The sequence below is a fragment of the Martes martes genome, assembly GCF_963455335.1.
Source record: "Martes martes genome assembly, chromosome: 10".
Classification (NCBI taxonomy): Eukaryota; Metazoa; Chordata; class Mammalia; order Carnivora; family Mustelidae; genus Martes; species Martes martes.
In genome coordinates this window covers 25,749,873-25,821,961 of record NC_137898.1, presented here as the reverse complement: position 1 = coordinate 25,821,961, position 72,089 = coordinate 25,749,873, and positions in this window count along the sequence as shown.

The window sequence follows — 72,089 nt, the reverse complement described above, 5'->3', positions numbered from 1 at the left end:
CAGTGTTTTGGATTTTGGCCATTCTGCTAGGTATATGTGAAGAGTCCAGTGTTTCTCTAAATGAATCTGGACTTTGATTTTATATGAAAAAAATAACTTAGTAATTGGATCATTGACTTGGAAGAGGTAAAGACAAGAATGGAATCTAAATCCTCTATGAAGGATCCGTTGTATCAGCTTTTCTTAACATATCTGTTGATATTTCTTTTATTTTTAATTTTTGTTGTCTGTTTTTGAGATAGTTTCAACTTTGAGGATAGCTGGCTGGAGGTGTGAATTGAGCATTGTTTGGCAAGGGTTTTGTTCATGTCTATACCTTTAGAGTCATAGAATTATGGTATTCTATCTTGAGACTCAGTTCAAATAGTTCATATTTAAAACTCCTGAATTTTTAGATGTTTTTAGAAATTTGGCTCCCCTTATGTTTTTGAAAAATCTGATTTTATCTCTTTTAAGAGCCTCACAAATTGTTTTTGCAATAGTTTTGAAGGGAAATGGTAGGAAGTACAAACTGATACTTCTGAGTATTTATTGAGTAAATATTAAAGATTCTAAAATCAGAAACAATTTCACATCCATGACACTTTATTCTGTCTGTCTTACTTCTGGATGTTTTGTGTCTCTCCCTCATTTCATTATGTACCAGAGGATATGAGCATTTAGTTTCCATTTACTAAGGTCCACAAACTTCATTTTAACCTACCTCTCTGTATAATAGTATCAAATAGTATATTTTAAAAGTCTTAATGGTAAATTCACATAGAGTAAACTATGCAGAAATTCAACTGCTTGCCCAAATCAGACATTTTTTTCTCTTCCATCTGTTAATCCAATACACTCTTTCAGAGATTACTCTTAGTACCATGTACTTTTTTTTATGTCTCCAATAAAGATCTAACATGATCTTTCATATATATAAACTACATGATTTGGGCTCTTCAAAAGCAAGATATGCTTTCTGGTCACAGAAAATTTCAAATGGTCAGAATTTTCTGGAATAAATATAGATGTCATGAAAAATATATGCATTTCAGAGTAATTAAAACCAGTATCAGAGTCAGCCACCTAAGCACCCCTGTTTCTCTATAATTCTTTGGGATTTGCTTCTTCCTTCAGTGTTTCATCTTTAGTCCAACTGTGAAATGGTTGCAGCAGGTGCTAAACTCATATGTGATTGATAACTTCCCATGAAAATGAGGAAGGAAACTTATTTTGGATTTCCCTCAAATTCCAGGACTAACTTATTCAAAAGACTTAGAAATACTTCACTCAAAATGTATTTGCCCACATTAGATCATGTAATTTTTTATTTTTTTAAATCAATTAACATGACATTATCTTTCGACTATTCACGCCCTCTCATAGAGATGGAGCTGAATTCAGATTCGCTTGCACCACAAGGACTTGCATGAGAAAGGGTAGATATCTAAACAAAGTGGATTTCTATGAGAAAGGAGGAAGGGATCACAGGTGTTGGGCAAATAATTTTAACTATAAGATAACATGAGCAGTATAATGTTCCTACCTCATAGACACGCTCACTAAGCAGCTTGCCTTTATAATAAATATGAAGTGACTTTGACTTTCCTGGTAAACTTTTAAAGCTACATTTCTCCCTAACATCTGGAGTTTAAAAAATCTTTCCTTCTATAATGACATTTCTATTCAACTTTGGCGATACCACCACAGGTGGGAGGAAAAAGGTAGAAAATAGTCTTGGCTTTCTGGATTAGAGGGAAGATATATTATCTGTCATGACATATTCAGAAGCATAATGCCTCTAAATTCTATGCCTTTCTGTCTCCTACCCTCTTAAAATCCCATCTTTTCCTGAAAGATCAATAGTCAGCATGACATGGTTTAACCTATATGGGATAAATTAATGGAGTTTCCTACTGCTGTTGGGTTGAATGTATCATACTTTTGGTAGATTAAACATTTTCAAACAAGTAGAGGGATGGCTCAAAGAGAGTTATTTGATAATAAATTCTATGAACAAAGCACTATGCTAGACATATTCTGAACGTTTCTCTGGGGATTTATTCCAATGGAATTGAGAAAGCAACAACTAGTCATGTTTCCAGTGTTACATATCTAGTGAACTGTCCAGACTTACTTTGAACTTCGGTTTAATTCCTAAGTGCACACTCTTCCCAAAAGAAACTGTAACCAAAATATTATTGCAAAGGACTATTAAATTATGTCCATATCATTCTTTGCAGGTAGACAAAGAATTGTACTTAATACAAAGAAAATTTTATGTAAAACAAAGCTATGTTATTTCAAGTTCTCCTCAGGTAAAACTCAAAGTGAGCATTTGTATTCAAGTGATTTAGTAGGAAGAACCCCCAAGATAACCTGATGAAAGGAGAAGCAGGACAAGAAAGGGACGCCAAACAAGGCTATGATTTGTGGGAAAGCATGGCAGAAGGTCCTTTCTGCTGAGTTCACTGAAAAATTCTGTGGTGTGAAATTTTCTTCAGGAATTACCAACTCCCGAGGCCAGGGACTTAAGTCTCACACCCTAACCTGTCAATCTTTGTATTATTAGCTAACGTCTGCACCAAAAGGGTTTAAACTCTGTGCTTGCAAGGAAAAGTGACCCTAATAGTCTGTGGGCCACACACAGGAAAAGAGTCTCAGGCATAAACCATTAGCAAGAACTCAGGGAAGGGCTTACAGAAATATAAAAGGGACCCAAGGCAATCTGGGTATAGTATCTCTGTTGTCTGTTACCCTGGTCTTATAAAAAGGAATGATGCATTCAGAGAATAACCAAATCTGGAACTGTCCAAAAAACATGACTTAGAACAAAACCTATAGCTGTATTGATTCTTAAATTATTGAATACCTCCTAGGTATACCAATGCTAGACTGATAATCTGTTGGTGTAGAAAAGCAAACTAAATGTTTCTTCCATTAACGAAAGGGGAAGAGGTATATCCATTTGGATGAAGAATAATATTCTCAGTGTCATTAAAATGGGGTTGATTAAAAATTGTTTCTTTACCTGCCAGGGTCTAGTTGGGGAATTGTAGGTGAGGTATAATGCGTAAGATAAATGGACGGGGGACCTTGTTTATAATATATGGTTGCTTTAGTTTATATCCTATAGAATTGTCTAGGTGGTTGAAAATTGATAATGGGAATTCATATAGCCCTCTAAATTCATGATTTGGCTTTTAAGTCATTCCAGAAGTAATATCCCATGATGTGCTGTTGTAAACATCGGCTGGTATACAAGGATTAATGCCACACATTTACTTGAAGTTTTTTTTAGCCACGTATTAGCTTCAAATTGAAAAAGAAAACCACATAAAGCTCCTTAATAAATGTAGTGTGAACTTGATTGAAACATATTGCTAAATTATTAAGTGCCCCAGAGAGTAACTGAAATATCATAGTGTCGGTATTCACACTCTCATTTTTGTTGCATGGGGCTTATAAAACACTTACAAACACATTACTGTATGCAAAACATAATGCTCTTTCTGGAACTCTGGTTTTTATGGACTTTTATGGCTGAACAATTGATATTTACCTATTGAGATTGGCTTAGAAGACCCCAAAGCAGCCCAGCAGAAGATAAACTATGACTATTTGCCTATAATATGAGAACAGCAAAATAGCTAAAGGCCTCTTTAAATATTCCCGGTATTAAACCAGCATGCCTGTTTAAAAGTTCAACATTTCACTGTCATACTCAGCAGCTCCGTTTCTCTTCCAGACCTCTTTGGTAAAAAAGGACCCTGAGAGATCTTCTGAAGGGCTCGTGTCTTCTGTTGTGACCATATACAATGAAACTACCTCCTCTTTCTTATCTGAGACTGTCTTCGTGAGTGTTATGGGTATTGCCTGCATTCACAGGTGCTAATTGGGGTACAGTAGTGTCAGATGGGCTGACACAGGGCTGGGATAAAGAAGGTTTTTAAACAGGGATGAAATTAAAGATGTTTCTCTGTGACTCTGCAAGAAAAAAGACTTTTTCCCCCCTAAGTCACTGTAATGCAAAAGATTTTATCCTAAAGGATTCAGCTCTCTGGTTCAAAAAAAGTGGAATCACTCTAGTTGAACACCTAAGAGAAGATATATCAGATATATCAGAATTTAAGCAGCTACATACAGAGTAAGAAACAATTCTTTCCCTGGTCAAGAAAAATAACATGTGGTCAGAAAATAAAACTCACCTTAGACAGATGCATTTAGGAGCCAGTAAGTGTTACTAATAAGTATGTAAGACATTAGCAAAGCCCAAGGTAGTTTGGATGTCGTTAGGGACCAGGTGGCATATTAACCTGATTGTATGAAGGGGCTGACTTCACATGGGCAGAAGAGATAGGAAGGCATTTTTTGAAGCTGCAGTGATGTTCGGAAAGGTGAGGTGGGAGCTTTGGCTTCTGGGAAGCTATGAATAGGCAGGCTTGGTGGAAGGGGACAGAGCCGTCACCGGGAAGCAGTGATGAAAACAACGCAGTGAAGGCAATCCGGCTGGATCTTGGAGGGCCTGGGGCCATGTTAAAGATTTTATCCCGTAGACAGTGGGAACCCATTAACTATGTCTGAGTAGAGGAGTGACAGTCGTAGGCTTTTGCTCCACTTCAAGCCAGAACAGAGACTATCAATTACCACAGATTCTATTCTCTTAGCCAAATGGAGGCTTGATGGGAGAATCCCTATTGTGGGCAGAGTGGGAGGAGAGAGGAATAGAAGGTTTTCTGAGGAGTCAGAGCTCCCAAAGGTTGCACAGCTTGTGCTCTTCCATACAGAAGAGGGAATAATTAGTCCCAGTGGGTGTTACATCATAACATGCACTTTATGACTGGGTCTGCACAATGCCAGGCAACTGGTGAGCATTGTTTTCTTGTTCTAACTGCTCATTTTAGTGCAGTGCAAACTAAGCCTGGGGCTAATGCTTCTAATGCAGCTGAGGGCGTTTTTATAGTGGAATTTTCCATGTTAACTTTCAGAATTATGTAAAGCGAGGGTTTTTCATTTAATGTCTTCACATTCTAAGCACACAGAGCTACAACTGTATTGGCAAGAACCTTATTTTATATGAGTGACAAGGCAAAAACAAATGGGTCCTATAACCCACAACGTTAACTTGGTTTAAAGAACCTGGAATGATTTGCCTAGGTCAGTGACATGCATTCCAACAATTGGAAATGCAATGCAAGGAAAGTAATCCAGTAACCTGGGGGGGGGGGGGGGGGCAGGTGGACTTGGAGGACAGGAAGACCTAAGTCCAGTTCCCTTTCTCAGTACTCTTCAGCTGTGGGACCTACGCAGTTACATCTCTGAGCTTTGTTTTATGGATATTTTTCAGTAGAGAACTGATTAGATATTTTCAAGTGATTTCATATAAAATAATGTAATCACTAAAAATAGTATGAATGGTATTTCCCAACAAAGAATCAGGAATTTCTTTTTTTTTTTTCTTTTTCCTTTTTTTCTCTTTTTCTTTCTTTCTTTCTTTCTTTCTTTCTTTCTTTCTTTCTTTCTTTCTTTCTTTCTTTTTTAAGATTTTATTTATTTGCAAGCAAGAAAGAGAGAGATAGAGGGAGCACAAGACCAGGGTGAGGGGCAGAGGGAGAAGCAGACTCCCCCCTGAGCAGGGAGCCTGATGTGAGGCTTGATCTGGGGACTCCAGGATCATGACCTGAGCCAAAGGGAGGCACTTAACTGACTTTTTCTACGGTGCAGAGTAGAGTGAAACATGCCCACAATGCCACATATCTATGCCTATATATATATACAGTTACAGTGCCATGCTTTTATGCTTTTACACTGAAGTATAAATTAGTCTTATTTTCTTATAATGAGGTTTTGGATAATTTTGGTTTCTTATTTGTAATTTTACATGATTCTTTTATTGCCAAAGACTTGTGTGCTTTTAGTGTAAAATACAGCTTTTAAACTAAAATACAAAAAAAAAAAAAAAGAAAAAGAAAAGAAAAGAAGATTTTCTTCATTCTATTGAATTATACACACTGAAGCACCAATGACACACGGTTATCACTGAAGATACACAAAGTTACTTATCGGATCCATCACTTTGAACTTTGCTGCCTACCAGGCTGGGAGCCAGAAGTCTGGAAGGCTTGAATCTCCAAAACAGAAGTAGTTTGTGGGAAATGTGTATTGCATTAGGTACATTATCACCACAGCAAGCAGGTATTATTAAAATTATAGTATGATGAGAGAATTAGAGCTACAAGGAAGCATGAACAAAACATACAACTGTTTAGTGGTAGGGACAAGATGGACCCTAGGCCAATTTGATTTCCAAACCCATGCTTTCTCAACAACATAATATTGTTTTACCGTTGCTCAGTTTAGAATCAAATAAGAAAAAGTAAGAAGCAATGCCTCTAGAATATGCTTTGCTTAGGTGATCAGATAGGTATAATTCTGAGGAGTGATTTTTGTTTGTTTGCTTCAAAATACCACTGTCTTTGAATGTCATCAGTATATCTTTGTTTGTTTGTTTGTTTTTGTTTTAGGCAGGGAAAGGTGTTTAGGCAGGGAAAAGTATAGAGATGACAAGGAGTTTCTTGACAGTTGAAGTTAGAAACTTGCAAAATGAAGGAGATAGCCATTAAATACTATGTGTTTCCCATCGCACCAATATTTGAAAGCAGAGGTGAAAACTAGATTGGCTCCACTCTACTAGAGATCCACTAAGAATTTAAATAAACTAAGAGGGGCGCCTGGGTGGCTCAGTGGGTAAAGCCTCTGCCTTCAGCTCAGGTCATGATCCCACGGTCCTGGGATTGAGCCCCACATGGGGCTCTCTGCTCAGCGGGGAGCCTACTTACCTCTCTCTCTCTCTGCCTGCCTCTCTGCCTACTTGTGATCTCTGTCTGTCAAATAAATAAATAAAATCTTTAAAAAATAAATAAATAAATAAACAAACTAAGAATCCAACAGGTAAGTAAAAATATTGGGATAGTAAAGAGGAAAACATAAAAATCCCTGCACCTGTCCAATGACCTGGTCCTTTGGGATTGTATAGACCACATGGGTGGGATCCTCAAATAGCCTCCTGGGCTCAAACTGTGCACCAGTAACCTTAACTTAACAAGCCTTCAGCTCTCAGATTTAGTGCATTTTCTGTACCTAATTCTCACAGAAACCCTGGGTACTAATTTTAGGGGTTCTAATTTTAAAGATGAAGATACAGAGGCTTCTGGAAGTTAAATAATTGTCCCAGTGTTTTCACATAATCTAACTTTAAAGTTAATATTCTTTCCAGTGAACTATGTTTTCTTACCCCATCAGATCCGATCTGTGTATGATGGGTAGAGTCAGTGCACGAGAGCTACCTCTCTTGAATATGGTTCTAGGACAGCACATATACTAGAAGGGACTTTCAGGGTTTAGTTTAACAAAAGTCAACTTTTTTTTTTTTTTTTTTTGGATTTGCTTTGGCTCTGTTTTGCTTGGTTTTTGTGTTTTGACTGGTATAAATGAAAGTTTGATAGATCACCAGATGCTGTGCTACTGTGCTATACCACCTTGGTTTGGAGTCATTTTTTTTTTCTTTTCTTTTCTTCTTTTCTTTTCTTTCTTTTCTTTTCTTTCCTTTCTTTCCATTCCTTTCCTTCCCTTTCTTTCCTTCCTTCCTTCCTTCCTTCCTTCCTTCCTTCCTTTCACTCATTTTTCTGAATGAACATCAACAAAAGGAACAAGGCTTTGAAGCATCCCATAATATGATGCCGTGTGAGTTCTTCATTATGTTTATACTTTTTTAAACTATGGATATAAAAGCATGGGTTGTAGTTCTGTAGTGAAGGTTCTATAGGGATCCTTGAGGTAAAATCTTAAGTAAATAGTATGTAATAGTATGGCTTTATCAAGACATTTTATTTCTGGTATATTTTAATTTTATTTTTTTAACTTGAAAAGGTGAGGAAAAAGGAGTGTATGGGGGCGAGAGAGGTAAGTCTTTCTTGTTAGCCTTCCAATCACAGGAGCACTGTTAATTGGTAATGTTGGCTTTGGGAGAGGTGGTAGTTAGGCTGGGAATACAAGTGGCAAAAGATGAGGGCCCCAGAAAATCCTCTATTCCTCATAAGCTGACTGTGATAAGAACTACCTAAGAATTTGCCCCCAGTACATGAACTAATGATTTTAATTAGTAATACATAGAGAGGATTCCCCAGGATAAGAACACTCCTGCAAACTGTAAGGACCTATTTTATATTTTTATATTTTAGCAAGAGGCTTTCATTGAGGTTAAACAAAAACCTTGTTGTTTAAACCTTAAACTGTTCCTGCTCCCCTTCCCCCAGGGGATTCACTTAAAAACAAGTCCCAGAAACCAGCTCCAGGTAACAAAGCCCAGATACAAGGGTGGGTCAGGCCAGGTGGAGACATCCGATCAGTGGGGGGCGCATACTGTCTCCTAGCTACCAAGGAGTAGGGGCCCCCGCCCTTTGGGAACCCTTTTGGCGCCAATCCTAATCAAGGTGTAATAGGCTGGTTTAAATGTCTACTAGGGTAAATTGTAACTCAATTGGTCACCTGGCATCACTGTGGAGTTTCCTGTGTGTGTTACAATTTCATTGGCCACCTGTGCATGGCCAGGCCCAACCGCATGGCCTTCGCCCTTAAAAGCTAGACTGTGAAACAGAGAAGGGTCGCCCTCTCTTGTAAGAGGTACAGCCCCGAACATTCAGTTAGATTCTTGATGCTTGGCGCGAAATAAAGCTTTTTTTGATCTTCGCTTTGTATCAGTCTCGCTCCTTTAATCACGGACCCATTATTCGGGCATAACACAAACCACATGCAAAGTTAAGTAAGTCAAGCTGCAGCAATTAATGAACAAACAAAAAAACAGCAACAGCACCAATAGGAAACAAAAAAAAAAACAAAAACAAAACAAAACAAAAAAAAAAACCACCCACATCTTTCTTAAATGGAAATTAATAGAGGAGCAATGAAAAGAGATCAGAAGTCTATGAACATGCTCTGAGACAATTGTCCTTTTGTATCTTAATGTGTATTTTTAAGCCCAATTTAGCTCACAGCTAAGACTGAAAAATTACGGACTTTTCCAATGCTTAACTATATTACCATTTTCCGATCCTGGCAAAGGATGTTTCTGGATATGTTGCTGATTAAGAACCAGCCAAATACTGTGAAGCTCACTGGGTTTGCCATTTACTTCTAAATGTATCACGTTTCTAGTAATGTTGCTTTTCGGAGGTAAATGGCTCTTCCATCAAAGAGCACATTTGCATACCTTTCAAATCTCATCACCCTAAAGTAATCATCACTTGATCATAAAATACCTTTCCAAGCGCTGAATGACATTGAGTAGTTTGTCATACAAAATGTATGGGAAATAAGCAAAGGTATGCTGTATGTCTAAAAGACTCCCTTTGAAGAGAATATTTTGGCTTCCTGTAGATTTCTCTACATCTGTCCTTTAAAGAAGTATTTTCAGCTTCTGGCTGATACAATTTAAATATTCTATAGCTAAATCTCTTTGTTTATGCACTCCTTTATTTGCATGCATGATCCCACTCTCCAAAAAAGCCCCAAATATGACATAAGGACTTAACACAATGCTGTTTCAAGGCTAGAGTTTCCTTTTATTTTGCATTTATCCTTCTGTACACGGTTAAAGAAAAGTTTGCAATTTTGGACATATCCAGAATATGTAAGTACTTGCCTCTCAAGGAAAAATAAGTAAGTAAGTAAATAAATAAAAAAAAAAAATACAACTTTAAAATACCTCACAGATCCCCTTAAGGAAGTAAGAGCAGGGACACCTGGGTGTCTCAGTGGGTTAAGCCTCTGCCTTTGGCTCAGGTCATGATCCCAGGGTCCTGGGATAAAGTCCCACAATGGGCTCTCTGCTCAGCAGGGAGCCTGCTTCTCCCTCTCTCTCTGCCTGCCTCTCTGCCTACTTGTGATCTCTGTCTGTCAAATAAATAAATAAAATCTTTAAAAAAAAAAAAAAAGGAAGTAAGAGCAAAGTACTACCAGTCTGATGGTAAGATGAAAATACATTATTTTGTGTGTGGCAAAAATGTGTAAGGACTAGGATGAGACCAATTCAGATTTGAATTCTGTATATTTTACTTATAATAAATAATAAATTCTGTATATTTATTTATCATAAAGAATAAATAATAGCTCTCTCATTTTGAATAACATTGAATAGTTTTAGTCTATTTTCTGATATGTAGCATAGGGACTATAGCAGCTTTTTCTTGAGTCTTTAAATGTTTTATACATTATATGGCACAAAAGAAGATACTTAATCCAGGTGAGTTTGTTACCCTTGTAAATTAATGACTAGGAAAAGTGAAGAATTTTTTTAATATATTAGAATAAAAAGCATAATTATATAATACTAAGCAGCATAATATGCTCTTATTAGATAGGGACTCTCACTCTTATTATTAATTAGGTTTGTTCTCCCAATTATAGTTTTGTATGTTTTTGATTTCTAAAGAAATGCCTTTTTGGCATGACAGTGCCCAGAATATTGTGTTCAAGTAACTTTCTGGAAGTATGACAGAACTTGGTAGATGTTTTGCAATAGCTGTTTACTTTTCTTCCTAAGCCCAGAGAGAAATTACATTTTCCAACCACCCCTATGGTTTTTGTTTCGCAAGAGAGAATGTGCACAGCCAACACTACCCCCAAATCTCCTGAATGTGATTTTTCTCTGCTCCTTCCCTCTGTGTCGCCTTGGTGAAAGAACACCTTAGTGATGATCTTTGAAGCTGGTGGAAACATAATGGATATAATGAGGCGTAATAACCAGCATTGAGAATGACCCCCAAATTTCACATTTCAGTGATCAAACCTTTGTTTAGTCTTTTCCCAAATTGAAACGGGGCTGATCTGTGTGGTAATAGGATACTGCTTAAGTGATAGGTGACTTTTAAAACTGGGTCATAACAAGCATTGCAGCTCCACTTTTCCATTTCTTGATTTGCTTCCTCTGCCATGGGGACACCCAGGCAGCCCTTTAGAAAAGCCCATGTGGAGAGAAAGTGAGGAACCTGCCAACAGCCAGCATGAATTTGCCAGCTATGTCAATGAGTCCATTGGAAGCTATCGCAAGCTTTCATCCTTAATCAACCCTCCAGATAACTGCGACTTTGGCAAATATCTGACTCTTTATGAGAAACTTTTTGCCAGAACTGATCTGTCCAACCAAGCTGCTCCCAAATTCCTTACCCACAGAAATTATAAGTAAAAGCAAATGTGTTGTTGTTAAGCCACTTTAATTTATGGGTAATTTAAACTTAGGAGTAAGTTGTTATACAGCAATAGATAACATATCTGGTGACTTGAATCACAGGTTGAAGGAGAGTCTCCCAATAGAAATAGTTGCATTGGATTCAATTGAATAATGATAGCTTTCCATTAGGTAAGAAACTAAAATTTGTTTTAGTACTTTGTGTTATCTTAGCTAATATAACTAATGTCAAGAGTTCCATAACTTCTGAATTTGGGGCTTATTAACATTTTGTACTAAAGAATTCCTCACTGTGGGAGGATGTCTTATACATTATGATTTCTGCCCACTAAACACAACACTTTTCCCCAAGTTGTGACAATAAAAAATGTCTCCATATATAGCCAGATATCCGCTGGGATGGAGAATCACCCGTAGTTGATAATCACTGAGCTAAAGAAACGTTAGCATTCTTTTGAGTATTATGCTACTGTGATCCTGATCAAGTCACTTAAACTTAGTTCCCTCCTTTATAAAATCAAAGTTGATTAACCAAGTGAAATTTAGTTCTGAAATTGAATGAAAAAAAAAAAAAAAACTTGTTAAAGGCCTTTTCTCCATTCTACCATATCAGTATCATAAGATCACTTCAGTATACCATAGGATATAATTTTTTAAAAGAAACAAATGTTCTAGCTTATGCAATAAAACAAGAGAGAGAACAAAAGGGCATACAGGAGGGGAGAGAATAAATTAAACTGTCTTTATTCATTGATGTTATGATTGGCTGCAAGAATCTGAAAAATTGACAAAAATTGGTATAACTAATAAGCAGTTATAACAAGGTTGAAGCATACAAGGTTAATATATAAAAGTCTATAGCTTTCTTACTAGCAATGAGTAAGTGGACTTTGAAATGGAAAAACCCAATAGCAGTTATATTGGCACCCCCTGAAATGAAAGAGTAAGTTATAAAGATAACAAAATGAGTATAAGATCTTATGAGGAAAGCTTCAAAACACTGATGAATAAAATCAAAGAACCAAATAAATAGAGAATACTTCACGTTCATGGATAGGAAGACTCAGTATTTTCAAGAAGTGAGTGCTTCTCATCTTAATCTATAGATTCAGTGCAGCCCCAGTCAGAATCCCAGCAACTTATCTTGTTTCTTAGGTTCAAGAAATGGATTCTGAAGCTTATACGGGAAGGCAAAAATCCCAGAATGGCCAATAAAGGAAAAGAATGCAGTTGAAAAACTGACACTATCCAAATTCAAGCCTTACTTTTAAGCTACAATAATCAAGACAGTGTGGTATTGGTCAAAGAATAAACATATAGATAAATGGAGCAGAACAGAGAGGCTAGAAATAGACCCATGTAAATATAGTCAACTGATCTTTGACAAAGATGGAAAAAAGAGAATCCAGACACAGATCTTGTACCCTTTATGAAAATTAACTCAAAATGGATCATAGACATAAATGTAAAATGCAAAACTCTAAAACTTCTAGAAGATAATTTAGAAGAAAATCTAAAAGATCTTAAGTTCGGCAATGATTTTTTTAGGTAAAACACAAAAGGGATGATTCATGAAAGAAAGAATAAGTTGGGTTTCATTAAAATTAAAAGTTTCTCTCTGCGAAACATACTGTCAAAGGAGTAGAAGACAAACCACTGACTGGGAGAAAATATTTACAAAAGCCTACCTGATAAAGGACTGTATCCAAAACATACAAAGAATTCTTAAGTCTCAGCAAGAAGAAAGCCAATTCAAATATGAACCAAAGACCTCAAGGACACCTCACCAAGGAAGATATATAGATGGCTGGTAAGCATATGAAAAGATGCTTCAGATAATAGGTCATCAGAGAAATGCAAATTAAAACAAGAAGATACAACACAGACCTGTTAGAATGACCCAGGTCTGGAACACCGCAGGCATCACGGCTTGTAAGGATTTGTAGCAACAGGAACCCTCATGCATTGCTGGTGGGAAACCAAACTGCCACAGCCACTCTAAAAGACAGTTTGGCAGTTTCTTATAAACTAAACATACTCTTAGCAAGCAACCCAGCAATCACACTCCTTGGTATCTACCCAGAGAGTTGAAAACTTACATTCACAAATATGTTTATAGAAGCTTTATCCGTCATTACCAAGTCTTGGAAACAACCAAGATTTCCTTCAGTAGGTAAACAGATAAATAAACTATAGTACATTCAGACAATGGAATACTATTCAGTGCTCAAAAGAAAAAGCTGTAATGCCATGAAAAGACAGGGAGAAAACTTAAATTGATATTACTAAGCAAAAGAAGCCCATCTACATTGGGTTACATTTATTATGGTTTCAACTATACGACATTTCTGGAAAAGGAAAAACTGAAGACATTTAAAAGATCAGTGGTTGGCAAGGGTTGGGGAGAGGGAAGCTTGAATACAAGAGCACAGAAAAATGTCAAGTTAATGAAGCTACTATGTATACGATTATAATAGTGAATACATGTCATTATACATTTGTCTAATCCCATAGAATATATAATTCCAGGATTGAACCTGGATACAAACTATGGACTTTGGCTAAAAATAAGGTGTCAAGTAGGTTGTAACAAGTTGCAAAATTCCCAGTCCTTTTTTTTTCTACCTCTGCCCCATGTTCTTTTTGCTATCTAACTTCCTCACCCTCATTAGCTGATTAAGTGCAGGTTTTGCAAAATTAGTTCTCAGAAAATATCTTTCTGATGGTTATTGGAACTCTGAGCAAGGAGCACATGATCTAGTTAAAAGAAAAAATCAGCCTAAACTGAAACTGTAGGACAGGTTAAGAAATTTCCCTTATCATGTCAAAATTCATGACCCTGCTTCATTGGAAGGTACCTGCTTTTCAGGGGCTTCCTAATATGCACCAGCTGAATAAAGCCTTTCTTCTCAGAGTTACCTATTTTTTTTTTAAAGTGTCTTACTTCATCCATAAAAACAAAACAAAATAAAACAAAACACCTCACACCTGGAAACCATTCTACCTGGTAACTAATTCTACCCTAATGAGGCCACAGTTCAAAAGTCATACTGTGTGTGTTTTTTTTAATGTAAAATATGACAATAATATAATACTTATGCTACCCTCAAACTAGGCTCAGTAAATGATTCCAAGTTAATTTCCCACCATTCTATAAATGAACAAACTCATAGCACTAGTTACTATAAATTTTGGGAAAAAAATGTTTAAACTTTCCTTTTAATTTAAAAAAAAAAAAGTTTAGACTACCAACTTGAAAATTGGTAGTTGTGTTACAACAATGAGACCTACACCAATCATACTTCTCCCACTGAACCACTAAGAAACCTTAGTCTCCCACGTTTTTCAATCAACATAAAACATTCCTATGGCATCCAACCTTGTGTCATTTCATAAGCCTAACTAGTTCTCAGCTCATACTTTGCTGAGGAATCAAGGAAAAATATTTACTAGAACAAATGTTCTTTGTGCATAGAGCAACTGATTTACTGTTGGAAGTAGACATCCATCCACATTCTATCTCAGAAAGAGTAGGAGAAAAGCATATAAATTCTAAGGAGTCAGCAAAAAGTACATGAGAGTCCAGAATCTTGGCAAGGGAGGCAGGAGATGGGTTAGAGAATAAATTTTCACATGGCACAAATTTGAGAAACTTTGAGTCACTTTCTTCTGCTTTCTCTAATTTTATTTCTGAAAGAATGGAGACTATGTGGGAAGTAAAGCACTGACATTGAGAATAACTTATGAATCCCTCAGGGTACTATAGAGAAATTGACATTACAGCTATATTTGAAGTAAAAAGAAAACTAGGAAATGAATCACCTTGTATGATTATACTGCATTCTGACAAATTTGCTCTTTTAGCTTTCTTCTGCATCATCACTTATTTTGATATCTATATCACATTATTGCTGTAAGGTGCCCTACAAAAAAGCAAGGTGATTCGGTAATGAGAGATAAGATCACATAGCTGTATTTTTGAGGGACTTTACCTTTGGTAGTTTAATAAAAAAAAAAAAAACTAGCTGGCTAAGACCAACTAAGATCAAAAATACATTTGAATGTATGGTAAGAGTGAAGTACAAAATAAACACTGCTTTTAAATCCAGCTTTAAATCCTGGCCTAACACTTTAAGAGATTAATGACATCAACTTTCTTAAATTCCATTGGTCTTAATTTCATGGTCTAAGAAACAATTATATATTGTAATACATATGATATAGGGAAAGTAGTCTAAAGTGGGGAAGAATAGGGTCACCTGGATAGCTCAATTGTTAAGTGTCTGCCTTCGGCTCAGGTCATGATCCCAGCATACTGGGATCCAGCTCCATATAAGGCTCCCTGCTCAGTGGGGAACCTGGTTCTCCCTCTCCATGCTCTGTGCGGAGCCTGCTTCTCCCTCTCCAGGTGCCCTGTGGTTGTGTTCCCTCTTTCGCTCTCTCTAAATAAATAAAATAAATAAATAAATAAATCTATCTTTATTTATATTTAATAATCTAATATTTGAATATTTATATTTAATAATCTAATCTAATAAATAAATAAATAAAATCTTTAAAAAAATAAAGTGGGGAAGAATAAATGATTTACTGAACGTATATCAATTTTTAAAAAATGTTCAAATAACATGGTATATATTACTTTATATACTGCCCTCAATATAATTTATTGTTAATATATTTCATCACAACCACAAAAAATATATAGCTAAGTAGTCACATACTAAAAGAAAGCTAATATTGTTCAAATATGATTATTGACTTTAGAAAGTTGTTACTAGTACTTGATTAGAAGTAGTAAAAGCCTTTTTAAGAGTAAATACATTTGTCTCATTTTAATATATGAGACAAAATTAATTTTCGCTTAGAAATTAATATTTTAATAGAAGGCTCTAATGAATTGAAATGTATTTCAAAAGACAATATTTTTAGAAAGGACATTAATGTGGGATTAGATGTCCAGTTCTGATGCACTGGAAATAATGCAAAAGAGACATATTTAACTATGCTCAAATCACATTTGAAATTATTCATTAGTCACAATTCTTTTGTTCTTTCATTCAATGTTGCTTTCATTAAAAACAAAAATCACCTACCATGTGTTAGATACTGAGAGCTTATGGTGCATAAAATATAGAACTTACCCTAAGGGGCTTGCTTCATTTAGTAGTGGAGACAGTAGATGACACTATAGAGGTATGTACAAAGACTATGTGAAATATAGATTCAGAACCAGTATGTCAGCTAGAATGTCTGAAAAAGACACACTTGATGATAGCAATTGCTAGTGAAGATGTGGAGCAACAAGAGTGTGTTTTTTTTTTTTTTTAAGATTTTGTTTGTTTGTTTGTTTATTTGAGAAAGAAAGAGTGTGAGCAGAAGGGAGAAGGAGAGAGAATCTGAAGCAGACTCCATGCTGAGTGTGGAGCCTGATGTGGGGCTTGATCTCAGGACCCTGAGATCATGACTTGAGCTGAAACCAAGAGTCAGATGCTCCTCAAACTGAGCCACTGAGGCATCCTGCAACAGGAACACTTGTTCATTGAGACAGGGAAAGCATGGCCACTTTGGAAGGCAATGCATCAATTTCTCACAATGTTGAGCATAGTCTTCCCATATGATCCAGTAATAGTGCCCTTAGGCATATATCCACATGATTTGAAAACTTAAATCCTTATAAAACTTTGCTCATGACTATTTAAAACAGAAGCTTTATTAATAATCTCCAAAAACTGGAAACCACTAAGATGTCTTTCAAGGGATGAATGGATATACAAACCGTGGCACATCCAAACATTAGTAAGCAGGAAAAATAAAGAAGGGGAAAACATGTAACTTTACAGTGAAGAACCCTGAAAACACATTACCTCTTCCAGATAATCAAGGTTATTGTCAAAAGTGCTAAGTCATGTTGAGAGCATGTACCCCTCATGTCATGTGATAAAAATGACATTTCACCTCTGTAGTCCTTCTACCAAAAAAATCTATACCCGTGATGTAGGCAGAAGAAAAGCATCAGACAAATTGCTTATTGAAGGGCTTTCTATGAAACACCTGATGAGTGAATGCTCCTTGAAATTGTAAAGGTCATCAAAAACAAAGAGTCTCAAACTGTCACAACCAAGAGGAGCTTAAGGAGGTGTGACAACTAAATGCAATGTGTTCATATCTTTGTGATTATTTGTTAAGAATATTTGAGTTTTGCGGCAAAAATGACTTTTGTATCATATCCATTTATTCTTATTTTTTTTACATTTTTTAAAGTTTTGACAGTCTTGCCACATCTACTTTATTCTCTTTTGTTTTTTAAATTCCATTATATGTAACATACAAGGCTATATTACTTCCAAGTGTACAATATGGTGATTTAACAATTCTGTATGTTATTCATGCTCATCACAATAAGTGTACTCTTTTTTTATATATAGATTTTTATTTATTTTTTTTGACAGAGAGAGATCACAAGTAGGTGGAGGCAGGCAGAGAGAGAGAGAAGAGGAAGCAGGCTCCCTGCGGAGCAGAGAGCCTGATGTGAGGCTTGATCCCAGGACCCCGAGATCATGACCTGAGCCAAAGGCAGAGGCTTTCACCCACTGAGCCACCCAGGTGCCCCCGATAAGTGTACTCTCAACCCCTTTCACCTATTTCACTCATCCCTCCACCTCTCCTCTGGCAACCATCAGTTCTCTAGAGTTAAGAGTCTATTGGTTTGTGTCTTTTCTTTCTTTCTTTCCTTAAATTCCATGTCTGAGGGAAATCATATGGCATTTGTTTTTCTCTGACTGACTTTTTTCACTTAGCCCATTATACCCTCTAGATCCATTCATGTTGTTGCAAATGGCAAGATTCCATTTTATTTTATGACCGAATAACATTGCATTGTGTATACATATACACTATTTCTTCTTTATTCATTCATCTATTGATGACTCTTGGGTTGCTTCCATAATTCGGCTATTGTAAATAATGCTACAATAAACATAGGGCTGCATATATCTTTTTGAATTAGTGTCTTTATATACCTTTGGTATATAAATGCATGATAGACCAGTAGTGGAATTATTGGATCATATAATAATTCTATTTTGATTTCTAGTAGTGGAATTATTGGATCATATGATAATTCTATTTTGAATTTTTTGAGGAACCCCTATAATGTTTTCCAGAGTGGCTGCCCCAGTTTGTATTCTTACCAGCAATGCACAAGGATTCCTTTTTTTCCACATCCTCACCAACACTTGTTTCCTATATTTTTTACTTTAGTCATCCTGACAGGTATGAGATGATACCTGATTGTGGTATTGATTTGCATTTCCCTGATGCAAATCTGTTTATTCTTATCACAAACACACAACGATTTGATGGACAATACCACCCATTGTCCAAAATATTCTGATTTTATTCTTTGTGTATTCTTTGTGGTGGATTTAACCACAGACACTTTAAAAAAAAAAACAAAAACAAAAACAACAACAAAAACTGGAAACCTCTCCCTACCCATAACCTTCTCTATTTGGTTCTTTCTGCAAGAGGGATGAAGGATGAATTGTAGGTCATTGAGATTTTATTCGGAAGCAATGGTTAACTGACACACCCTGTAAAAACAAATCCATATTTAACTAATTCAATATTACCCATTTTATAACTTAAGAAGTTAATATTCTCTTCAGAGTTTTAAACTTGGAAGACAAATGTACAGATTGTTGATTTGTAGGGACATCCTCTAGTCTCATGCTCTATGTAAAATCTACAGTAGTTTTAAGAAGGCCTCTGCATCTGATTGTGTGAAATAAATAATCTTTAAAAAGTAAATAGTACTTCATATATACAGTTGCACCTTCTGTTAAGCAGATTAAAAAAAGAAATTTACAATCAAATCAAATTTTATAAAATATTTCTTTCGTTTTTTTGGGGAATCAAATGTGCATTATGGCATTTCTGAGAGAAATGGTAAGCATTTCTATTTAAATTTCAAATCAAAACCTCTTTTTTTTCCCCCCTTTGTTTACCATGAGTTTAGACTTCATTTAGCATGCAATCACTAGGTGGTTGTTTTAGAAGCTGCATCATCATTTTGCTATATACTAAAATACATAATTTTAGAAAATTACAGATTTAAAATTTGATGAGAATAAAACATTCACTTTTTTTCTTATTTTAAACATTCCCTTTATATTTAAGGCTTATCCAATGATTTTGTTTACATATTAACATATTTTCAGATTACAAATTGGTAAAAACCATTTTGGAGCATCATTTCCAAACTTAATATTCTATTTATTTATTTATTTCTTCATATATATTTTTAGCATTTGCTTCTTGAAAGGGACATTTTACTCCCCTTGAGACAACAAAATTCGCTGTGATCATGCTTTGTACCATGCTTACTGATAAACAGTGTTTATATTGCTAGATAAAGAATAATGTCTGTTTTTGACCTTATCATTTGAACTTTAGAGAATCTCTAATTATCTGAGAACCTTTTCTTTTCTTCCGAAATAAAGAGGCAATGCTTGTAACCTTTAGAGTCCTTATAGAATAAAATCATTAATAATCAATGCCCACATTTTAAATCATCACTTAAAAACTAGGGATGACAAAGGTAAGAGCAAACGCAGCAGAGACACTATGAAATTATGGAATGGAAATGGTTGATCAACCATTTAAATATGTGGCTTAAATCTGTTTTATATATATATGTATAAAGACACGTGCCAAGGATATGTTTATAAAAAATAGCTTCATTAGTTAATTTCTTGGAAAATTATTCTGATGGGGTAAATGCATAGAGGGAGGAGAGGATAGTAAAAACTGCTATTATGTGATGGAGAAAAGGAAAATATTGGATTCTCTCCAACCACCATCTGCTGTCAGTTTCAGCTTCATCTATAAAACATATTTAAACAGCAAAGGCAGTGTGAAGGTTATATGTAACTTTTCAGCTTGCAAACAGCGTTCAGGGAAGATTGAGGTGGGGGCATTTAAATTTTAGTGATTTCAGAATGTTGGAGAGAAATGATGAAGCAATTGTAGAGAAAACCAGACTTATTAACCTCTGTGTACATCTGTTACTTATCCATAAAGTGAGGTAGTAAAAAAAAAAAAAAAATCCTTCAGTATTGCTTGGAGGCTTAAATGAGTTAAAATATGGATGGGCTTAGAAGAACACTTGTCAGGTAGTTAAGTACATTACTATGTGTTGTCCTCCTCCGTAGGTAGCTTCATTCTCTAAAGAAGAAAATTGTCAAGTTCGGTCTTGAGAGAAAAACTAAAACCATACAATTTTCCCAGTAACTAAGACTGCCCTCTGCTGCAATGGTAAATGTGAAGAACTTAATACTATCTAGTAGTGTAGAATACATATATCTACCTAAGCTATAAATACCACCTTGCAATTATGTGAACAGTGTTGTAGTCTTGTATACATCTTACATCTTATGCTCCCCCCAATTTGAAACCTCATGTTTCTATGTAGCTGTAGTTTGCGGTATAAACATTGCCCAAACATCTTGCCTTTTGCATTTCAAAACACTTAAAATGAACTCTTTTTCTAATTCTAAACGGTAGTTATATAATCTATAATTCTATATTATAGTTACCAATTATAGTTATATCCCAAAGAGGAAAGAATAAAAGGATAGAAATCATGAATGGAAAAGTACTAGACAACTTCCAGCAATGCAAATTTAAGCAGAAAGACATAAAAGAGACAATTTATAGGAGGCATTTTTTATTATAAAGTATATATCATTATAAGTTAAACAATGTTCTGGTCACCCCAAATTAACTCTCTGCATTAGCTAACATTGGGGTCTTTTTTAGAGTTTGAGGAAATTTAAATATACCTTATATCAAATAAGAATTATGAATTTTTAAAATAATTTTCCTTTCTTCCTATCAAATCTTATGTAAGTCACCTTACTTTTCCAAGTACCAGTTTACCTAGAAAATTAAAGTTTTGTACAAGTTTAATACTCTGTAATTATGGACTTCTCTGATTTTATATACTAATCATTTAAATTCACTATTTTAAGGTGTCAAGGTAAATAATGAGAATAGTAGATATTTACCTACATGCACAATCTTGGCACATTTACTACTAATTGCTTAATTGGATTTCAAGTGAAGTCCACAAATATAATTAACTTTTGTAGTATTTTGGCAGAATGAGACATTTAATAAGCTCTTTTATTAATAAGTAAATTTATGTGGATAAAACTATATTGCAATGTCAACATTCTACAGTCAGTTATGGTGGTATTAGAAACATATTTTGGATTCAGCCTATCACATCAGTTAGACATAGTCAAATGCATCTAGGCTTTGAAATATGACTGATATGTCTCCGAATCTTCATTCCACTTTCCACATGTCACCTTGGGTAAAGGATTTTGTAACTCTGAGTTTAATTTTTCCTGAAGCTAAAGCAGAAATAATAGCAATCTCATTGAGGATTAAAAGGGATAAAATATTTAGTTCTGGCTTCATGATAGCTCTTCAAAATATATTTACCTGTCTCTACTTAGAATTATTACATAGTATAGTACCGTTATTATATATTGGCTTTCATTTCTCCTGTGCCATTCTCATAGGCTTTAAAAAAAAAAAAAGATAGATAAAGCTGTTCATTAGTTGTAAGCCACTGCTCCAATTAAATGTATTATTTAAAAGGCATAATATTATGTAGAGTTAAAATTCTTTTACCAAATATCTGCTTAATGGGACTCATTTACCTTTCCCTGAAGAAGAGCATGCTTTTACTCATTCATTTCCTTTCTATTCCTGTACAAAAATATGGCCATACTGGTCAGTGAAACTATTGTTTGATGATATAGATGATTGCATAATATACTATTGTTGTAATAAATTGAGAGCCAATAAGTATTAGAATAGATATCTGTTATTTGTTCAGAGCAAAGAAACATTTTTTCCTCGTGGCTGCTATCTGCCTCATCGTGTGGATTTCTGTGTTAAATTGATTGAGCCACGAATGAGCACTTCCCTCAGCCTTCAGAATTGCAGATTATTAGATCTGAGGTTCAGAAATAATTGCTTTCAGAGAGAGAATTTAGTTTGTCATCTATTCAATTCCATATTTTTATGACAGCCTGTTTACTTTGGTTTAGAATCAAGATATCCTTATTACCTCCACCGTCACTGTCTGTCACTTAATGTGTCTGGCTGGGGATAAGAATTACCAAGAATGCAATAAAAAAGAAGAACGCCTAAACCTCTGAGTTTGTTGACCTACTCACTTTTCATAGATGAATGAGACAAGAACGGGTTCAGAAAATATGTGCCGTGAACAGAGGACTGAGAAAATAAAGATTAAAAAAAAAAAAAAAAAGACATTTCATCAGATTTCCAGAGACCACTGTCTGGGGGGAAGGAACTACAGGAAAATGATGTTTCACCAATGACACTTTATACAGAGACAGTGAGGAAGACCAATGCCAGTTTGAAGCCTAGAGTATAATTTCTCAGTTAATGCTCCATGGAGATGAAGGGACATTGCTTAGGACCCTCTGGCTTCAATGATGGGAATTATTCCTTAAGAAACATGTATCACTGATGTCAAAATTGAACTTCTTTGGCTTTGAGCCAGCATTATTGCTCTCCTCATTGTTCCCTGAAGATGCCAAGGTCTGTGGCCTCATATATCCATGCTTGGCAACTAAGTTGAATCAACTCTCTAGAAGCAATTAGCAAATTGATCCAGCTACCCGAAACCCTAAACAGATGAATTGTGTGTCAGACAAAGCAAATCACTTATTTACACTGACAAACTTGGGTGGTGAGTTGGAAAGAAGCGTCGCTTTGATAAACACATATTCTATATTCTATTTGTGGCAGGAAAGCCTACTCTGAAGCAAATGGTTACAGAAACTTGGATTATGAGCAAGAGAGCTGGATGTATCGTTAAAATCAGTGTTTGATATTAATCAAGAGTGAAATCAAAGTGTTATCACCTGATATACTTATTTCACTAGTGACTCGCTTGTTTTACCAAGTGCCTTAGAATTAGGTGACAATACATCTTAAATTTCCCAGGAAAGCCCTGCTTTATACATTTATCATCCCATAAAAATGTTCACTTTCAAATCTTTTCCATTTTGAATGCTTAAAGTTTAATCTCTATAAAGCTTTGACAATAATGTCATAAATTATGGTTTTTAAAATTATTTTTGTTTATAAGGGTAAGGGGAAACAGAGAAGTCTCTCTCTTTTTTTTTTAAATTAATATCATGGTTATTGTTAAGTATTTTGAGTTTTTCTGCATTGGTAGCTTTTTTTGGTCCTTTATCTTCTGTAGAAATAGAGACTGGATGGGCTTCAGAAAGACACTAAATTTTAATCTACAGCATATATATGACCTCTATTATTATTATCTTCTTGAGGCTTATACCTTATAACCTCTAACATTATAGGGATTTCATACATGAAGACTGGCTGATCAATTAGATCTTGAACATCTATCTTTTGACTGTTTCTTTCTCTGTGGAAGGTGTTGTGAAATTTTCTTCTCCATTTACATTCTTAAGCTTGCCCTCTCAGTCTTATTTCTGCCTCTTTATGTCCAAAAATATGTTTCCTAAGTACTTGCTCTGTATTTCCAATGTCTTTAAACACCTCCTACAGCATGTCTCACTGATACCTAAATTCGAAAGGCTCTAATCAAATTATTTAATTTATATTAAGGACCTTCTCCATTACTTTTGAAAAAATGTTAAAAATGTCACAACCTGGTTGTGGGGGCTTCCCTAAATAACTGTAGCAGCAACAAAAAACCACCAATGGAAACAAAAAAATACTTGAGAAGCGGGGAAAGAAAGTAAGGCTAAAATTAAATCAAATACACTTGAAATATTCACATGAAATAAGTCAGCTGGAGAGGCATAGAAGAAGAGATAGCTTGCAGTGAAATCTATCATGTAATGTTGATCTCAGTGGGCTGGGGAGAAATTATGAGCTGTGGAGCTAAAAATTTTTTTTAGAAATAAAGACAAAATATACTGAAATAGGTAATTTAAGAAAATTATAGAAAGTTAAAAGAAGATTTGAATAGAAGTTTGAAACTTACCACAGCACACCAAAAAAGTAACAAAGAACAGTTCACTAGATCTGTTGCATAAAATTATCAGACATCTAAGTTGAAGAAAATATTTTGTGCAACTGGATAGAATAATGATATAATTCTATATAAAAATGTAGAATTACCCATGAAGGTCTTATAATAACTAATGTGTATATACCAAATTATGTAGGTCAGTTTTTAATAAATTAAAAAATAAACCATAACAATACAAGGAAAATAGAAACATATTTATCATATGATTTAATTCATCTCTTTCAGGTCATGATTTATCAAATGGACCAAAAATAAATATATATGAGATCTTATGGAACATAATATTTTCCTATAAACAAAAATGTATCATTTTTTCAAGTATGCATGTAGTAATTATAAAAATCACTTCCATGTACGAAGCAACAAAGAATACATAAAAAAATTTCTAAAACAAAGTGAATACCCAGAAATATTTAGTAATCACATTCCAATGAAACTAAAAGTTAGTAATAAAAAAAAACTACCCCCCAGGGGCGCCTGGGTGGCTCAGTGGGTTGGGCCTCTGCCTTCAGCTCAGGTCATGATCTCAGGGTCCTGGGATCGAGCCCCACATCGGGCTCTCTGCTCGGCAGGGAGCTTGCTTCCTCCTCTCTCTCTTCCTGCCTCTCTGCCTACTTGTGATCTCTGTCTGTCAAATAAATAAATAAAATCTTTAAAAAAAAAAAAAAAAAAAAACTACCCCCCAAATATATGTCCAGATAATTTCACAAATACTACCAAACCTCTAAAAAATAGATAATCCTAAATATGTCCAGGGCATAGTAAAAAGAAAAAAAAATTAAAAAACACAAAGAAAGTTTCCAAAATAGTTATATTCTAGGTTATAATTCATGCAAAACCTGTCATGAAGATCATACACACAGAGAAACAGAATTAAATAAGCACACCAGTGGATAATAATGCAAAAAGTTAAAATAAATATTAATAAACATAATTCAGTATCATAATGAAGAAAAACAGATGTTCTTGTGGGATTAATTACAAAAATGCAAAGACAGTTCAATTAAATATTTTAATATAGTTATTGTTATTTTATGTCAAAAGTAAAAAAGCATAAGACAATTATGGTCATTTACAGTAATATTTATACGATATTTACTAAATTTAATTATTATCAAGAATATCCTGAAATGAAAATATATTGTTATTAGTTCTTAATAAATTAAGGATAGTTATGTCTGTAACTGTTTACATATATCCATCATCAGACTTATTAATCTTTTTAGGAAAACAATATAAATGACTCTTTATTTTATCTTACACAAAATTAGATTTCAAAAGGAATAAAGTTTTGGGACACCTGAGTGGCTCAGTTGGTTAAGTGACTGCCTTCGGCTCAGGTCATGATCCTGGAGTCCCAGGGATCAGGGTCCCACAACAGGCTCCCTGCTCATCAGGGAGTCTGCTTCTCTCTCTGACCGTCCCCCACTCAAGCTCTCTCTCTCATTCCCTCTCTTTCAAATAAATAAATAAAATCTTGCAAAAAAAAAGGAATAAAGTTTTAAATATTTTATTTTTTTTAAGATTTTATTTATTTATTTGACAGAGATCACACGTAGGCAGAGAGGCAGGTAGAGAGAGAGGGGGAAGCAGGCTCCGTGCTGAGCAGAGAGCCCGATGTAGGGCTCAACCCCAGGACCCTGGGATCATGACCTGAGCCTAAGGCAGAGGCTTTAACCCACTGAGCCACCCAGGTGCCCCAGTTTTAAATATTTTATAAAGCCACTGAAAATGAGTCAAATTTTGTGCTGATAATTACTAAGACTACTAAGGGAATAGAGTTGCAGAACAGCCTAGGTTACTTTGTTCCCAGTCACACTTTAAAAAGCACTCGGTGATATATTTAGTAACCTTTATAAACTTTGATACATAGAATATTTCAGGACACATTCAAAGGTTCAAGGTCAGTGGTTGTTGAGGAATAAGAGTAGGCATGCGGCCAGAAACTGACCTTTTCATGATATGTCTTATCTTGTGAAATTTTACCATGAGCACAGGTTGCCTTATGCCTCAGTATTTGCTTGGGAATGCTTATTTTTTCATGTATGTTGGATAAACAAGTGGAGGAGAACTGCACAAATGTAAAATGGCACATGCTCTTATTTGATTTATTTTCACACAGGAAGCATCATCTCTACTTCCAGCATATACCAGGTTATCACAAAAGCCACTCTGCTGAAAGGGGTACCTAACAGGGTAATACACAAAACACATACCATACACAGATAGAGAGACATATGTATGTACCCACATGTATTTTCTTTTCCCTTTGCCAGTTTACCAGTATGCATTAGCCTACAAGTTATGCGGTGAAATTCTTCTGCGTTTGCATATTTTCTTCATGAAACTATTTAAAATGTCATTTCAAATGTAAATGACCTGAATACAAAAGTCCAAGTATATATTGACATTTGAACACATGAATTACAGTAGAAATGTTTAAAGCAATAGCATTTTTTGAAATAAAGGAGAGACTAGATTATCAGAAGAACAAAAACTGAGGGAAGTTTACTCTGAGTACCATCAGATACAAAGCTGTTAAAAGAAATAAATTAGAGTTTGATGTGGCCCCATTACTGTGTTTTGAGTAAGACAGAAAAGCATTTTCCGTGTAGTTAGCACGGCGACTGAAGTGTTTAGAATGGCACTTTGTACCATCAGGGTTCATGTACAGTATAAGCAGCTTAATTATAAAAGGGGAAATGAGTAGAATAAAATAGCAGGACTCCTTTTTTTTTTTTCTTTCTATTTTCCTCCTTTGTACACAAAAAGTAGAAAATTATACACATCTTAAAAAAAAAAACAACTGAAAAAGAAAGAAGAAAAAAAGTACAATAATCTCCAAACACCTGTTTCTGTGATAGAACATTTTGTCCTAAGAGTGATGATGTTTTGCTTCTCATCTCTTACTTAAAACTCAGACGCTCTAAAGACATGACCACACTGAATTCCACCAAAGAAAACTCATGTCTAGTTTCATTCTTCTGTATATAGCTATCTGGTTTTCCCAGCACCATTTATTGAAGAGACTGTCTTTTTTCCACTGTATATTTTTTCCTGCTTTATCCAAGATTATTTGACCATAGAGTTGAGGGTCCATACCTGGGCTCTCTACTCTGTTCCACTGATCTGCATGTCTGTTTTGTGCCAGTACCATGCTGTCTTGGTGATCACAGCTTTGTAGTAAAGCTTGAAATCAGACAAAGTGATGCCCCCAGATTTGTTTTTCTTTTTCAACATTTCCTTAGAAATTCAGGGTCTTTTCCAGTTCCATACAAATTTTAGGATTATTTGTTCCAGCTCTATGAAAAATGCCAGTGGAATTTTGATCGGGACAGCATTGAAAGTATAGATGGCTCTAGACAGTATAGACATTTTGACAATGTTTATTTTTCTGATCCATGAGCATGGAATGGTCTTCCATCTTTTTGTGTCTTCTTCAATTTCTTTCATGAGTGCTCTGTAGTTCCTCGAGTACAGATCTTTTACCTCTTTGGTTAGGTTTATTCCCAGGTATCTTATGGTTCTTGGTGCTATAGTAAATGGAATCAATTCTCTCATTTCCCTTTCTATTTTTTCATTGTTAGCATATAAGAAAGCAACTGATTTCTGTACATTGATTTTGTATCCTGCCATATTACTGAATTTCTGTATGAGTTCTCGTAGTTTGGGGGTAGAGTTTTTTGGGTTTTTCATATAAAGTATCATGTCATCCGTGAAGAGAGAGAGTTTGACTTCTTTATTGCCAATTTGAATACATTTTATTTATATTAATAAAATAATAAAAAATTTAAAAAAAGGTAAGAGCCATGTGATCCTCTCAATAGATGCAGAAAAAGCATTTGACAAAATACAGCATATTTTCCTATTAAAACTCTTCAAAATATAGGGATAGAGGGAATATACCTCTATATCATAAAAGCCATCTATGTAAAGCCTGTAGAGAATATCATTCTCAATGGGGAAAACCTGACAGCTTTTCCTCTGAGGTCAGAAAAACAACAGGGATGCCAATTCTCACCACTGTTGTTGCACATAGTACTAGAAGTCTTACCCTCAGCAATCAGACAACAAAAAGAAATAAAAGGCATCTGAATTGGCAAAGAAGTCAAACTGTCACTCTTCCTGGATGATATGATACTCTATATGGAAAACCCAAAAGACTATACCCCAAAATTGCTAGAACTCGTATGGGAATTCAGCAACATGGCAGGATATAAAATTAATGCACAGAAATCAGTTTTATTTCTATACACTAACAATGAGAAGAAAGAGAAATTAAGGGGTCAATCTCATTTACAATTGCACCTAAAACCATAAGATACTTAGGCATAAACCTAACCAAAGAGACAAAGGATTTTTACTCGAAAATTATAGAACACTCATGAAGGAACTAGGAAGACATTGAAGAAGACATAGAGAAACAAAAAAACATTGCATGTTCATGGATTGGAAGAACAAATATTGCTAAAATGTCTATGCTACCCAGAGCAATCTATACATTCAATTCAATCCCCATCAAATTACCACCAACATCCTACAATGTTTATGGAACCAGAAAAGACCCCAAATAGCCAAAGGAATGCTGAAAAAGAAAACCAAAGCTGGTGGCACCACAATTCCTAACTTCAAGCTATATTACAAAGCTGTAATCATTAAGACAGTGTGCTACTGGCACAAAAACAGGCACATAGATCAATGGAACAGAATAGAGAACCCAGAAATGGACCCTCAACTCTATGGTGGACTAATCTTTGAAAAATCAGGAAAGCATATCCAATGGAAAAAAGTCTCTTCGACCAATAGTGTTGGAAAAATTAGATGGCCACATGCAGAAGAACTAAATTGGACCACTTTCTTATACCATACACAAAAACAAATTCAAAATGGATGAAAGACCTAAATAAGAGATAAGAATCCATCAAAATCCTAGAAGAGAACACAGGCAGCAATGTCTTTGACCTCAGCTACAGCAACTTCTTGCTAGACTTATCTCCAAAGGCAAGGGAAACAAGGCAAAAATGAACTATTGGGACTTAATGAAGATTAAAAGCTTTTGTACAGCAAAGGAAAGAGTTGACAAAATCAAAAGACAACCTACATAATGGGAGAAGATATTTGCAAATGTCTTATCAGATAAAGGGCTAGTGTCCAAAATCTATAAAGAATTGATCAAACTCAACACCCAAAGAACAAATAAGCCAATTAAGGAAGCAGGCAGAACACATGAACAGTAATTTCTCCAAAGAAGACATATTAATGATCAAAAGACACATGAAAATCAATAGCACTCAGCGTCAGGGAAATACAAATCAAAACCACAATGAGATATCACCTCACACCAGTCAGAATGGCTAAAATCAACAAATGTTGGCAAGGACAAAGGGAAAGGGGAGACCTCTTACATTGTTGGTGGGAATTCAAGCTGGTATAGCCACTCTAGAAAACAGTATGGAGGTTCCCCAAAAAGTTAAAAATAGAGCTGCCCCACATCCCAGCAATTGCACTACTAGGTATTTATCCCAAAGACACATATGTATTGATTTGAAGGGGCACCTGCACCTCAATGTTTAGAGAAACAATATCCACAATAACCAATTTATGGAAAGAGCCCAGGAATCCATTGACAAATGAATGGATAAAGAAATGTGGTGTAGATACACACAATGGAATATTACTCAGCCATCAAAAGGAATGGAGTCTTTCCATTTGCAACAACGTGGAAGGAACTAGAGGGTATTATGCTAAGTGAAGTAAGTCAGTCAGAGAAAGAAAATTCTACATGATTTCACTCATGTGAAATTTAAGAAACAAAACAGAGGAGCATAAGGGAAGGGAGGGAAAAATAAAACAAGGTAAAATCAGAGAGGGAGGCAAACAATTAGAGACTCTCAATCATAAGAAACAAAGCAAACTACTAGATGGGAAAGGGGTGGGGGAGATGGGATAATTGCGTGATGGACATTAAGGAGGGCATGGTATGTAATGATGTAATGAGAACTGGGTGTTATATGAGACTGATGATTCACTGAACTCTACCTCTGAAACAAATATTACACTCTATGTTAATTCATTGAATTAAAAGAAAAGGAAAGAGAAAAGAAAAGGGAAAAAAAAATACCTAAGCTGAAATCAAGAGTTGGACGCTTCACCAACTGAGCCACCCAGGGGCCCCAAGTCCATTTTTCTTTAAATGGCAAACAAAGCCCTGCACATCCCGGCCCCATTTATATTTCTAGTATGCTCCTCATTTCCCCCCTCTGTCCTATAGACAGAATTTTGTTGTGATTCCTTAACATGTCATGCTTTTTACAAGCTGCTCCCTTGTCCCAGAATATACTGCTCCACTGCTCCCTAGCTGACAAAAGCATGGTTATACTTCAAGGCCCAAGGTCTAGTTAAAATACCACTCCATGCACAAAAAACAGTTTCAAGGCAAACTCACTACCCTCCTTTTGACTATCATGTCATAATTTGTATACAGTTATGCGAAGTGTTTATCACAGTGCATTGATTTCTTGCACTGTTGAGTTGTCTCCTTCAGTGGGGTGGAGAGGCAGTATTTTAACTCAAAGCATAAAGGTTTTGTGGTTAAGGCAGATCTGTTCCAAATATTTATTAGCCACTTGCTGTTTAAGTACCTTAGATAATTTAATCAACAATTTGTGAATCCTCTTTTCTACCTCTGTAAAATGATAATATAATCAAATTCATGAGGTTAAGGTAAGGGTTAAAAAACTATATATGTAAAGTGCTCAGGTGAGTGTTTGGTTTTTTAGGAGATGCTAGTTGTCTGATTATTTCCTTCTTTTATTTATTTATTTATTATTTATTTATGTATGTATTTTTTTAAGGATTCTTATTTATTTATTTGACAGACAGAGATCACAAGTAGGCAGAGAGGCAGGCAGAGAGAGAGGGGGAAGCAGGCTCCCCACTGAGCAGAGAGCCCGATGCGGGGCTCGGTCCCAGGACCCTGTGATCATGACCTGAGCCAAAGGCAGAGACTTTAACCCACTGAGCCACCCAGGCACCCCTGATTATTTCCTTCTTGAGAATAAGAAGCATGTTTTATTAATTACAGCATACTTGATACTATCCTTGCCATAGAGTTGGTACACGATAAATATTGATTGAATATTGGCTTGGTGATATTTTGTCACTAGCTTGTTGCATTACTAGAAGCTGGACACCAGAGACACCTGGATGTTTGCTGTTTGAACTCCTTTAACCCATTTGATTTTATGTTATGCTGAGTTGAGTTTCATGACATCTCATACTGTGAGTGAGGCAAGGTTTATGCCAAGATCTACAATGTCAAAACACTGTTGCTCTTTTCAATTCCAATATTACACTAGCTTTTCTGACCTGAATTTAAAACAAACAGCAGAAAAGAAAATATCTAAAGAGCTCAGATACTCTGAATCCCTCTGCAAATAGCTTTTGTATCTTTCAATACCTGGAGCGAACCAAAGTGAAAACCTTTTAGAAAATTGTATGCACTTTTCCAGCACCGTGGAAAAACTTTGAGTGGTGCCCACATCATAGAATATAAAGGGAGATGTATAAAGTGGCTCTTCCATTTACTAGAATGTGTAAATGGGTTTGACTGTAGATTAGGCACCACTAGGGATTTATAAACTAGAACGATAAATTAGAAATATATGCAAACAATGCAATTAAATCAATGAGGTGCCATTCTGGGAAGCAAGGCATATCAAAATTTCATTTGCCTACCTTACTTCTGAAGCCCCCTCTTTATTCCTACCTTGAAAATCTTAATGCTGCACTCTTGCATTTTCTTTGCTTTTTTATGTTTTGAATTGCTTTACCACAGAGAATTTCCCTCTCTTTAGGAAATGACTTGGTTACTCAAAGGCAATGGTAAAATAGAAACATTTTACCAGCAGTTTGCCAATAATATTTTGAATTCTGAGATATGAACTATGCATATATATATATCTGCACATGAGTATGTGTGTGTGTTTATGTACACATATATACCCACATATACATAAAAGTCTGTGTGTTTATGTTGTATGATATATATATATATATATACATATATATATACACACACACATACCCACACATCTACGTGCATATATATATATATATATGTGTGTGTGTATATATGTTTCGACCTGAATTTTGCATTAACTACTGACTTTCTTTTCTGTATCACAGCTCATAGTTTGTCATAAAATATGTATGAATATTCTTGTTGTAAAATAGAAATGTGCTTGGGCAACACTGTGGTGAGACTACGGTTAGCACATCTCTCGTCACTGTCCATCTGGCACTGATGCGTTGAAATATCTATTGCGATCTTTAGGGAAATAATTTAACTTAATGTCACCCTAATCATTATACATTTATGCACCTTTGGGGAAATAAGACCACCAGTATTTTACAATTCTTGCCTGTTTGGGAGAATGCTTCCCTTGACCTTTGGCTATACTTACTGGTAAATATGCTTCCATTTTTCATGTTAATCACTTCCAGTGTTTGTCTTTCAAGGTCGTAAAAGGAAAAAGAAAAAACAACAAAATGTAACTGAAAGGATATGTTCTGTTTTTGTGCACTCATTGAGTTTATGTCCCTTCTCTCCACCCTTTGCAGACTTCTCCCATTCTCCTTCTGTCTTTATTTATAGCAAGTATAGTGAAAGAGTCAATAAGCCTATTCACTAGCATCAGCCTGCCTGGGTTTGAATCTTACTTCTATCAGTTTCTCACTTTTTTTCTCAATATTGTAATTTAATCCATCAATCAGAGTATTAATACCATTTACCTCATGAGACCATTTAGGGACCTGTAGTTACATGTTCACTGAGTTTAGAACAGACCTATTTCATAGTCTGGACACAGCATGTGTGCATCTTATTAACATTATTAACTGTTAACATTAGCCTTATTTGTTCCTTTTTAACCTGAGTTACTCTCTCATTTAAGAAAGACCTAGGACAGACTACTTAGTGATCATATATAAGAGAAAAAATATATAAGCATAACTGGGTCACAGGCTTCTTAACACAAATGATATAAAATAAACATAAGATAAACAAAATATGTTTTTGTTTGGTGAGTATTCAACCAGCCTTGACAATTGGGAATATTGCCTAACCATATTAGGGGGAAAAAGAAAAAAAAATAAAATCTCATTATGACAAAATAAGTCTTTGCTAGATATTTAAATATAAAAATGCAAATATTAAAGAACTAGAAAATATAGAAAGAGATCGAGATACTTAATTAAACTGTGGTGAAGTCTTTTCCAAACATACATGAAAAGTACAAAAAGTATTTGCAAGTTTGACTACATTAAATATAAATCATCTGATTGTAAAATTAATTACAATGATAAAAGGCCAAAACTGGAGAAGGCAGCAAATATACACAGAAAATATTTTTCATATATGAAAGCTCTTTTTTTAAAAAAGAAGCTGAAAATCCCAATAGATAAATAGACACAAATAAATTAGTCTATTATCAAAGAAGATATAAAAAAAAATAGTAAACCAACGAAAGCATTCCCAACATCACCAATAATCAAAAAAATGGCAATTATATCTCTGAAATAGTATATTTTCAAATCAGACTGGCAAAGCTTTTCTTTTATGTGAATTTTTTTAAATCGAGTTTTAGCAATAATATGAATTTGGACATGGTGCTTTCATATCCTGTTTTTGATAATCTAAATAGGTAAAACCTTTGGAAGGGTAATTTAGCAACATATCAGAAAATTGAAGAATCTGTATCCTTTCAAATGAACAAATGTTTTTCTGTGAATTTATTACAAGAAACTAATTAGAGATATGCACACAGTGGTGGCTAAAGCATGTACATCATAGCACTGTTGATAATAAAATTTAAGAATGACAAATATACAACAATAGATAATTAGTTCAATAAATAAATCTTTTGATGAATCCATTAAAATAATGATGTAGGTAGGATAATATTGGCAAGTGAAAATGTCCACAAAAGGGAGAAAGTATGTTGTAAACAGGTATGTATCAAGTGATTCTAAGTTAGTAGAAGTAAATAAAGATAGGCACCAACTGGCAGAGTAGAAACTGCATATAACAAGTAGCAGATATATTGGTAATATTTGTTAAATTTCTATTGGAATTCTTTATTTTACATTTTTCCCCTAGAATCGATATTTATCATTTCAAAATCAGAATTTTCAAAAGTCCGTGTTTGTCATATTTGGCCTAAAAGTGGTAGGTAATTTAATACATGAGGAAATAAGTTGGTATGTAGGCCAGGAACTTAAGTATTAATAATAATTCTGCAACTTATTAGCATGCAGAACTTAACATATCTGAACTCCAATCATAAAATTAACCCTAAATTTTCAAATGCCTTGCATAAAATATATCTGCTGGTTCACTCCTCCCTTCTTTTATTTACACAGTAAATTAATTACCTCTGTAATATTCATCTATGGGCAATAAATCTTTATACATATTGCCAGGTGTACAATGGGCTTGGTGAGCATAATGTACAATGAGTTCTAAAGCTTGCTGAAGAAAAAATTACACATATTTGGAGTATCATAAAATTCAAATAAGATGGTTTGTAAGGTTGCCTATGTTTTTTGTGCTCTTATGTTGCCCTCCATCATTTATTTTTGACAGAATCTCACCTGGGAAAACTTGTCATTTCTTTGATGGATTTTTACTTTTTAATCTATGCTACTTCAAAAATGATATTTGTGTTTGTGTGTATATATGTTATTTATATATGTTTGCATATATATGTGTGTGTGTGTGTGTGTGTGTGTGTGTGTGTGTGTATATATATATATATATATATATAATTTACTCCAGATTGAACAGACACAGTTGACATATACCATATCTATTTCTGAATATTTCTGAACATTTCAACTAAAATATTCATACTAAGCAAGCCTTTATAAAAGATGATTTAGCTAAACAGAGTTCCTTCTGAATTCTTTTTAGAAAGAAGAATGTATTTAAATGAAGACTTTTAGATTTGAATGACTTTAGCCAGCCACAAAGATGTATTCCTTTTTTTTTTTTTGAGAGAGAGAGAGTGTGCCTGTATGTGGTGGTGTGGGGGGGTGTTGGGGCATGGGGGAGGGGTAGAGGGAGAGAGAGAATTTTTTTTTTTAAGATTTTTATTTTATTTTTAAATTTAATTTTATTTTTTCAGTGTTCAAGATTCATTGTTTATGCACCATACCTAGTGCTCCATGCAATATGTGCCCTCCTTAATACCTACCTCTAGGCTCACCCAACCCTCCAACCGGTCCCTTCCAAACCCTCAGTTTATTTCTCAGAGTCCACAGTCTCTCATGATTCATCTCCCCCCTCTAATTTCCCTCTAATTTCCCCCAATTCACTTTTCCTTTCCTTCTCCCAATGTCCACTGTGTTATTCCTTATGCTCCACAAGTGAAACCATATGATAATTGACTTTCTCTGCTTGTCTTGTTTCACTCAGCGTAATCTTCTCCATCCCTGTCCATGTAGATGCAAAAGTTATTTATCTGACAGAGAGAGAGAGAGAGAGAGAGAGAGCGAGCGCACAGCAGGGGGAACAGCAGGCAGAGGGAAAGGGAGAAGCAAATCGTATTAAAAGTGCATGTAAAAAATAAAATAGAGGGGCACCTGGGTGGCTCAGTAGGTTAAATGTCTGCCTTCTGCTTAGGTCATGATCCCAGGGTTCTGGGATCAAGTCCCACATGGGGCTCCTTGCTCAGCAGGGAGGCTGCTTCTCCCTCTGCCTGTTCTGCCAGCAGCTGCCCCTGCTTGCTCACTCTCTCTCTCTCTCTCTCTCACAAATAAATAAATAAAATCTTTAAAAATAAAATAAAATAAATGCTATTATGTTGAAACATTTCATAATATTGTTTGCAAAGTACACCTACACACACTTACAGACTAGATTATTTGATCTATGCATGTAGCTTTCAGTCTTTGGTTACACCCTCCGTGTGGGGTTACCAGGAAAGGAATTTACCTGCATCTATGCTGCTCCCATTCCTAGAAAATAGTTTACTATTACACACCTCCAGACATAAGGAAAGACCACTTACGTGTTTATTCTGTTAAAAAATGATCATAATGTCCCATGCCATGTTTTCCTCTGTTGACAGTATTTAAGTTGCTGAATGAAAATTAACAAAAAATATATGAATTCCAATAAGGTCCTTAAAAACTACACTTTATTTATTTTTTTAAAGATTTAATTTATTTATTTGACAGAGAGAGATCACAAGAGAGATCACAAGTAGGCGGAGAGGCAGGCAGAGAGAGAGGGAGAAGCAGGCTCCCTGCTGAGCAGAGAGCCTGATGCGGGGCTCGATCCCAGGATCGAGATCATGACCAGAGCAGAAGGCAGAGGCTTAACCAGTGAGCCACCCAGGTACCCCCAAAACAACTCTTTAAAGATGCTCCTGCTTGACAAAAAAACTTCAGTGTTTTCTGGCTTCTATATGAGCTCCAAATCCTTAGCTCTCAGATAGGCTTCATACACTCTGATCTTAATTTCTGAGCTATCACCCTCCACAGACTGAAGCATGAATTTGGCATCTTTGATTCTGAAACCTTGGCTTCTGTTCTCAACCTCTCTCTCTCTCTGGAATTTTCCAAGTCAATGATTCTTGGAGTTTTCCTCCTTCTCAACTGTTTACTCCCACTGAACCCAGACTTGCATCATTGGCTCTCTGACTCCTGTTTGGGCTTTTGCCTTATATCCTGTATTATTTCCATAACAACTAATACTCAGTTGCTAAGCTGATCTTAACCTCCCTCTTATTCATGGCCTTTTTGCTTCTTTAGAACGTAGTCCAAATAGTGTGTGATTCATTAAAGACTATCAACGGGTCGGGCTGTAGACTCCTTCTTTGTGTATCTAGAGTGAATCAATCAGATTCTGATGCTCCCGTAGTTTGTGCAAAATTATGGTAGCATGTCTTTTCTGAATTACTCATTTCTTTCACATTGTCACCTTCTCCCGTTTTGTATAAATGCATGAATACTCTCCTTGTCTGTATAAATGCATGAATACTCTCCTTGTCTAGAGTCTAGGCTCTTTGATGGCAGGAAACTTACCTTATACTTCTTACAGTGAAATTCCTCCAGTTCTTTTAGTAGTTACATAAATACATATATACACACATACAATCATGTATACCCGTAATGGCTTACTCATTTCTCCTACTCACCAGTCTTGTAAAATACAGAGAAGTAAGGGGAAAATAGAAAGTCAATAATTTTAAAGCATGGTGGAGTAAAAATGGGCAAATATGGCATATAAACAGAACTCGCTTTCTTCTGTCTTCTGTTGTTTATAAGCTCAGTAACCTTGTGCAAATTATTATAGTAAATATCATTCTGATCAGTGACAGGGAGGGAGTGGTCTCTAACTAAAAAGCGTGGTTAAGATTAAATAATAATGTGTATTGTCACCTTGAAAATCTATTTCAAGTATTCCTTAATTATGTCAGAGCCTCAACTTTCTAGTCTGTAAAACAGGCATCATAGCTATGATATGTCTTTCACACTGATATGTGAAAGAGAAAACTAGAGGGGCGCCTGGGTGGTTCAGTCCTTAAGCGTCTGCCTTCGGTTCAGGTCATGATCTCAGGGTCCTGAATCCAGCCCTGCATCAGGCTCCCTGCTCAGCAGGAAGCCTGCTTTTCTCTCTTCTACTCTCCTTGCTTGTGTTCCATCTCTTGCAGTCTCTTTCTCTGTCAAATAAAAAAAAAAAAAAAAAAAAAAATTATTAAAAAAAAAAAAAAGAAAAGAGAAAGAGAAGACTAGAATAATGTATACCATGCCTTTGCCCTTAGAAGAGTCCCTGTTAAAATGAAGGTGTTTAATAAAACTTAGCTCATTCTTCCTGCATAGCAAAATCTTTAATCATTTTTATATCACAATGCCAGACAGGTATTACAGCTAAATTAGTTTAATTGTATAGTTCCACCCACCCCCACAAAGTCTAGTGGACTATTTTTTCATTACAAAGGTCTAAATAAGGTTATTATTGAAACTTCCTGTTAAAGATAATATTTTACATATCTGTAAAGTAGACACCTAACAGAATGAAATTATGCCTGGTTTGCCACCAAAATACCCACGTGTAGAACAGTGTGACAGTGAGTAATTATCTTCATACTTCTTAATTATATTCACAAAACATCTCCTAAACATACTCATTAGAAAAAAATATTTGGAGAATGACAGTTATAAAATGTCAATTCTGGGTGTCAAATCATTTCACCATAAATTTCAGAGCCCTAATTTTGTGACTTTTCAGTTGTTCTTGAATGTTACTCACAAATCTCTGAAATGGGAAATTTTATTAGGTTTATAATGATAGAAATATTTATTTCAGCACTATCCCAATCAACCAACCAAACAAACAAACAAAAAAAAGCAACAATCTGTATTCATAGAACCAGAATCTTAATGTTGGAAGGAATATTTGTGTTCTTTTTATCTAATCCCTTTATTTTACAGTTGACAAAACTGAAATTCAGGGAGATTTAGTATCTTTCTCAAGGTCATTCAGGTAGCAGATTTGCATTAGTTTTTTTTTTTCATATTTTATTTCCTCACTTAATAATATCTGGAAATTTTAAAAGGATGTTTAAAGATAAAATACCAATATATTATAACAGCAAATACCTAACTGTCACTATAGGATTAATAGAAACCTATTATAAGGAGAGCTGTCTTAATTGAATGGAATATATTACAAAATGTACCTAGGCATGAAGTAAGAAATTTCTATTAATTTTGCAAGCATTTATAGCTGTTTATTTTAAAATCAACCTTGATCCAGGTAGGGTCTCAATCAAACAGTGATAATAACCTACCTCACTGAGAGCCAGTGGAGAACCCCTCCCTACACACACACACACACAATGCACCCTACACACACATGCATGGGTGCACCTGCCCCACTGCACAATGGAATACTGTGCACACCATGCAGGAAATAAAGAATTGAGTTAGCCATGACTGAGAGCTATGGTCTTCATAATAATGTCTTCCATGCATGTGTAAAGTGTATGAGAAGCCTCTTGCCTTCATAATGGTTTGAGAGGTACCTAGGATTCAAACCATTATGTTTTCAAAATCCCTGCTTTTCCCATTATACAGCACTGCCCCAGTAAATAGATGAGCACAAGCCCGAAGAGCACTCCTCCATTGTGTTTTACTACTTTGGGTTTTGTGTGTTTCTTCTCCCATACTCCAGCTCTGTTGGCGGTTTACATGCTGACTGTGTTTCAAGGAGTTCCTTATAACTCTCATTAAACTTACTTTAGCAGCAACCATATTTCTACCTCATCCCTTCCCAACAAACGCTGACTCTGGTTTATAGAACAGAAAAAAAGAAAGATGAAATAAATAGTGTGTTTTAGTGTTTAAAATATTGTTTTAAAAATGAGTAACAGGGCTTAACGATTAGGCTCAAGGCAAAGCTTCTCGTAGCAAATCCCAAAGTCTAGCACAAAGAGGAAGGAGCTGCCACTGCCCGCAGGCTGAGAACAGTTTCCCTTTGCTCTTGTCCCCACTTCTTCAAGAATGTGTATTTGCAACTGGGGTTACTATCCTCACAGAGAGAAAACGTCTTCTGTCCCTTCTCTCTCTCTGGTGTCACCATCATAGGCCCCATGATTGTGTCCAGCTGTAGGGATGCTGGAAAGGAGGGAGTGCCCATTTCTCAGTGTGGGAGAGGAGATGGTCTTGCCAACCGACAGGATTCCGGCAATGAGGACCTTCCCCCCCACAGATTGGCTGTCAGGTGTGAGCAACCATACTGAGTGAAAATGTTTACTCCATAGCTTATTCATTATTAATTACTATTTTCAATTTTCTACGGACTAAAATATATTTTCTTTCTTCCTTCTTTCTTTCCTTCCCTCCTTCTTTCCTTCCTTCCTCCCTTCCCTCCTTCCTTCCCTCTCTCTCTCCTTCCTTCCTTCCTCCCTCCCTCCCTCCCTCTCTCCCTCCCTTTTTCTTTTTCTCTTTCTTTTTTAATGGGCTTTAGCAAGGAACCTGATAGGAAGTTTGAACTCATCACCATGAAATCAATACCTGAACCACCCAGACACCCCTAAAATGTATTTTCTCTGAAATATTTTTAAAGTAGAGAAAATTATAGAAATTAACATAACAAACACCCCGTGACCAACCTATTCAACTTCATCACAACTTAATCATTTGCCTCTTTTTTCTCCCGTGAGAAATAGAACATGAAAGATAGTATTAAGTTCCTGCTTGGAACTTGTTAATTGGCCCATTCTTTTCCATTCTTTCTCTTTCCCTTTTATTAATGTTCATAAATGCCATTATCATGCGAGTTTTTCTACTTTTATTGCATGTATGGGCCAGGCCAACAATAGAAGGCCTTCTTAGACTGTCAGTCCCCATACTTACTTCCACAAAAGAAAAAAATGAACTCTCTTGCATAGGGTACCACAATTCTGAATTGATACAAAGTAGATATTTGACTTTAATAGATATTTAAGAGATATTTACAAAGTGTCTGTAAAATTTACATTCCCCTCATGTAGCTTAAGAGTGTTCTCCTTACTATATACTTCCTTGTCAACATTTAATGTTGTCAGGCTTTTAATTTGTGCTGAGCTGATAGATATGAAATAATATTCCATTTTTTCTCAATGTTCTCTCTTTGATTACTGGTGTGGCTAAGCCCTTTTTTTTCCTAGTCTTTATTCTCTAGATGATTTACTTGGCTTAGGAATTGCCTAGTTATAATCTGTCCACTGAAGATGAGCTGTGTGTCTTTTCGGTGTATGTTTTTAAGACTTATGTATATTGTGATTTTGTATAAGAAAGTCAGTTTCGAACTGTAATGTAGAAAATATTTCCCTTTACCATCTTGCTTCTGTATATATTTCCCTACATCTTATTCATTTTAAAAATTTGATATATATAAACACATGTATACATTTACATACATGTATATCTTCCCATTTATGAGTATGTATACCCATATGTGTGTGTGCATATATATGTATTTATAAATGTTTTAAAGCATAATTATTTTTTATTTAAGCATGTAATTTCCCAGACTATTGGTTTGTGTGTAAGTTGAGGTAGGATTAAATACATTTATTTCAAAAGCCTGTTTCTCATAGTACCATTTATTGAATAGTTTACCTATACCTCTGAATCTGCTATATATCTAATTTAAATATGTTAGTGGAGTTGTTCTTGAACTTGCCACCAAAATGGTTGATTTATCTGTTTTGACACTAATATTGGTCACTTAATTCCTGTAGATTTAAAATAAAATTGATATTTAATAATTATAGAAATCTTATCCCAAAATCATTTTCATTGCTTTGACTCTGTATGTTTTCTTAACATTGTAAAGTCAAATTTCAAAAAAAAAGTACTGTTGGAAATTGATTGTAATACAAGGAGTTTAAAGATATATTTGGGAAAATATACCTTATAGTATTGAATCTTCCCATTTACAAACATAATATATCCAATTTGTTTAGGTTCTCATTTGTACCATTCAAAAATGTCTTATAAAATTTTCTCTATAAAGGTCTTGCATACTAGGTATTATTTTTACTTCTAAAAGATGTTTTCTGTTTGTAGCTTTTATGGCTATTTTATTGAATATTGCATTTTCAAATAAGCTATTTCTGATTTGTAGGAAAGACATTTAATTTTTATATGAATCTATCACATAAAATCAGAATTTCTAGGCCAAATTGTTAACTTAGAGCATATTTTTGTTATCTTAAATGAAAACTATTATCATGTATTAGCAATCAATATGAAACTTCAAGCTTATATAAAAAACATAGAACTGGAAAACATACACAAAAATGCGTGTATGTGACTTAGTCTTGTTTTAAGATATACAATGTTAAAAAATACTGTTTATCAATTTGGATGTTAAGAAATTTATTGTTTATTTATTTATTTATTTATTTATGAGAGAGTGAGTGAGGCAACACTAGCAGGAGAGCAGCAGAAGGAGAGGGAGAAGCAGGCTCTCTGCTGAGCAGGGAGTCCAGCACAATGCAGGGCTCAATCCCAGGACCCTGAGATCATGACCTGAGCCAAAGGCAGAGGCTTAACTCACTGAGCTACTCGGGTGCCCCAAGAAAGTTATTTTATATGCAGTAACTTGTAAAGTTTATATGCTAATTACAAAATGGTACATAGAAGATTCATTTATTTTAAACAACATAGAGCCAAAATTTATAAAGAACTATCAAAAAAAACCTATTCTGAAATAAACTTACTCACCAAGAGAAGTAACGATTTGTGTTTTAAAGAATGTTAAGCAAAAAGGAAGGAATGAGACTTGAAAGAAGTTTTTGTTGCTGTTTGAGAAGGAGATAGGATCAGTAAGTAAGGTAAATAAGGAGCAATTTCAGACAAATGCTAGATATGGGGATTTTTATGGCTTTTTGATGAGTGTGGGGTTTATATAGAGACTCTATAGTAGAAAGGATTTCAGAGGAGGTAATTGGAGCTTATAATGGAATGCTAGTAGCTATCTATCTATCATCTATCATTCAATGAATGTCTACTTTCAATCTTACATGAGTATCTTTGAATGGCACTAAAAAGGCTCATTGAACTTTGAGGCAAAATAGAGGATTCTCATCATATGTGACATACTTACAGAACAAACTTATCATTACACTGACAATTTCCATAACTTTTTTGAAATTAGAGGTGTCCAGGGGATGAAGTCAAGACTGCATCATCATCATCTTACTGAAGAAAACCTTTGTGGTAGTGATAGCAATTGTGGGTGATTTGGGATGTGGTTTTGCTGATGATAACTTAAAAGTTATTATTGGAAACATGTATATATTTATTTTTGCAACCCAAAAGTGATTTATTGATGCTTTCATTGTCCAAGATCTTTATGTAAATTTGTATATACCACTGTTTTACTATTCCTACCTTCCTGAGTAGACAGATGATTTTATGAATTCTTTGCCATTATTTGGTATTTGTTTAGGAGAATACAATATACAACTGAAATATTAATGATGAACATGTGTTTTAAAATTTTATTAAAATAATTCTTTTAGTTTTTTGTTTTATTTAAGTAATCCTGTCATGTAGATTAAAGAATCAAACAGTAAAAATTGTCAGACTGATGATGAGAAAGGTACAAGACCTTATTCCATCATTCCCTATCCTTAATCCCACTAGCCCATGTTGCTTCTTGATTTTTCAGATTTAGATATTATATATCGTAATGGTTAGTTTTATGCATCAATTTGGTTAGGCTATGGTATCCTTATATTTGGTCAAATGTTATTCTAGATGTTTCTGTGAAACATTTGTTAGGTGAGGTTAACATTTAAAGCAATAGATTTTGAGTAAAGCAGATCATTCTCCATGATATGTGTGGGTTTCTATCAGTTGAAGGCCTTTGATCTGTAACTCTTCCTTGGGTCTCTAGCTTGCTGGCCTACAAATTTTGGACTTGCCAAACCTCAACATTTATATGAGCTACTCTCTTCAAATTAATTTCTTTCTCTCTCCACCACCCCCAACCTGATCATCAGTCCTTTTTATTCATGAAAAATATGCTTGACTCTTTCTATATATTATACTCTTAATTTCCACTGTGCTGAAGTACTGAACAGAGGTGTATTTGTAATTCTGATAGTGATCACATTCATGATGGCAATGATCATAATGATCACAATGATGATGATGATGATGATGAAGAAAATGGTTTTTGATAATGGTGATTATCAGGATGATGATATTCTTTCTTTTTTCAAGTTTTTATTAAATTGCAGTTAGCTAACCTACAGCGCAATATTAGTTTCAGGGTTAGAATTTAGTGACTCATCACTTATATACAAACACCTAGTGCTCGACGATGATGTTATTTCTGAGAAGAGTTCCAAATTCTTACTCATTTCTGCATTGTTGGTTGTAGGGGAGCTGAAGGAAACCATTAGTTAATCAGACAATTATGGAGAATTAGTCTATCAGGAAGAGGACACTATCATAAATATACTTTATATCCATTCTTTCCATTTTCACTGCCAGCATCAATCTTTCTACTCATTGATTCATTGATTCATCCATTCAACACACATTTAGTAGATACAACTAAACTGCTAGAATGCCACAGAGAGGAAACACAGACATAGCTATTACCTTCATGGACCCTCAATCTAGTAGAATACATAGAGGTGAGTTCCATAAAACTAATTGAAAAATTGCAACTATAATAAGTGTCATGATTGAAAGTGACATAATGCTACTACAGCTTCTAAAAGAGGGTTTGATATAAATTATGAGCGAGAAATTAATGAGCCTTAGGAGTTAAGGCAAGACAGGAGAAAAAAGTATCCCAGGAACAGCAGGCATGGGAAGCACAATATGAATATTAGTGGTCAGAAGGCATTTTGTCTGAACTACAGAAAGCTAGGGGAATGAAGTTCACGGTGGAGCTCGAAAAGTAGAAAGGACCATACCAAGCTGAGCCCTGTTCTCTTATGTTACATGAAAGGGAAAGTGATCAAAATATTTTAAGTCGGAGGATGCCCTGATAAGATTTGCATTTTGAAAAGGTCACTCTGACTTGGCTGCTGTCTGAAGATAGTTGGAAGGCAGCACATTTACTTGATAACAAGTTATAGAATTAAAAAAAAAAAAAAAAAAGGTAACCCGGTATCTGGCATGGCCAACTACTCTGTTTTTAATAAGAAAGAAATTAAAATCAGACAGATACAATAACTTTTATAATTAGTACCAGAACCTGATTTAAAACAAACCAAATTTAGATTATTTATTCTAAATATTTTTTCAATGATACTCTGACCTGTATTTGTTGAATATTATAACAACTGTTTGTTCTCTTAGATCAATTTCTGTCAGCTTTTGCTTCACTGTTTCTTCTGGAGTTCCCATTAACTTTCAGTATTTCTCTCTTTTTCTCTTTCCTGCCGAACAAAAATACCATCTTGTCATTCTAAACTACAAAGAAATTTGTGATACCCTAAGTCTCTTCTTGCACATTTCTATGATGTAATAACTTACTCATAAACATATTATTTTTCTAATAAATTGCATGTTTTCTGAGGGTAGAGGCAATAATTTGATCTGTTTTCCTTCTACTGGTTCTGATTTGATGTCTTGCATGTAATAGATGTGTAAACAAGGATACTACTTTGAAACTGCTAATATCCTTTATGAATATACTACATTGTATTACCATTTATTTCTGAAAAATTACATTCTATATAAAGCATTTTCTCTTTAAATAATAACAAAAATAAGTAGCCATGGTTTTATTAGCAGACATTTCACCTAGTACTAAGACTTACAAAGACAAATTGGAAAATCTTAGAGGGAAGAAGTAGAAACTATAGATTTACTATGTCCTTCTTGAGGTTGGAAAGATCTGCCAACAGGGTTGTATATGTTTTTGACCATTTTGTAGTTTTATAACACAGCCACAAAAATCCATTATTTTAAAAGCCAAAATAATTTTTTTAAATGTCAGTAAAAAATTACTACAAACCTACTTATGAGAATTTCCTCATCACACTTAAAATATGACTCAGATTCCTTACTACCTGTTGAGTGATCATATGTGGTGAAGCCATGCATGGGCCCCCCATCTCATGTCCTTTTACTCTTCTGCCCTCAGTCACCATGCTTCTGCCACTAAGCTTTTTCTCAACTCTCCAAATAGTACAGGCTCACTTCAGCCTTGTGGCCATTGCACTAGACCTTCCCTGATGTCAAGGTCTCTTCCTACATAGCCTCCTACATCTGATTTCTTCTCAGCATTCAGATCTCAGCTGAAAGATAAGCTGCTCAGGAAGAATTTCTCTGGCCATATCTCTACCACCACTCATCCTCTCTGTCACATTACACTGCTGTATATTCTCCCCAGGACTTCTCATTACTTGACATTATCATATGCATACATTTGCATGTTATCTGCCTTCTATAAATACGAGTTCCATGGAAACAGAAAATGTGTCTGTCTGGTTCACTATTTTATTTCTGGAGAACAGAATATCACCTGTCACCCAGGAAGTACTCAAAGAACATTTGTTAGATAAGAAAATAACTCAATGAGTAGCTACCAAAATCATACCATTCTAAGTCTTCCTCTGGACTACCTCAAAGCAACTGTAGGTACAGGATTCCAGATCTTTCTTTCATTGTCAGAATTCATAACATCTTATTATTTTGTAATTTACTATTGGTGTGCTCCAAGAGAAATATGCAGAATTTTATGACATTCCTTGTAAAGAAAAAAAAATCTAAGAACTTGAAATAATTACTACTTTCCTTTGCTGGGAGTTAAATTTATATCAATATACTTTAGAAAACTGAACTCTTAAGTAATCCATGCCTTTGTATAACTACAAAGGGCACTATGAAAAACAATGTAAGTTCATATATTAGCAAGTCTAAAGGAAGAAGGATTGAGAGAGTCATTCAGAGAATAATTCAAACTACACGCTATACTGGATTAAATTAATATATATTAGCTGTAATTGATAATGATAGTTTAAAAACAGTGGTGACATGAAATTCTCTCAGAAATAAAATTAATTGTGACAATCTATTCATACTATTCTGATGATTTAGATTTTCAAATAAACCCCATAGTGCTCTAGCTGGACAGACACCAGACACACCTCGAATAACAATTATATACTGTGCTTCATTAACAGAACAATAGCAAATGTTTATATAGCATTTATTAATATCCCAGTTGCTGTTCTTATATGCAGTTCACCTATATTAACAAATTTAGTCTTTATGATAGCCATTCAGAATAACTGTTTCTACTCCCATTTAATAGACAAAACTAAGTAACGTGCTCAAGATGAAACTTGTCAGAGCCAACATGTGAACATAAGCAATCTGTCTAAAGGTCCACACTTTTGACCACTGTGTGATGCCATTTCTCATGCAATCCTCTTCTGTATGAAAAACAATTACGTGTGGGTCGAATAGAGTCCAATGTAGCTAGTGGAGCTGGAGAATTTTGAAGTCAGATGCAGAAAATCTGAACATTGAGAAAATAGAGAACTTTTAAATGACTCAAAGAAATTTAATTGGATTTGAAGGGATTGTCTTAGCTCAGGTTGCTCTATAAAAACACCGTGGAGTGGGTGGATTATAGTCAACAGAAATGTATTTCTCACAGCTCTGCAGGCTACAAAGTCCGTGACCAAGACAGCAACAGATTCTGCTGTCTGGTGGGGTGTCCTGTGTACTCACATAAAAGAAGGGAACAAGGAGCTCTCTGGAGTCTCTTTTGTAAGGGCACTCATCTCATTCATGAGGGTTCCACCTCCAAAAGGCTCCACCTCCAAATACCATTGCACTGGGGATTAGGTTTCAACATATGAATTTGGGGGGAGACAAATATAGACCTCATTAAGAGAATCAAATTTATACTCTTTTTAAAAATATTTTTATTTATTTATTTCACAGAGAGAGAGAGAGAGATCACAACCAGAGAGGCAGGCAGAGAGAGAGGGGGAAGCAGGCTCCCTGCTGAGCAGAGAGCCCGATGTGAGGCTCGATCTGAGGACCCTGAAACCATAACCTGAGCTGAAGGCAGAGGCTTAACCCACTGAGCCACCCAGGTGCCCCAAATTTATACTCTCTTTCTCTCTCTCTCTCTCTCTCCGTCTTTCTCTTTGCTAGGAATTTTAATCTTTTGGAATGTACCCAGGGTAGGAGGGTAGCTGGAAATGAGGAACGTTATGGAATAAGGTGTACCAGTCCTTGATCCTATAATCTCTTAAATTGTGCTAATCTCCTGTCTTTACCAAAGATTGGTTGATTCCTCCGTACTCTGATTTATACCACATCCTTTCAAAAAATCACTGTATGTATGTTCAGGTCAATAAGGTTACTTTCTGCTACTTACTATCAAGGAAACAAAATGATATCAGAGAAATAATTCCTGTTCTAACGATTTTCAGAACTGTTAGTCTAAGTCATGAACTGATAGGTGTGAAAAGGGTTGACTAGAAAATTCTACCTAAGCCATTTTTACAGGCCTCCTAGATAATTTTGTGGTACCCAGTGCAAAATGAAAATGTAGGCCTCTTGTTCAGAATTATTTAAAGTTTCATATGATGACTGCCATGCTATGAAGGTTTGCATTCCCCCAAAATGCATATGTTAGATTATTAATGCCCAATAGAGTGGTATTAGGAGATGCGACTTTGGAAAGGGATCAGGGTTCTGCCCACATGAATGGGGTTAGTGCCGCTGTAAAAGAGGTCCCAGAGAACTCTGTTGCCCCTTCCTCTCCGTAAGGGCATGAGAAGTCAACACCCTGAAAAATGCCCTCACCCAGTTTTGCTGGTTCCCTAATCTTGGAGTCTGAGCCTCCAGGACTGTGAGAAATAAATGTCTATTGTTTATAAACTACTCGGTCTCTGGTGTGTTGTTATAGTAGCCTTCATTGAGCATTAAAAAAGTGTAGGGTTCTTCCCACACTGCGTACCTGTGAAGCTGGCCCTTGCATATTTATTATAGTGGACTTAAATTCAGGATATTCCTTAGGCATTCTTATATTTTTTAAAATACAATGTCATGATTAATATCTCCCTTCTTTCTTTATTATTAACAAAGAAATACATTAAAAGAAATGTAATTCTAGTAATCCCAGGGCTGCCAGTGGTATTTACCATGGACAAACTATAATCCAACTAGAAAAAATGTAATGTGTCTTTTACTAACAATTAAGATAAATGGAAATATTCTAATTATTGGACTGAAGACAAATCTGTAGTATAATCTATAAAAAAGTTGTTAATATTTGTACCACGGAAATAATTTTTAGTTTTATAAAGTTTATCCATTAGGCTATTGGATGCATCTCATTTATAACTATAAAGTAATGAGAATGAATAGTGATAAAAGTATTTTTTTAAATTTATGATTTCTCAATAATTAACTGTATGAGCCTGAAAATGTTAAAATATTTTTATATGTCTTTTTAAAAAATATTTTGTTAATTAACTGATAGATTGAGAGAGAGGGCACAAGCAATGGGAGGGCAGAGCCAAAGGAAGAAGCAGGTTCCCCGCTGAACAGGGAGCCCAATGTGGGACTCGATACAGGACGCCAGCATCATGACCTGAGCTGAAGGCAGCTGCTTAACCAACTGAGCCACCCAAGTGCCTCATTTTTGTATGTCTTCTTTCTCATTTCTTAAAGAACTTCAATTTTTCTCCTTTTATCTCATGGGGCAGTGGTGAGGATAAAATGTGAATTCCGTGAAAATGTGAGAAACACCATACAAATAAAGTAATTGCATTACTATTGCTCTTACTAGTATTGTAATTATATTCTTACGCCACTTCCTAGCCCTTAAATACCCAAGATGGAGCCAGCAAACTAAACTTGTGCTATTTGAAGTTTTCCAAGGCACTTTTAATTAACTTAAAGAACTGGAGGGAAAAAACAAATTTCTAAATTCTAAATTTCTAAATTCAGATAATGTGACATATCTTTCTGACCAAAGGTTGTGTTTCAATCATGTGGCCCTGTCAGTGGTGCCTAGCATATTTTTAGGTGTGTAGTACAAAGTACAATCAGTCCAACTTTGTCTTATTTGTTACCCCCATCATCTCCGTTTTTTTTTTTTTTTTAAGGTTTTAGTTAATTATTTGAGAGAGAAAGAGAGTGAGAGAAAGAGAGAGCATGAAAGGGAGGAGGGTCAGAGGAAGAAGCAGACTCACCATCAAACAGGGAGCTTGATGTGGGACTCGATCCCAGAACCCTGGGATCAACACTTGAGCAGAAGCAGATGCTTAACCAACTGAGCCATCCAGGTATGGCTTCCTCCCTCCCCTCCCCCTTTCCCCCGCCACCCTTATCTCACTTGAAGGTGATCCTTTGCCTAAGGGAATGGGGTAATTTATGTTTAAATATTTATTAATTGCTTTTGACATATTATTTTAATAATCAAAGTACTTAAGAACTTTGAGTTCCACTTACTGAGCATGCTTTCTATTGCTACATTTTGATTTGCCATGCCTTTGCCACTTCTGTGCCTGTATTCCTTGAAATGACAGTTTAAGCCTCCTAATTTTTCAAAGTATCGGTAGTTATAAAAGAGCATTGCAGGTTCAGATTTTTCATATGTTGAGTTAACACCATTAGATACTGCCATGAAAGCAGGTGAACCAGCATAAATCATACAATCATACAGCTGGAAGAAAACTCCAAAGGTCACATAGTTAATTCTCTTGACTCCACATAGACTGCCTTGAAATTAACCTAGACAAATAGGTGTCTGTCTAGGAACTTAAAGGTCAAATGGCATCATGAATGCATGAACACTTCTAGCCAACTGGCGTATGAGGTGATATTTTAGGTAATTTAAGTACAGAATCTTCATATTGGCTTAGTCATCTGAACATAGGAATATTTCCATTTGGACAGTAGTGTAGTTAGCAAAAGAAAGTAATTCGAAATCTAAAGATTTTGTTGAGACTGGAAAAAGGAGCTACATATGAAATGCCTGTATCCATTATCTACTGCTATGTAACAAACCACCACAAAACTTAATGACTTAAAATAATAATAACAATTTATCACCTGTGATTACCAAACTTGGGCAGGGTTCAGTGGGAATGGATCATCTCTACTCCCTACGGTGTTGACTGGAGCATGTTGACTTGAGTTGCAGGACACAAAATGGCCTCACTCATATTTTTGGCACAACAGATAGGATTGCTAGAATTAGTGGAGTATGCTGAAACTTTATGTCTTTCTGGCCTCTGCAGAAGAAGAATCCTAACTTTTTTATATGGAGATTTACTATCCAAAGGACAAAAACAGAAGATCCACAACTTTTAAGAACCAGGGATGCTACTCGTGGAGTGTCACAACTGCTGTATTTCATTGGTCAAGCAAGTCACAAGGCCAATGGTCACTATTAAGAGAAGTAGAATATGTCTTCATGTGAGAAAGGCAAGGAGGTACAGAGAAGGGTCAAATTTGTAGGAACAAATTTTGGTAAAATCTACCATGATAAATCATGCCCCTCTCAGCTGAAAAATATACCCAGCCCCTTGAACACCTCCCCAACACATCTCATCATAGCCTATGACTTGAAGTCTAGTATCTTCTGATCTGCATCAGGACTGGCCTTGGATAGTGCTTCCTGGGTTCAAGTCCAGCTTCTCTGGAGAACTGAGAATTTAAAAGGCTGGTTATCTGCTCCTATTACTAATCATAAGATAGGGACAGGACAATAGAGATTCCCTTTTAAAGAGTAGAAGAGTAGGAAACACATAGCAGTCTGTGTCCATAGCTCTTCTGAAATCAAGCTGTTGCTTGCTCTTAGAGCCCTCCGTGTCTGCAGACAGGGAATGTTCTCTGAATATAATCCAGTTCTGGCCTGTGATTCATTATTTCATGGATAGCCTTGACATGTGACTGCATCCTCTGCGCTATCAGCTTTGTTCTCTGAGATGTCATTCCTTTATCATAAGAAATAACTATGTGTGGGGCACCTGGGTTGCTCAATCAGCGGAGCGTCCAACTCTTGATTTTGACTCAGATCATTATCTCAAGGTCATGAGATAGATCCCCGAGTCCGGCTCTGTGTTCAGCGGGGAGTCTGCTGGAGATTCTCCCTCTCTCCCTCTCCTCTTCCCGGCTCCCTTGAGAGAGAGAGAGAGAGAGGAAAGAAAGAAAGAAAGAAAGAAAGGAAAGAAAGAAAGAAAGAAAGAAAGAAAGAAAGAAAGAAAGAAAGAAAGAAAGAAAGGAAGGAAGGAAAGAAAGAAAAGAAAGAAGGGAAAGAAAAGAAAGAAAGAAATATTTGCTGTGAAGTAGGCTTTCTTCTTGATACTAAAATAGCTGTGGACAGAAGCCCCTTTTCATTATGAACTGTCTTAATTCCTATTAGTCCAAGCTTGTACACTTTTCTAATAACTTTGTATTAAGTTACTGTATGAAATTATAGTTCATCTTATTAGACAAAACCATACCCACAATGTCTTCAAGATAAGCCCTTCTCAACTTTTGACTGCAAGCCATGGCTCTACTGGACATTCCCCTGAATATTCTTAGAATATATATATATATATATATATATATATATATATTTAATGCTGGGGGAAAACAGGATAAAACTCAAGGCTTTCTGAGGTTTCAAAAAGAGGTCTTATAAAACACCCTTGATTTGATCTTTTTACTGGCAGTGCCCTGAATTTGATCTTTGCCTGGGGCTATTTTTAACTTTGAGGCTGGGGATTAGAAAAAAAATAAATGATTTTGCAACCTAGGAAGTCCTCAGGTGGAAATATTTCCTCTAAATCCTGTTTCAAAACTGAATATTTTCTTTGTTAGCTCACCACTTGTCCTGTATTTTATCAGCCATAGTAAAGAAAGTCAATTGACACTTTTGACATTCTGTCTAGGTACCTTCTTCATCAGATATATTTTCTACATTTTATGCTAAGTCAATCAGTAGTTTTGTCAATGTTTCCATCAATACAGAGCGCTGGTTTTCTTTCCCTTGGCCTCTTAGTGCAGCCACTTTATGGTTTTTCCAGCCTCTATCAACAGTTTCCTCTGCCCATCCAGCCCAGAAACCACTTGGTTCTAAGCTGATACCACATATTTTAAGTTTCTGTTATGTAACACTCTATTTCCATGTATCAATGTCTGTTTCATTTATGTATTACTGAGTAAAGAACCACCAAATCTTTAGCTACTTAAAACCACCTTATCATTTCCCACAATTTTTTCATTCCTTTTTTTTTTTTTTTTTTTTTTTTTTTTTTAAGCAGGCTCTATGCTCAGCACAGAGCCCACATGGGCTTTGATCTCACAACCCTGAGATCGCAACCTGAGCTGAAGTCAAGAGTCAGCCACTTACCCAACTCAGCCACCCAGGCACCCCATTTCCCACAATTTTATAAGGAAGACACTGAAACGGGCAGGACTTCTGCTCAATTTCATGTTAGTGGTGGTCACTTAGCTACTTAGTGACTATTGCATTTAGCTGGGAACAAAGTTGACGCTGGAACATCTAAGATGTCTTTAGTCACATATTTAGTACTGCAGACAGGGTAGATAGAATGTCTGGTATCTGACTTGGCTTGTCTGTGTATGTTTACTCACAACTCAGTTGTCTGATCTGAACTTCTTTGCATGGCAGCTAGATTTCCAAAAGTAAAAGCAGAGGCTGTTAGTCTACTTGAGACAGAAGTGTAGATCTGCAGAACATCTTCTTCACTACATTCTCTTGGCAAAAGATGGCCACAAGGCTAGCTCAGATTCTAGAGGAAGATACCATAGCCATGTACCAATGGGACTATGGTATGTACATACAGAGACTGAAGAAATTCTTTGAAGTTATCTTTAAAGATAATCTATCACTTAATTTGCCAGTATGATTCTGGATATAGAGTGAGTGACCAACAAATGTCAGTTGTCTTTCATCAACACCCATCAGATGATGCATATGTTAGTCCTTTATAATGAACATGTTTATTCAATAATGATTTAAAAAATAAAATGAATTTTACTCTCTCAATTACTTAATATAGTAATCTGGTTTTCAGTTTTAAATTTCTCCTTTTTTTTAAGATTTTATTTATTTATTTGACACAGAGAGAGACACAGAGAAAGAGGGAACACAAACAGGGGGAGCAGGAGAGGGAGAAGCAGGCTTCCTGATGAGCAGGGAACCCGATGTGGGCCTCGATCCCAGGACCCTGGGATCAAGACCTGAGCCGAAGGCAGCCGCCTAATGACTGAGCCACCCAGGTACCCAAATTCCTCCTTTTGAAATAAAGAAGGAGAGGGTGCCTGGGTGGCTCAGTTGGTTAAGCATCTGCCTCTGCTCAGGTCATGATCCCAGGGTTCTGGGATCGAGTCGTGCCTTGGGCTCATTGCTCAGTAGGAAGTCTGCTTCTCTCTCTCTCCCTCTACCCCTCCCTCCCTGCTCAAACTCTCTTTTTCTCTCTCAAATAAGTAAATTTTTAAAAATCTTTAAAAATTTTTCAAAAAATAAGGAAGGAATATTTTCAGTGACAAATGATTTTGAGAGATCAAGTAGTATGATTACAAAGATGATCCTAGATTTTGCAATTCCACAGTCATTAGTGCACTTGTCCTTTTATATGTCCTAAAGCCTTTTCCATTACATTGAGGAATAAAGGAGGATGTGAGATAGTAGAATCTGTGAATAACAGCTATTCAAAATTTAGTGCTTAAAATATTACAGGATGTGGGGAAGAGAGAGATTGTGAAGAGGTGTGTTTCTGCTTATATGTGAGGAATTTAACTTTTGTGAGCTTCCCACTCTCCCTTTGTTCAATCTTTGATTATGTTACTTGTTCTAGCCAATAAGGGTATGTGCTGTGTAGATGAGATGTAGTCATCTAAGTAAGCATGTGGGCGTGATACAGTCATCATCTATACAGTCATCATCTATAGCTATAGGTAACATCCCCAGATAAAATGGAATTTTAGACAAAGATCATATGGACTGATTTTTTACACTTTTCTTTTTTTTAAACACAGGGATTTCTTTTTTTCTTTTCTGTTTTTTTTCTTCTGAACAGTTTATAGGACAAACAATTTCTAGCCAAGTGCATCCAGGAGTACTGACATCCTATTCTTTTGGTATCAGGCTTCAGAAGCGTTTAAAAACTCTGGAAGCACTGAAGGTTGGGAAACTCGAGGGAAATACTGGCCACGTCAGCAGCCGCTCTGCACCGCAGTGTCTGTCGCCAAGGCCGCAGCGGTTCTAGCAACGTGGTCTCTACCACTGGGCGAGGAGAAGGGGCCCTTTCATCTTCGTGAGTTTCAGAGGCATTTCAGAGAGTATTTTCAAAGCTCTGTGGGGGCAATACTGAGAAAGAGCGCATTAGAATGTGTTTGCAGGAGTGAGGCGGAGAGAGCCCCCTGGTCCCCAAAAGCTCTGCAGGGAGCTGCAAGAGAGAGCGTTGTGTTTTTGTCATTTCCCCACATGCTTCGCTCAGGCTACACAATGTGTTCACAGAGCCAGGAGGAGAGACGAGGCACTGAAAGGGATCCGAGGGTAGGGACCAGGGTAGCGATCCGTGCCAACTCCAGTCTTCAGTGAATCCAACTCCGCGCGTAGATCAGAAGAAGCTTAGAAAGATTATAATAGTGCAGTTCAGGGGACGGAAGAGCAAAGGCTGAACGACGTTCCTGGAGAGGGGAGGTGAGCCAGAGAATGAGGCTGGAGGTACAGCATCAGAGGGAAAGAAAATGTTTACACACTGGCCTCTGGGTTTACACGAGTGACGCGCTAAACCCCAAAGGGACGATCAGTGCGGGATGTGAAGGGAGTGGTTTGTGGCTTCTGCCCAAAGGCTGGAAATAAAATGCGCAGTGACTAAGGAAACGGTAAAGGAAATTTGGGGGGTGTTGAAAAACAGAGTCTTGTGAAGGCGCTTACGCTTCATTGAGGTGAAAAATCCGTTATGTTCTTTTTTCTTGTCAGACACTGTAGTAGGCCTTTAAAAAAAGGAAGACCCTAACTTTAGAGGTAATCATTTTTCATATGGTAAAAATAGGCATGCAAACTAATAATTAGGATTCAATGCACAGAAATAAATAATCAGGATTCAAAACATGTAAAATTATAAATTATCTACATCTTCAATCTACAAAAGCATCTTATTTTTTTTGTCTTTTTACTGGATGAGACTCTAAATGTAAAAATGTCAGTAAGAAAGTGAATTTATTCAGTATTTGTGAATTTTTATCTTCTAGTATGGGTAGCATTTCAAACTTATTTTTGGTTTTGATGTGTGGGATTGTTGTTGATAATCCCGTCTTATCTGTGGAGGCTTCACTCTGAGACAGATTTCTTTCCTGTTCATATTAGACATTTGTACCCTTATAAATAACTTACCTCCACCAGGCCAGTGTTTTTTACTTCACATACAAATTTAATTCTGCTGTCCATACTCTTGAATCTTCCTCAAACTTCCCTCTCCACTCTTAGATCTAATTCAGAAATATATACAATCAAAGGCACAAAGGGAGGAACATGGTAAGTCATATAATTAAAGCAATATTAGCATTCATATTTACTATGTAACATGCAGACAAATTCACAGGAATCATAATGTCTAAAATTTCCAAACACTTGGAGGTTCAATGCTTTTATTTTTTTAGTTTTTTGTATAAGGAATTTTGAGTTAGATGAAATAAAGCAACTTGACCAATGTTAAAAGTTCAAGAAGTGACATATTTAATTTAAAGACTTATACACTATGTCATAAAATAGTATCTATTTTTCCAAGCTTAAAATTTTGTCACCTAACATCGAGAATATAAGAAAGTATTTTTGATGCTTTAAAGAACAATATTTGGGATGCGTGAGAAAAATAGACTTTAGAATGCTTGGATCTCCAGTGGCAACAGCATGATTTAGGTCGGTGAAGAGAAGTAGTTTGGCCTTCCAAACCAACATGTTTAGTTGAAGATAATGAGATCAATTCATTTAAAAATAAAAATATATTTCTGCCTCCAGGAATATGGAACAAAGATACTTTTTCCTATTTCTCTCTTCCTAAGTAACCTTTAGTTTTAGTCCAACTAAAAGCCTTGGACATTATATTTTTAAAAAATACAAAAAAGAAGATTAGAGATAGGAAGAAAGGCCAGCTAGAAACCTCAGGACCTAAAGAACAGCACGGTGGTGGTGAGTTACCTGTGTTTTCTTTTTGCCTTATATCACACACTTGGAATTTAAGAAGCTGTCAACCTGGAAACACCAGTGGACACAGATAACGCCCCAACAAAAGCCTGCTCTCTCTAACCATTGGGCTAGGAAAGAATTTTTAGACTATAAAAGTGCAACTTTAATCGTACAGCACGGAAAAGTCTGGCCCCACTTTACAACGTCAGCAAGGACAGAACGTGTACCCTGGACTTGTACCTGTCAGACTGGAAGGAGGCCTTTGACCCCCACCCCGCTGGAATCAGAGAAGGCCAGGTGGGTGGAGTCCATGTCAGTGGAGTCCATATGGGGAACCTAGACTTCCCTCTCAGCAAGCAGCAGCAAATTGCTCCTACCCCCAAACACAAGTATAGACCACATGTGGAGATAAAACTCCCACCCTGCCCAGCAGAGATGGAGAACCATTCCCGCTTGAGTGTCATGGAAGTTGCGTGGGGAATCTGGACTTCTGTTTCCACTAAACAATAACTCAGTGGCACCCCTACCTCTTTCCCTGCTAGGTCTGTGTCAGAAAAAGCCTGTGACAAAGATGGTGTTAACATTTCCCTCAGCGTGACCAAACTTGTAACAGGTTTCTTCCTGCCTTCAGGGTCTTGACCTCTCTTTCCTTAGTGCATTTTCTTGAGAAAATTTATAACTCCAAAATCTTCCTCTGTCCCTTGGAGACATAATATTTTATTTTTTTTAATTTTTAAAAAAAGATTTTATTTGTTTATTTGACACAGAGAGAGAAGACAAGTAGGCAGAGTGGCAGACAGAGGGAGAGGGAGAAGCAGGTTTCCTGCCAAGCAGGGACCCTGATGCGGGGCTCGATCCCAGAACTCTGAGATCATGACCTGAGCTGAAGGCAGACGCTTAGCCAACTGAGCCACCCAGGCACCCTGAGGCATAGAAGTGTCTTGCCAGTTTTATAACCCAAGCTAGTAATTCTCTACAACTTGGGAACCATCCCTTTGAAATCTGCTCATCAAGGAAGAGAGAGTTCCCATCCTCCAGTCTCTGTGGGTGGATAGAAATGTAACTTTGTTGGGAGGGACTCCTGGGTGGTTCATCAGTTGAGCACCTGACTCTTGATACCAACTCAGATCTTGATCCCAGGGTGGTGATTTCAAGCCCCATACTGAGTGTAGAGCCTACTTAAAAAAAAAAAAAAAAAAAAAAAAGAAGAAGAAGAAGAAACAAAGAAACAAACTTGATTTAATGGGGGTGCCTGTGTAGCTCAGTTTGTTAAGTATCCAACTCTTGATTTCAGCATTTCAGCTCAGGTCATAACCTCTCTCCCCCTCCTCCTGCTCCTCTGACCCCCAGCCCCACGTGCTACATGCTCTCTCTCTCAAAACAAATTAAAAAAAAAGAGAGAGAGAGAGAGAGAGAAATATAATATAGGTGTATAAATTGGTAACTTGCTCCAAACTATGAAGTATTTCCTCTTAGAAAGAATCCAGAAAGTTTGCTTTACTTTTGGGTAAAGCTGATTAGTGAGTACACGTGGTCTAAGATCCACTCCCAGCCCCAGCTCCTAGACTCCACAGTCCTTTCTTTCAGTGCGGTTGAGTTTAGACTGTATCTTAGTCTCTCTCCTCTGCTGCCTATTTAACTTGGTGCAATTTCTGCTTTAACCCTGGCCAAAACACGCTACCTCGTAACATAGTACAAAAATGTTTAGGTTTCAAACAAAAATCACACATTAATATGAGAACCAGGTGGATTTAAAGTGAAAGTGAATGGAAGATAATCAATACATGCTGGCAGCAAGATGACAGAAATATTAGAAAATATCTGATAAATAATTTGAAATAACCATGGTAAGCAGAAAGAGTACTTCAATGGACAATTAGGAACATGCTTGAAGCAAAAGAAAAAATAAAATAGTAAGTTTTACCAAAGCGTTGAAATTATCAGCCCCCAAATAGAATATATAAAGATTGATCAAAAGAAAATTTTAGAATTGAAAACAATAATCAAAATAAAAATCCTGTGGATGGTCTCTTCAGCAGAATGGAGGTGTAGTATTTTTATATATTTTAGAAACTTTGTGCTGTTTGTCCTTATTTTACCAAATACTTGAAAGAGGAATACTATAACTGGCCTATGAAACTAATGAGGGAATTTGTTAAAATAAAAATGAATTGTTCTGGAAGTAGGCCCCACCTATATGAATTTACTCCATTTAATTGGACTGATGAAGGTGTTTAATTTGGTAAAACTACCATTTTAGGTTTATATAATTATCATAATGTATTGGCAGGTGCTGTGTTGTTTTATGTTTATCACTTTAATATTTCACAGAATATAGGACACATAAAATTGTTGGTACAGAAGATAATTAGATGATCCATGGTCTTAACATTAAATAACATTGAATTATAGAGAGAAAAAGATATTTCTCTTTATTTTTCTTTCTGGCTTCCTTAATTGCTCAGAAAAGATATCTCTGTTGAATATCACAATTTATAATCTTTCCCTCTTTTAACAAAGTAATGCTTCAGGCTCAGAATCTTCAGCTGGAACAATATTTAAATATTTAGGTAGGATTTTGTAGTACTGCTTTGTTTTCAAAGAGTTTACTTTTTGGGTTTCTGTTATTATGAAAAAAAATCCTTGTTTTCCATTATGATGAGGATATAAAGTTTCCTTTTAGAAAATACTTTTAATTTAAAAAAAATCAATTTAAATAAAAATAATAAGCCAAAAGAACACATATGAAATGAAAGTAGCAAAACTCATGATGGCATTATGCTAATTCAGAATATTAATTATTATGCATTAGCTCATTGGGTGTCCCATTAATTATGAGATTAATGTCTCAGTTTCACAAGTGCAGGAACTGAAGCTAAGTGATTTATTCCAGGTTTCACAGATAGTTACAGATAGATCCTACATCTTATACATTCAGCTCCTTGGCGAGGGCCCCTCCTTTAAAACGATGCCTCCAGAGTTGAAGAAGTCACTCTTCTCTATAGGAATTCTAGTCCAGATTATGTGGTTCATTGTCTCCAACACCGATAAAATGATTGTGCGAATCTTATGTTGTTACCTCTAGCAAAAATATACAATTTTTAGTAGTAATCACTGAACTGAGATTATTTAAAAAATTCATAATCTCCTTAAAGGACACCTCAGATGAGTTTATTTTGTTGATTATTATAGTGTGGATCATTTAATAAAAAGTAAGGCAGGCAAATAACATAAGGGATTCTCATGTTCTTTCTTTTAAAGAAAATGAAGATGCTATTAAATTAAAAGAGAAGACAAATAAATCTAAAGCTTTGCATTTAATAAATGACTCAATGAAATCTACAAGATTGAAAAGCACGGGCTGGATGGGTTAGGAGAGAAAGCAAAAGAATATATTTGCATGTTTTACTCCAGAATTGAATTAAATGTTACATCTTCTGAAGATTCAGGGCAAAAATCACATATATAGCTATGATCAGGGAATTGAAATGGATAGCTTTTATTATTCAAAGAAGACTGTGATATTAATCAAAAGAAACCAAAGAGAATGCATTTCAGTTATTTGATGAGCATATTTGGACAGATCTTAACATACACAATGGAGATAACTATATAAAAATTTCAATTCCCTCTTTCCTGACTCTATTGATGCATAAATCATTTTTGTTTGAGATATTCATTTAAGATGTTAAAGCCTTTTAAATTGTCTTATAAAATTGTAGAATTACATGTAAAAGGATGTTTTTAATGGATTGGCAGTTACCAAAATTCCAAATCCTAACTTCTGAAAATAGTCTTGGGATTCTTACAGAAAGTCATAAAGACAAAAAAAAAATCTGTAATTAATTTTTCACCAAAATTTATTTAGGTATGTTGCTTTAAAATGACAAAAAGCGCAGCCCACATGAAGAAAATAACTACCATTGTGCAAAAAGGACAAGGAGAAAAGGAAAATTCGTTATAAAAATTTCAGTAACTAGAGTAAAAATTTCCTGAATCTTTACTCTTCTCAACTCAGTGGTATCCTTAGGATTCATGCTATATTATTAACTTCTGAATACATGGTCTTAAACAGGCATGGGTATAGCTTTGGGTAAGTTTAGTAAAAACAATATTGGTAAAATACCCATTTAGAAGGTACATTCACTAGGATCCACTTTACTTAGGAGTCCGTATTAATAACTGCTTTGTTACATACTGTGGTGAAATCCCATCTATATAATAGATGTGAGACTCTAAGACCTTAAAGTCAAATTCATGTTGACTACTAACACTGTGAATCTTGAGACAATTCTAGTAGGAAAGTGTGAGCTCACTGTGTTCTGCAGACTTACAGAGATATGTAAGCAACAGAAGTCCATTATGTTCTCACAGCAAACTTCATAATAAAACAATGATCCCTCTAATTTTCAGAAGCATTTTTCAGTTTAAGCAATTAAATGGAGAAGACCTGTGGTTTTTTTGTTTGTTGTTGTTGTTGTTTGTTTTTTTAAGAGAACACTCCCTGAATCTTTCTACTGCCTTAATTGTGGTGAGTACTTCTTAGGAGCTCTGATCTGCTCTGTTATGTATCCTCTGCACAAACTTAAATGTTTTATGATAGGAGGCACTATTCAGAACAAAGGATAAAATTAGAATATGGATTTTCTTTTCTTTTCTTTTTTTAAGATTTTATTTATTTGAGAGAGACACAGAGAGCGTGCACCCGTGCAAGAGCACACATTTGGGGGAGGGGCAGGGGAAGGTAGAGAAGGAGAAGCTGACTCCCCACTGAGCAGAAGCAGAAGCAGGGTTCCATCCAGAACCCTGGGATGACTACCTGAGCCAGAAGGCAGATACTTAACCAACTGCCCATAGAATGAGGATTTTATACACATAAGAAAAATGTTCTTATTAATAACCAAATTCTGGGCAGATCAGCCCATTTTGCCCCAATACATAAGTCAGAAAACTTCACATGAAAATGATTTGTATACAGTCAATTTGAATCATTAGGCCAGAAATCCGAATAAACTGTCCCACCCACATCTATCTATCTATCATCTTCATCTATCTTTCATCCATCTATCTTTATTTATTTAAATTTATTTCTTTATTTATTGTGGTTTGTAAATCATTATTTTTCTTTTGTTTTGTTTTTGTTTCAAGTTTTTATTTAAATTCTAGGGAGTTAACATATAGTGTAATATTGGCTTCAGAAGTCACCCACATCTTTAACCACAGGACACTTCTAATCATAGGAAACAAACTGAGAGTGGCTGGAGGGGTGGGAGGTGGGGGGATGGGGAACTGGGTGATGGACTAAGGACATTAAGGTGATGTAATGAACACTGGGTATTATGGAAGACTGTTGAATCACTCACCTCTACCTCTGAAACCAATAATATATTTTGTTAATTAATTGAATTTAAATTAAAAACAAACAAACAAACAACACCAAAATTTTTCCTATCACCATTTAATAAACAATAACTAATTTTAAGTTTTTATCTCTCTTGGTTAAAAATGTATCTCTTGGGACACCAAAGGAGTCATTTTTCCTATGAAGTAGTATGGGGAATCTCTGATTTGATCTATAATTGATTAGAGGTACTCAAATTATGATTCAACAAAGCTGAGAGGTCAACTGCATGAAATCTAGCCCCAGGCACAGATATATACCACAGAGGGCTACAATTTTACCTTTTAAGATATAAATATACTAAAGAAGGCCACAATTTTATATTTTAAGAGATTTCTAGGGAATTTTACCTAGAACTAAATAAAATAACTTAATTACCATAAAAACATGCACTATTTTTCAGTTCTTGTATAAAATCCTCCAAAAGTGTTGGATGCTATGAAATAAAGGATCTTTTGAAACAGAATTGTCTTGGTCACAGGAAAAAAAAAAATGTTCAAAACACCGTAGACTGTAAAACTGTTCCTCAACAATTTATTGTATCGTCTACATTAAAAGTGATGGAGCATTGATAAAGGATAAGTTCCAATGTGGAATAATTTTGCAGTAATAACATCATTGTTTAATACATTTATATGTTACCTTGTGCTAATGACACCTACATGTCCCATGGTGGTTCCATTGTATATTAGCCATTCTCAGCTAAAGACAAGAGAGGACTACTCAAAAGGAAATGTCATGGACATCTGGATGGCTCAGTTAGTTGAGTGACTGGCTTGATTTTGGATCAGGCTCTGATCTCAGGGTCCTGGAATCAAGCCTGTGAGGGGGTCTGAGTGCAGGGAAGACGTTGCTTGAGGATTCTCTATCTCTCCCTCTCCTCCTGCTCCTCTGCTCACATGCTCTCTCTCTCTCTCTCCCCACTCCCACCAAAATAAATAAATAAATCTTAAAAATAAAAAAAAGAACAAAGGTCACTTTTACACTTGAGTTTAGAGAAAAGTGGCACAAAATTAACAGGAGGGCGAATGGGAATTAATTTTATCGAAAACCATAGAAGGTCTATGTGATAATTGAGTAAGACAAAGATATATATTTTTAAAGATTTATTTATTTATTTTAAAGACAGAGTGTGGGGAAGGGCAGAGTGAGAGAGAAAGACAGGAACTCAAGCAGATTCTGTGCTGAGCACAGAGCGTGGGGCTCAATCTCATCATCTTGAGATCATGACCTGAGCCAAAAATAAGAGACCGACAGTTAACCTCCTGCACCACCCAGGTACCCCAAGACAAAGATATTTTTATCTTTTTTATCAAACATCTAAAGAAACATTGTTTTTCTATTTTTAATTAATGAACAGTTTTAGATACCTGTTTTGGTTAAAGATATTTTGCCAATTGTTGTATATGTAATATAAAGGTATATGTTGACATTGTAAAGTTAAGCGGCATATAACTTAGTACCTTTTTCACATTCTCTAAGTACTATTTCCCAAGAAAAAGAGCAAAGTCTACACATTTTCAACTAAGGAACCTACTATTTACTGATAAACCCATGACTTATCTGAAAGTATCTGTAAGTAAAAAAACAAAAGTGACAAATAAAATTTTAATTAATTAATTAATTAATTATTTTAATTATTTTTAGCAACTAAGGACTCCTATTATAGTTGAATATTCAGAGAGAGATAGCATCAAAATGAAGGATCCCAGAGTTCACAGTTTCAGTTCGATTTTTTAATCTGTTATGCTTGGCAATGTTGCTTTGTGTCTGGCAAAAATCTCATCACCTGCGGGGTTATGCTGTTTTGTTTGAAGGGATCTAAGTAAACCCTTTTCAAAAATGGAGTACTGCTTTCAGTATGCCAGATTTATTTTGTGCAAGGTATAAAGAAGTAAAACAAGAAAAATTAGCATAATATTAAAGCACTAAATTCTCCTTTATCTATTCTATAGAATAAGGATATAAACTAGACTTGTTTAGTGTGAGTATAATTTAACCATAATATCACCATTCTCTTAATTTTGTTCTGTTCTTCTGCCTCCTACTCTGTAGCCTTGTGTCTCCAATAGGCCTTATGACTTTCTTCAGTTTTATACTTACCACTTTTTAAAAATATTATGGTTACATATATATGAATCTTAAATAAAATATTATTTGTTTTTACTTGTCTTAGATCTTTATGCAGATGACATCATACTATAGTTTGTAATCTGTGACTTTTTTCCTCCATAGTACCTTTATAAGATTTTTGTTATTGTTTCTGGTTGTAATTCATTTTTCATGATAATATTCCATCAAATTACTTGCCATAATTTATCTTTAAATTTTGCTTGTAGTATTTAGGTTTGTTATTTAAAGTATTTGCTTTAGCAAACTGTGCTTCTGAGAACTGTCCAGTACATGTTCCTTGGTGTTCATATGCCAGAATTTCTCTAAAATAAATATATAAGACGATGAGGGATTTATAAGATATTATACTACCAATTTAACAAGATATTGTCAAATTATCTTTCAAAGAGTCCTGCTTATTTACCTATCATCCCCATTGTGAAAGAGTTCCCTTTGATTTACACTGTACAATATTATTTTTTATTTTTTCATTTGCTTCACGGTGTACTGTGATGAAAATCTAAATTTTAATATAATTGGATTTTTTCAAATTTTTTGTGATTAGCTTTTATCCTCTATTGTTAAAGAAACCAATTGATACCAATATTTATAAATGCACACTTCCATAATTTCTTCTAAAATATTAAAATTATCAGTTACTTTAAGTTTTTTTAAGTTTTAATTCTTTTTTTTTTCTTTGCAAGGAGTCAGATAGGAACCCCAAATCCTATTTTTCTCATGAAAATACATAATTTTCTCATTTTCATTTATTGAACATTTCCTCAGTAATCCAAACTGTTGCCTATATCTCTCTTGGGGCCCTCTGCTTCCTACATTAATTCTGTGTATCTTCACGAGTACCAGTGTCTTTTTCTTGGGCTATTTTTAAGAATATCTCTTTTTCTGGGGAACCTGGGTGGATCAGTTGTTGAGCCTCTGCCTTTAGCTTGGGTCATGATCCCAGGGTCCTGGGATCGAGCCCCACATTGGGCTCCCTGCTCAGCAGGGGAGCCTGCTTCTCCCTCTCCCTGCTCATACTCTCTTACTCTCTCTTTGAAATAAATAAATCTTAAAAAAAAAAAAAAAAGAATATCTCTTTTTCTTTATCTTTAGTAGATAGGCACGGTGAGCCTAGGTGTGGTTTTCTTTCTGTATATTTTGCTGGGCATGCTGAACGGTTTTAAATCTCTGGCATGGTATTTCATCAATGTTGAAAAATTCTTTGTCATTTTTCCTTCAAATATTTTTCATCCTCATTCTCTTTCTCTTCTTAGATTCTACCTGCTTTTGTGTTAATAATTACTTCATGTCTCATATAGCTCTTGCTTTTTATATTTGAATTTGTATTTTTTTTCTTTATGCATCATGATTTTTTATCATATCTTCCAGGATATGTATCTTCTACTCTCCTGTATTTTACCTGGAATTAAATAATTTTGCGTTCTTAATTTCGGTGATTATGCTTTCTATATATGGAATTTTCATTTGCTTCTTTTTTATAGATTGCAAATCTCTGCTTAGATTTTTTAGGATTTTACTATCATCAAAGTTTAATTTATTTCTATTGCATTTTTCTTGTTTTTGGGTAAATCACTCCTGCATTTTGGTTTGCTGAGCAGTTATTGATTCAATACCACATAGTGGCTGTGAGGCTTGTAGGTAAAATTTAAAGCTGTGAAAGGAGTTCTGTTTGTCCAAGTAGTATGTGCTTTTGTTTTGGGCAGTTTATGGCAGATTTTATTTATTTGAGAAGAGGGGAGAGAGAGAGGGAGAGCGTGAGTACAAGAGCTGGGGTGGCAGGGGTGGGGGGCAGTGGGGAGAGGGAAAAGCAGACTCCCTGCTGAGCAGGAGCAGGGAGCCCAACACGGGGCTTGATCCCAGGACACTGGGATCATGGCCTGAGCTGAAGACACTTAACTGACTGAGCCACCCAGGTGCTCCCAAATTTCTCCTTTTTAAGCACATTGATTTGAAACCATTACTTACATGAAGGAGCTTTTCTGAATGATAAACAAATGTTTTTAAAGGTTAATGTCACCTCATTTTTCTGTCTTCTAAATCTCATGTGAGTTCTTCTCACTGGTAAAATCTAATCTAGAACCATCTGGGCAAGGTGACTCTTAAAAATACAGTTATTTGTTTCTCCTGTGCCATGCCAAGGATACTTAGAAGCAAATCATAAGATACCATGTAAACTAGTACATGTAACGACAAGGCTCACAGAAAAGTGACATTTGAGCAAAGCTCTGAATGATTTAAAGAAAAAGAAATTATTAAGCTATCTGGAGGAAGAACACACTGGCCATAGTGCAAGGATTCTGAGGTGAGAGCATCCCTAGTATGTTCTAACAAAAGCTAGGTAGTCATTGTGGTTACAATAGAGTAGGCAAGGGTGAGAGTAGTAGCAGACATATTCAAAGAGATCATGGGAACCAGATCTATGCTTTATTTTGTTTCTTACCCTTAGTAAGGTGGGAATCCTTTGGAAGGTTTTGAGCAAAGTAGAGATATTACTGAAATAACAAAATTATTTTCCCTTAATTGGTAAACAAAAATTCATCTTCACAAATGAGGAAAGTATAAGTGTCAGGGAACAGTTCTACATCTCAGAACATGAGTTGACATTTTTAATAAACAAAAGCATAAATGTTTACCATCTTGAAGTATATATATTTTGGTTATTTTTCCACTCAGTAAACAACATATAGGCTCATGTGTGACATCAACACTGCCGTGTGAACTTGTTGTACTAAATGATAATACTGATGAGAAAGATGATGATGCTAATAATACCACCAAGTATCACTATTATGGTACGCTGGTTACTGATTTCCTATTTTATGTATATGTGAATATCTGTATCTATATCCATCTATTTATTTCCGTCCATATCTATACATGAGTTCAGTTGCCTTTAATACTAAATCGGTAACCAGCCTACCATAGTAAATAATAATCTTTTACATCACAAACATATACATATTTAATTTTAAGAATATAAGTATGACATAAACACTTTCAAATATGAAGTAATAAAGTAGCATATCCTATACATGGTGGACTTAGTACAGTCTGCATCCTGCTTCCTGACTTCCTCATGATTACAATAAATTTCCCTCATTGACCTACTTCAACATGCTCCACATATCACTTTTCCCCTTGAAATTATGATGCCACATTATGTAGGCCAAATAAAAGATTCTTTTCAGAAACATTGGAAATCTCATCAGCATATTTACATACTTATCACAGAGGATATGCTACATTGCCTAAAGTTTTAAAAATAATAATGCAGACCACTTAGCTAATGAAGATACAGTCTGAAAGCTTTTTATTTCCATATAGTAAATTGCATTTTAATAGCATTCCATTTATTTAATAAGTACTTTTTTGTAACTTTCATCTAAGTATAAATTCTCTAAAAGTTCAAAATTAAAATATTATTTAAGGGAAATAGTACTTCAGTAACAATTTCAGTCATACTGAGCCATATTAAATTCAATTGCTAAAAAATTCTTCATAGAAAATTTTTTGTAATGAGATAAAATTTTCTAATTCCTGTGCTCTCAAAAGAAGAAATTGCTTGTATGACATTTTGAGAAATATTATAATAATTTTACAATTTTCTATAATTAAATATAAAACTAAGAAATGAGAAGAGTAGCTAGAGAAGATTTTTTTTACATCTAAGTATTTGATGACACGTATTATTTAATAATAATATCTGCCACATTATTTACCCTTTATTTAATCACTCATGACTGACATAAGTACTTTGTTCATTATACATCATAATTTCTATTTAATTGGTAGATATAGACCATGATGAGAGAAAGACGATTTGTAAGTTTTGGTAACTGATTGTAACTAGTTATGATACTGCATCAATGCTTATGATATTAATTCAATTAGGAAACATAAATAGGAGCAGAACGCAATTAGGAACTTTTTGAGGAAAACACATTCACTGTTTATTAGCTTGCATTCACACATTTTGTTTGTTAGTTAGTTAGTTTGTTTTTAGGAGCCTTTAGCACAAATGCCCCAAACTGGAAAGGCTCCACATGCCCAAATGGTGAATGAATAAACAAACTATGGCACAATGGACTATCCTGATATGGACAATACTGTGGAGGAGACTCAGATGTATTTTGCTAAAGTTACAAGTTGTATTATTCTATTCCTTTGACATTCTGGAAAAGGCAATACTGTGTTAGTTCAGTTGTTCCTAGTTGCTGGCCACAGAAACCCAAGATGAAATAACTTGAGAAAAATAGTTATATTATCAGGAAAGAACTATGAGGACTTTAAGGAGAGAAATTGATTGCATCTTAACACAACTTGTTCTGGGTACTAAGTTTGCTCATCTTTAGGTACATGTCAAGGGTTTGACTCACCAGGATCACTGGAGTAGAACAGACAATTTACATGCATATCCATACAATGTACATCTACAAGAATGCTATCATTAAGTCCAAGGTGAATTTGAATTAAATTTTTAATCATCAACATAACTATTACCATGAAAGCAACATTTGAATAAAAAAACCCAACTAATCTTATCAGAATTTGCTGAAGTGTCTATTAGTAAAAGAAAGAAAAACAATGTAATTTAAATACAAGCATAAGAATTTCTCAACAAGTTATTGCATGTTTTAAGGAGATTTACTATGCCTCAGCTTCATTCTCAAGTTAATTTGTAGACCACCTAAACTAAAAGATTTTGAATAGTTTAAAATAAATGATCCTTTATTTTGTTAACATAGGCCAACCTTTATATGGTTTACATAATTCTTTCAGAAAGGAGACTAGTGAAGGAATTGAGGTGATTCCTATTGTCTGTCAACCATCAGTGATGTAACTGGATGGCCACCTATTTCTCTGTTCCTCTGGTCATTAACTACAAAGAGAGGAAAAAAAAAAAAAAGATGAGAAGAAATGAAATAGGTATATTATAAACAACAAATAATGTCTACCTCAAATATTAATTAAATTAAAATGCTACCCAAAACATTAGCTGACAGGGTAGGTTTTAGTTCTCATGTTTATTGATGATCATGTGGCTATGTATACATGGCACTAAGAAAAGTCTGCATTGATTCTCACGGACTCTTATAGGTGATTATTAGTCAGAATGAAACATTTAAACATATTTAGCACTTCCAAGAGCTTCATAAAATGTAGATTATAAATAAATATATGCTGAATGAAGAAACTTAAAGAGATAAAGTTTGACTGTCAATACTAATACTTTTGAAAAAATTTATAAGCATTTAGAGTGCCAAACTTAATAAATAAGATTGATGTAGCTTTCATATATTTATTGAAACTTGTATAATCTTTATAATTCCATGAGTGGGGTTTATTAATTCTGTATCTATAATTAAAGAAACTGAGATTTGGAGAATGAAGGAGATTTCACTTAAGGGTATTTAATATCTCCTCTTTGAAAATAGGTTGTTTGTAAACCTGTATGATAGCCAGACTAGGGAAGTAACTTGCATTGGGACACGTCTTTTTTTTTTTTTTTGGACACATCTTTTTACAGTTAAGCCATAAGATGGACTTTAAGGATATTTGGGTACTTTTGAAATACAGGTTCAACCTGCTAAATTTCTGGACATACCAAATTACCAAAAATCAATTTATCTATTGCCTCTGATACCATCTTTGTTTCTAAAACTCAGAGTAGAAAAATATCATGCATCATGAACATTTCTCATAAATCCCAGACATTTCCTCATGGCTTTCAAGTCAATCACAGACCTGGCCTGACCTTCTTAGTTACTGAACTTGAGAGATTATGACTCAAGGAAGACTTGCTCTGTGCAGACATCAAAAAAAGAAGCTGTTGAAGAAAATTGGAATTTAGTTACTTGATCTTTGTGAGATTGAGATCTAATCCTTTCCTTTGCCAGAGTCAATGGGCAGTTGTCTAAACTTCAACTTATTTTTAGAGTGATATATAGCAGAGATGTCAAACCCCATGAAAATATTTTTTAAAAGACACAGAACTGAAACTGCACATCCAAAAGGAATATGCTATTGCCATTTTCTCACTGCCTAAACTCAACTTTATAAAGGCAAAGAGGACACAAGTAGACTATTATAGCATTAGGTATTGGAAACTATTTTCCCCTAATGATGCCAATAAAATAAAACCAAAATCATACATATAATAATCATTATCAAGTAAGTACATGACAGTTTAGTTTAAAATGACTTTGACTTTATAATAATACATATATAGAAGACCTTGAATAGTACATTTAAAAGCACGAGAAATAGTATAAGTAATTGGTGTAAGGAGAATTGCCTTTGAGACTTAATGGTTTTTGATAGTGATGAAAACATATTAGTTAATAATTTCAAGTCTTTATATACAAGGTTCTGTGAATCATTATTTCATATAAACCTCAGGCAAATCCCATATGGCAGGTATTTGGCCATATGGCAGGTAATATTTCCATGCTCCATTTACAAATGAATAAAATAAGGCTGAGGTGGTTTTTTATTGGGTGTTTTTTTTTTTTTTTTTTTTTAATAGCCCAAGTTTTCAGAGTATATGACACAGGTAGTGCTGGAACCAGATCTCATAGAAGGGCCAGAGTTCTTAACAAGTTGATATGAACAAGAATTCAGAAAAATATACCAAAATTAATTATAAATCAACAGAGTGAGTTAAAGAAGATAAAAACTAATGAAACAGAGGACCAAAACTCCATTAAAATAAAACATAATTCTTCTGAAAGTCACACAAGACAGAATGTACATGAGAAAAATCAAATTCTAACAAAGAGAAATCTTTGGTCACAAGGAACTTGAATGAAGACAAAAAGTGAAAAATACTAGAGAGAGAAGCTAATAGATATGGAAGAAAAGAAACTTGATTTTGGAAAGAAATAAAACTAACAGGAAAAGCATTCAAAACTAAAAATTATCTAAGATTTCCATATAGGAGAAGGGAGTTGGGGGAAATTGGAGGGGGAGATGAACCATGAGAGACTATGGACTCTGAAAAACAATCTGAGGGTTTTGGAGGGGTGGGGGATGGGAGGTTGGGTGAGCCTGGTGGTGGTGGGTATTATGGAGAGCACATATTGCATGGAGCACTGAGTGTGGTACATAAACAATTCTAGAACACTGAAAAGAAATTTAAAAAAATTTCAAATTAAAAAAAAAAAAGAAAGCAAAAGGAAAAAAAAAAAGATTTCCATATAGAGAAAGAACTGGGTAAACAGAGTGAGATTATATTTTGTGGCAGGAAAGTTGTGAACTGGGTGTGCTAAACTGAAATGAACCTGGAACCATGTTCTTGAATTTCTTGAGCTCAAGAATTCAAAGCAGAAAAGAAGAATAACCGCTGCACTTAAGCTAATTCAGAAAATTCATTATTTGTGACTGTGACTAGAGAGAAGGGAGAGAATGAAGCATTTCTTAAGGAAACTATGAAATCCAGGCAATTCAGTCAAGAAAAACAAAAATCATGATGTAATGGCAATAATGTCCAAAACAT